At 39.5% G+C, this 72089-nt stretch overlaps 1 protein-coding gene across 1 annotated transcript; it reads right to left on the bottom strand.

The window, feature by feature from the left end:
- Positions 1 to 20578: 20578 nt before the first annotated feature.
- Positions 20579 to 71216, bottom strand: LOC311296406 (complement C2). Its single transcript, XM_084418129.1, has 19 exons — positions 71096 to 71216; positions 58728 to 58952; positions 57649 to 57885; positions 48267 to 48452; positions 44014 to 44187; positions 38776 to 38874; positions 38551 to 38684; positions 37364 to 37502; positions 37111 to 37242; positions 34830 to 34934; positions 32008 to 32145; positions 31728 to 31822; positions 31463 to 31592; positions 31051 to 31198; positions 30739 to 30815; positions 30505 to 30596; positions 23262 to 23394; positions 23038 to 23087; positions 20579 to 20903 (listed from the first exon to the last, which is right to left on the bottom strand). Exons 1-19 carry the CDS (start codon positions 71160 to 71162, stop codon positions 20745 to 20747), a joined length of 2520 nt encoding a protein of 839 aa, XP_084274255.1. The 5' UTR covers positions 71163 to 71216; the 3' UTR covers positions 20579 to 20744.
- Positions 71217 to 72089: the final 873 nt, after the last annotated feature.

Genomic DNA, 72089 nt, shown 5'->3' with positions numbered 1-72089 from the left:
GTTCAAATCCCGGACGAGCCCAGCAGTTTCAGAACAAGCAGCCAGTTGGCTCCCTCCTTTGGAGCGCTGAGCCAAACTCAAAACTGCTGTGAAGTCCTTAAGGCTGTTTGTCTTCATCTGTACTAAAATTCAGCCAGATGACAAGTGTTTATTTCCTTCACAGAACATACTCAAAATCGATGCCTGCCAGGGAGTACGGCTCCCTAACGACATTGTATTAAAACTAGTGCCTGCCCATTCTGTTAAAGGCCAGCGTTCAGTGACTGTACAAGTGTACGCAAGTAGCCCAAACCTTCATTAATCAGGCTCGTTGGTCTAGGGGTATGATTCTCGCTTCGGGTGCGAGAGGTCCCGGGTTCAAATCCCGGACGAGCCCAGCAGTTTCAGAACAAGCAGCCAGTTGGCTCGTTCCTTTGCAGCACTGAGCTGAACTCAAAACTGTTGTGCTCTTGAAATCCTTACTGCTGCTTGAGTTCATCTGTACTACAACAGAGCCAAGATTCAGCCAGACGACAAGCGTTTATTTCCTTGCACAGAACGTACTCAGAATCGCTGTCTGCCAGGGAGTGCGGCTCCCTAACGACAGACGCTTTCTATTAAAACTAGTGCCCGCCCATTCTGTTAGAGGCCAGCGTTCGGTGACTGTACAAGTGTACGCACGTAGTCCCAAGCTTCAACAGTCAGGCTCGTTGGTCTAGGGGTATGATTCTCGCTTAGGGTGCGAGAGGTCCCGGGTTCAAATCCCGGACGAGCCCTCTCAGCTTTAGTATGAGTTCAAGGGTTCTCTGACTCTGTTTGCTTCTGCTGCTTTTCTTTATCAACCACTTCATATCTGGCCCCACATTTACTGCAACCCACATAGTACTTGACGTCACGTTCTGCAGCATCAGAGGCTGACGCTTCGGCCAAATTGAACTTTTTGCAGGCCTGTAGATGCCGTAGTGGGATTCAAACCATTTTATTTCGCTCTTAATTGAATCACCGTGGCTCTTTTGCAGAAACGCTAAGCACGGGTATACTTGTTGTTCTGTGGAGTTTCTTTGAACAAATTATCATTGACTTTTTGCAGCATCGGCTTAGAGCTAGCTCAACAAGCACGCCCTAGGTGGGGGGCTGATGTCCTATGGTTCAAAGTCAAGCCTACGACGTAGCCTCTATGAGGCTGTTTACATTTAGAGCCCGCCATTTTGGTTCTATGGTCAAAACAAAGGTATCAATGATGTTTTTGTATGTCTAGATTAATTTATAGTTCATGACTCTTTCCCACTTGTTTTGTGTGTAATCTGCCTCTCTGCTTTCGTACGCAAAGCCTCCGTCGTAGGTCCGGTGCAAAAGCAAAAAGTGGCCTTTTCCCCTTAAGCCACTGGGCCTCTTGCGCAGGGTGCTTTGTGTAATTTCAGCCTGATAGGGCGCATGCACGGGCAGGGCAGGACAGAATGATGCACACAAAAACCCACCACAGATATCAGAAGTTTGTCGGTTCTATGCTAATTCAGATCTTGCGCTCATCATGGCTTTGAACAAACCATCCTTGAATTCGTCGAACGGCCAACTTAAACAAAGCCCATCAAAGACGACCCAGGTGGGACTTGAACCCACAATCTCCAGCTCCGGAGGCTGACGCCTTATCCATTAGGCCACTAGGCCTTTTCTGGCAAGCTCTGCCTTTGATCTGTAATATGACTTCAAGTGGTTTCTGACGCTCAAACAACTACACTCTAGTATCTCGACGCCAGGTCGGGTTCCGTCTTTGAGGTGAACTTCACTGAATTTGTGGCGCCCTCCCGAAAGACTTCCTTCCGACGAGGCTCGTTGGTCTAGGGGTATGATTCTCGCTTTGGGTGCGACAGGTCCCGGGTTCAAATCCCGGACGAGCCCAGCAGTTTCAGAACAAGCAGCCAGTTGGCTCCATCCTTTTGCAGCACTGAGCCAAACTCAAAACTGTCGTGGTTTTGAAATCCTTACTGCTGCTTGAGCCCTCTCAGCTTCAGTATGAGTTCAAGGGTTCTCTGACTCTGTTTGCTTCTGCTGCTTTTCTTTATCAACCACTTCATATCTGGCCCCACATTTACTGCAACCCACATAGTACTTGACGTCACGTTCTGCAGCATCAGAGGCTGACGCTTCGGCCAAATTGAACTTTTTGCAGGCCTCTAGATGCCGTAGTGGGATTCAAACCATTTTATTTCGCTCTTAATTGAATCACCGTGGCTCTTTTGCAGAAACGCTAAGCACGGGTATACTTGTTGTTCTGTGGAGTTTCTTTGAACAAATTATCATTGACTTTTTGCAGCATCAGCTTAGAGCTAGCTCAACAAGCACGCCCTAGGTGGGGGGCTGATGTCCTATGGTTCAAAGTCAAGCCTACGACGTAGCCTCTATGAGGCTGTTTACATTTAGAGCCCGCCATTTTGGTTCTATGGTCAAAACAAAGGTATCAATGATGTTTTTGTATGTCTAGATTAATTTATAGTTCATGACTCTTTCCCACTTGTTTTGTGTGTAATCTGCCTCTCTGCTTTCGTACGCAAAGCCTCCGTCGTAGGTCCGGTGCAAAAGCAAAAAGTGGCCTTTTCCCCTTAAGCCACTGGGCCTCTTGCGCAGGGTGCTTTGTGTAATTTCAGCCTGATAGGGCGCATGCACGGGCAGGGCAGGACAGAATGATGCACACAAAAACCCACCACAGATATCAGAAGTTTGTCGGTTCAGATAACCGTCGGCTAATTCAGATTACCACTGGGTTATCTGTAAAGCCAGAGAAGTTGGTAGGGATAGAGGAGGTGAGCAAAGCCGACAAAGAGGATGAGCCGCATGAATGTGTCTCTAACTTGCACCATGGGGGATGCGTAGATTTGGACCAAAATGAGATTTTATGAATATGTGTTGCCCAGTAGTATAATTGGATATTTGGGAGAGAGAGTCCAGCATTAAGTTTACATCTCTGAAGAATTGATTTACTTATTCTGGATGCCTTTCCACACCATAAAAAGCTAGATATATCCTGATCAATAGTTTTAAAAAAGCGCTTAGATAGGAATAGAGGGAGACATTGGAATAGAAACAAGAACTTGGGTAAAATGTTCATTTTAACTGTGTTGATCCTACCTATAAGCGATAATGACAAGCCCCTCCATCTTTGAAGGTCAGACTTAATTTTAGACATTAAAGGGGAGAAATTGGCAGAAAAAAGGGAGGTTAGCTTTCTGGTTACATTAACTCCTAAATACTTAAAACCTAAGGGGCTCAATTTGAAGGGGATATCAGACTGACTCAGTTGACAGGCTAGAGCGTTAACAGGATAACATTCGCTTTTGGAGATATTAACTTTGTAACCTGAAAATGAGCCAAATTTCTGAATAAAGGACAAAATTACTCGGAGACATATAACAACAAGTCATCCGCGTAAAGAGAAAGTTTAAATTCCATTCCAAAACGTGATATACCAGAAAAAATGGAGGAGGATCTCCTAGATAGACAAAGGCTCTATGGCCAGCGCGAAGAGTAAAGGAGATAATGGACAACCCTGTCGGGTGCCTCGAGATAAAGGAAAGTAAGCAGATTGAACGCCATTGGTGGAGATACTAGCTTGTGGAGATGTATAGAGAAGGCGTATCCATGAAATGAATATATCACCCAACCGAAATTTATTTAGTACGGCAAGCAGGAAGTTCCATTCGACCCTGTCGAATGCCTTTTCAGCGTCAACTCAGATGACCACTTCAGGGGTTATAGTGGAATTTTTCGAGTATATTATATTTAAAAGGGTGCGGACGTTGTAAAATATTATTTTATACATTTTGTAAATATTATACAGCCCTTTATAAAGCCAGTTTGCTCTTCTGAAATCATGGCTGGAAGAAATCTTTCCAAGCGGCTGGCCAGAGCCTTAGCAAGGATTTTTGCATCCACGTTTAGTAAAGATAGGGGTCTGTCAGAACCACAGAGGTCGGGATCCTTGTCTTTCTTTAACAGCAGACTTATGGAGGCTTGTCTTAAAGGCAGGGTAGGTAGAAATGGTCTAAAAATTTTATTTTTCAAATTTGTTTAAACTTTATGTACATATCAATACATAATTAAAATGTAAGTACTCTGAAAAAGAAAGTATCAAAATCGAGTGTCTGTAGACCTCTCACGACTGTTTTAAAGACATCTCATTATTTCCATTCACTCCACCCCCTCATTTCTGTGCTTCTTCCAAAGCCACGCCCCCAAAACACATGAACGCGCGACTCCGACCGCTGAGCTAGAGGACGCATTATTTACCTGAGACAAGCGGAGGGGAAGGGGCATTTTTTTGCCTGGTTTGCCTTCACTAACTGCATATGCCGGTACTGTAAATTTAGATTGCTCTTTCTCTGCCATTGTTTTGGTATTCCTAGGTTCAGTGCCTTCTTCTTCTTCTTCGATAGATTTTATTGGCAGCTTGCAAACATAGTGCATTACCGCCATCTACTGGACGGAGGTGTGATCAGGTTCCGTGCCTCTCGCACTCCTCAAATCAAACGGTCGCGCGCAAGTGGGCAGGTGCTGTGTGGCAAAAGGGTGGTTGCCATGGTTGCGAGAGAGTGACAGTCGCCTAAGCCAATCCTTTGATTCGTCCCGAATCGAAATAATGAGCTGTGTTTAATACAGATTAAACGGTCTAGAGTCACTTGATTTTTATACTCTTTTTTTCAGAGTTCTTACATTTTAATTATGTATTGATATATATAGAAAGTTTTAAAAATTTTTGATCTTTAATTTTTAATAAATCCTACCTACCCTGCCTTTAAAGTAAGAGGGAGAGAGCCAACCTGCAGAGATTCCTTATATACAGAAAGCAATATCGGGGCCAATTTAGATTGAAATCTTAAAAAAAATTCCACTGGGAATCCATCAGGGCCAGGAGCTTTAGAATTTTGCATGTTGTTTATAGCAGTGTTGATTTCATCAACTGTTAGCGACAGATCAAGATCTTTGGTAACATGTGGACTAATAGTAGGAAAGTCGAGGCTATCTAAAAAAGCACCCATCTCAGAAGCGTCAGATGAGGACTCGGACTTATACAGAGAAGAATAGAATGAGCAGAATACAGAGTTAATGGAATTAGGGTCAGTATGCAGTGTGCCTGAGGGATCCTTGATTTGAAGAATCATACGTGAGGCAGCCTGGCGACGCAACTGATGGGCTAGGAGCCGGCTTGGCTTATCGCCATGCTCATAATGTGTGGAACGCGAGCGCAAAAGAAGGCGCTCTGCCTCAGTAGTTGTAACGAGGTCAAATTCAGTTTGTAAATCAACACGGTCTTTGAGCAAGTTAGGGGAGGGGCAAGTGGCAAGTTGTTGATCTAATTTGTCCAATCTAGTTGAAAGCTCTTGAAGTTTGGCTATTCGAGTTTTATTTAAATGTGCAGAGTAGGAAATTATTTGACCACGCAAGTATGCTTTGAGTGATTCCCATAGCAGTGAACAAGAAATAGGATCAGCCTTGTTCAGCCAACCATTCTTAGGCATGAAGTCAGAGAGCGACCTGGACATTAATGATGGGGTCAAGCTTTCTAACCGAGGATCAATAACGCAGTTCATGTCCCCTCCAAAGATGAGGAGGTTATCATGCAGAGAAGGGAGATGTTCAAATACCTTATTCATAAAATCTGGGTCATCAAAATTTGGGGCATAGATATTAACTAGTAATACAGGAACGTGCGACAGCGTGCCTGAAATGATTAAATATCTGCCATTTTCATCAGAAATCAATTTAGAAGTAGAAAATTGAACTGATTTACCAATTAAAATAGCAACTCCTCTGGCTTTAGAGTTAAAGTTGGAGTGAATCACCTCAGAGACCCACGGACATTTTAGCCTGACCTGGTCTGTGGTGCGCATGTGGGTTTCTCGTAGAAACACTATGTCCGCATTAAGCCTTTTCAAGTGAGTAAATACCCTAGATCTTTTAATGGGGCTTCCCAAACCCTTGATGTTCCAACTCACAAACCTAATATGTGAACCTCTAATAGTGGGTCCTGAATTGCCAGTGTTAGTAGACATTTATGGATTATTAACTAAGAGCCGTAGATGAATGTAGAACACCACCCCGGAGAGAAAGAGAGAAGAGAAAAGGGGGGGGGGGAATAACCACAAACACACACACACACACACACATAAACTGGATGGCCAAACAGGCTGAACATTAGCCACACCCCTCCCACCCTCACCAAAGCACTTACATCGACCCCATCCCCAAACGATGGAGAACCCAGTGCTAACTCCACTAGGAGTAAAATCCCTAAGGACAAGGCTACCAGCTTTTGCCTAATGGAAACAGTTAAGCTTAAGACGGGCTCCCGCAACTTACAACAATAAAGAACAAGGCACCCATGATGAACATATCAGCTGTAACAAAGCACTTAGTGTGTTAAGTAAAAAGATCGTAATTGTCCATACCACTTCCACGGTGGTAAAACTGCCTGAAAAGATACCAGATCTCTTACTTGGTTAATGTCTTAATGTATGCTCTGGCGTCCTCCGGTGATTCTAACTCTCTCTTGGTACCGTCATATGTAACACGGAGGCGAGCCGGGTAAAGAAGGCCATACCGTAACCCAGGCAACGTTATCTCACGGAGCTGGCGGCGGATGTCATTGAAGGCAGCACGGGCACGGGCACGGGCACAGGCAGTCTTCGCGGTATGGTCAGGGAAGATATGTATAGCCATATCACCGATCTTTATTCTTTGTTGGGCTCTAGCTCGCCGCAGAATGTCCACACAGTCTGTATGATAGTGCAGTCGGGCGTTTATGGGATGTGGGCGTTCCCCGGGTTTGGGCTTGGCCTGCAGGGTGCGGTGAGCGCGATCCAAAATGGGCTCTTTATCCAGCTGAAAGGCCTCTTTGAGCAAAGTGGAGATAGCCAACATCATGGAAGAGCTGGTTGAGTCTTCAGGCACACCTATGATCCTAATATTATTGCGACGCGATCTGGCCTCGAGATCCTCACATTTATTGTCCACTCTTAGCAGCCCGGCAGACAGATGTTCCACTTTAGACTGTAGCGAAGCAATGTCATCACTGCAGGTGGAGAGTGAAGTTTCCATTTCAACTACAGTGCTCTCCAGGGCACTCACTTTAGCCTGGATGTTTGTAATAGTACCAGTCAATTCGGATTTAACTGCCTGCAAGTCCGTCTTGATAGACGTAAAATGTCTATCATTTAGGGCATATTAGGGCAGCCTGGAGCTCGGTTTTGAAAATAGCCGCCATCTCTTTACGAAGTGATGAGAGCAGCTCCTCCTTGAAATCGGGTGGGGCAGTGGGCATTACAGCACTGTCGCAAGGGGAGGAGGAATCACTACCAGGCGGGGATGAAGCGTGTGCAGCAGGCAGCTGAAGCGCAGCAGATGGAGCGTTGCCAGATTTGGGTTTAGCAGGCATTTTGCTCAGCAATAGTTAAAGAAGAAGTGTTAGATAGAGCACACACCAAGAAAAATAACGCGAAAATGTGCCAATGAACGTAATTTAACGCTAACTGCAGGAGCTCCGAAAGTTGCGTCCTACTCCATAGATCGTTAAGCCGGAAGTCCGACTCTGTTTGCTTTTGCTGCTTTTCTTTATCAACCACTTCATATCTGGCCATTTACTGCAACCCACATAGTACTTGACGTCACGTTCTGCAGCATCAGAGGCTGATGTTTCGGCCAAATTTAACTTTTTGCAGGCCTGTAGATGCCGTAGTGGCTAGTGATCGACCGATATATCGGTCGGCCGATATATCGGGCTGATATTTGCGGGTTTTACGGCTGCTGCGTTCGCCGATAGTTTTTTCCCGGCATTATTTACAAACAGGCGTCTGCAGGCAGCTCTGTGTTGCTGGAGACACTGCAGTTCACGTGCAGCCCATGCACTGCCCCTCCCACACTAGCAGAGTGCTGGAAGCCTCTTCAAGACAACGGCAAGTTTTAAACTTTCAAAGCATCTTTTAACTGTTTGACTTAGCTGAAATATTGCCATACACTTTGAAAGTGGAAACACGTTGCTCTATATGTGCGTGCAACTATAGCTAAGCAAGTTTGTGGGTCCAAATGGAAAACGCGAATGCCGAATGCCTCATCTATAAAACTGCTTGTCATTGTATTTAGGGAGCTGCAAATAGCTAAGTTTGAGGCTATCCATATGCATACGGCAGCTGTTACGAACACTGGTCATAGGATTAAATAATGCCGACGTTGTTCCGTGATTCCGTGATATTTGTAGGAGTTTTATTCAGCGACAACCTGGCTGAGGTTTGGACGTGTGCTCATAAAAGAAGCGACGCGGTTGCGACACGCATGCGATGCAGCACGCTCGTTTGTCCAGGCGCTCCTAACGTATGCCGTGGTGAGATGAAAACATCTAAACTTTTCAGAATGTCGCAAGCGCACGCAGGTCATGAGACAAAACACAACTGACCTTTCCATGACAACATCGAAAGCTCGGCCGAACAGCTGATCATAGCTGGACAGGGCGGGTTTTTATTTCTCATCTCCATAAATATATGTAGTCGTAAAGGGCTAGAAATAAATTAATCCTTACTTCCTTGTCATCATGGAAAGCGCAGTTCATGGTTGCATAGCAACGACAGACGTGCTTGTACAAAGGAGAAAGCGGCGCGGCCGTGCTTTCCACACGTTTTTAGACGTGATATGTGATAAACTGAGTTTAAATTTAGTGATAGTTAAATGATAGTTAAATCTATTTGGTTTAAAATCGTTTTTGTTTTGTTTAAAATGGAGGAAACACCATTTTCTTAGGAAAGCCATTTGCTCTACAAGAGATTAAGTTAAGTGCACTAAAATTTAGGCCTAAGCATTAAATGACTAGGTTGTAAATAGTTGGTTACTTTTAAAATTAAGTATAGTACAGTTTGCACTTTATTATGCTGCTTGCTTGTTGCTATTGTGTGCAATAGTGTAATTATTTTATTTATGCTTAAATATTTATTTTCAGTATTTGAATTATGCTTAAATATTTATTTTCAGTATTTTCAGCACGGAACTTTTTTTTTTTTTACTTGTTCTACCTCACATGTTTTTAATATTTGTCAAATATTGTTTTTTTAAGTTCAATAAATTTTCCTTTTTTAAATTGAGACTTGTAACATTTGTTATCATCATTGTGTCATTTTTATGATGTAAATTGAGTGAGCAAAAGCAGTATCGGCTCCAAATATCGGTCCAAGAAAATCGGCAGCCCTTATCGGTCATCGGCTAAGGCTGATGAAAAAAAATTGGTATCGGCGCTAAAAAATCCATATCGGTCGATCCCTAGTAGTGGCCGATCCTTCATCAGTCAGGCTCGGTCTAGGGGTGCTCTTAATTTATATTGCTTTGAACTATTTCTTATTTTGTACTGTTTTAATTGGTTAATTTTGAAGCAGTTTCTTTGGCAATACAAATTTAAAATGTCGCAAGAATAAGATTCTGTATTTCTTATTTTGCATCGCAAAGGGAATAAACTCGATGCAACCCTGGTTTAAATAAATAAACTGTCCCTTAATTTAAACCTTGAAATGTGCGATGGGGTCCGGTTTCAAACTTAATTAATTTGAGTGTTCTTCTACATTTTCATTGGTTTTTATATTGAAAGCAAAACTTCTTTGTTAGTCTGTTATTTTTTATAGCCAAGTCAACAAAAATCAGTCTTTTTCTGATTTGTTCAATGTATGGATCTGTTTTAAAAAATTTGTTTCGTGGCTATGGCCGGGTATCACTGTCAAGTCATCTCAATTTCGTGAATGATTCACAAAACAATTTAGCAGATTAAAGACAATCTTCCTTCATCAGTTTTGTCGTCTGTGCAGCGGCTCTACTTGAATGTAGCAAATTTATGTTGTAATGTGCCATTGATAATTAAACAAAACGCTTGACTTTAATAAACAGTTACCTATTTAAGCATCAAGAATGGTAAAACATAAACGCTGTCGCCAACATCGGTTAACAGCATGTAGGCTACAATGTTATTCTAAACACCTATTAATAAAAATGACAGGAAAACACAACAAATCAAATCAAACACAACAAAGCTCCGAAAAGTGTTTCGAATCAGTAAATGAACATTTCAAAAGTTTTTATTTTTGACAAATATTAAACTAGAGACAAAATTATGAAGATGGTAGCTGAGATTCGATCTCGGAACGTTTGAAACTCTTCGAGGCTTTAGTCTGAACGCTGTTATAGAATAAGCTTAATGTCTTGCTCATGCAAAGCCGCATTGATGTAGCTTAATATTTTTCTATTGCAGTGTTTTATGTTCAAATGTTTTCATTATTTATTAAAGAAAATGATGCTAATCATAACAACCTACTGTAATAGCCTATTTACTCCTTAATAAAGAATGCTAAAACACAGATGCTGCTGACTAACATCGGTTAGCAAGTCCTGATCAATGTTTTAATTTCACGATCATTTAGTTAAGTAATAATAGTTTAGTAATTTCACTATTGTGAATTGTGAATTTGAATTCGTTTAACTACAATGTTTCACTTGAATTTATCTGCTACCAGCTCTCAATCGCTTTCAATGAGCCGCGGCGCGGCGCGGCGTCAGATTACACAATAGAGAGAATAAACTGACACTTTTCAAAGTCTGTGATTGTAGCACCTCTTAGCGGTAAAAGACAGCAAATACACACCCGACATTTTACCGCCGCGGGAAACTGTTTTGAGTTTTTTCAACTGCAAAAACGCGAGGCGCCTGGGGCGCATAAACAGCGCGCAGAACGACTAGATTAAGGTTGATTAACCTTGGAGAATTTGAACTTGAAAAACGGAGTGTACTGACGTCTTTCCGTGGTTAAAACAACATTCCTTCTGATGTTCATTCATGTTTATTTGATGCTATAAATTAACTAGTAGGAAGAGATTATCGGTTCACGAGCAGCTTTAACTGAGGCTCTACAGCGATCTGTCAGACACATTAAAGAGCCACAAAACCATGGAGGCAGAATAGTCTCAATTATAATTCACGCAAAAAAACATGATTCACACATGCGTAGACAATTTCACATGCATGAAACCTATCACGTACACACACAAAAAATTCACGTGCGTGAAAAAAAGATATATTCACAAAAAGCAATTCACATGCGCAAAATAAAATTATATATTACATTTCACAAATGCAAAACACAATTTGTAGATATACAACTGTGCACAAAAACCTTTGAATGTTTAAAATGTACTAGTTTATCCTTGAATGTGAATGTGCAAATCGTCATTCACGTGTGAATCGCCTGGATTTGTGTGTGTGTGTGTGTGTGTGTGTGTGTTTGAGACTTTCCTGGCAGAGTTCTCCTCCTACACAGATGAGTCGTACTCTTTAGCCAATCAGATTTAAGCTTATCAATCGACCAATCAGTATCACGTGAGGGCGGGCCTACCTGCATGTTACGTCATCAGCTTTCGACCAGTTCATGGCTGAGCAGATGTGCACTGCAGTTAATCATTCATTTCTGTGTTTACTGAAGTTAAAAAAGTTCGAGATCAGTTGAAACAATAGTTTATGAACTATTAACTGATGTAAGCAAGTGCTGTGGTAATCAGATATCCCATATCGTGTCAAAAATGAAGAAGAATGATGTTTAATTTGTTGTATTTTAGCTGCAGGTACAGACAGCTCTCACAGCTTCAACAATCACGCTAATGAGTGCAAAACAATCAATACCCACCCTAGCTCTCTTAGCACTGGCCTCATCGAGATTGTTCTTTAAATAGTGAATAGACCTATTTTAATGAGCACCCATTGTTTATTTGCCATTTGTGCAATTTGTGCATGTTGGTAATCTTTGGCATATCATCTGGATAGCAGTCACAAACATCTTAATTCATGTTGTTTCTGTCACGGTTGTTAGATCCACCGTCTCTCTCTCGTCTTGTGGGTGTGTGTGTGTGGTGTTCGTACTGAGTGTTTCGTGTGGGCGTTACCACTGATTACCTGTCAGTGTGGGTTAGGCTCCAGCAGTGTCTCCAGCACTACCTCTTCAAGCCGGGACCACTGCCGGGACACCTGTGGCTTCTGCCTAAAAAACGGAGAGAGCGAAGAAGTTTACCTGAGTCATAGACTGAAAGCCCGAGACGGGGGCATCCTCTGCCCGATCCTGTGGAGCTATGTGTGTCCTTTCTGCGCGGCCACCGGAGACTGGGCGCATACGCGCCAACACTGCCCTCGAAGAGATGCATAGAAGACATCCCAGATAGCAAGTACGTTTGGGCCATTATCTGGCACATATTATCTGGCACATATGGCCTACATGTGGCATGGCTGAACAGATATGAGCCAAACTGTGACCATATTTGTTTTGCCATATCTTTAAAATCTGCGGGAAATGCTCTTTTGGTTCACACCTCATTTTGAGGTATATGGCCCAGATAACAACGAACACATGAGAACCATATGTGGTTGAGCTATGGCACACAGCGAGAAACACCGACTTGTGGTAAACATTTGGCTTACACATGAAAAAACACAGGAATCCTGAAATCAAGTGCGGCAAACATCCGGGCTGCGTTCCAGTCTACTTTTAGACACGCACTTGCAAACTTCCCTAAGCACTTCCCCTCGGGGGAATCCCTGCCACCAGGGACGGATTGACAATCTGTGCGTTCTGGAAAAGTCCAGAACGCCCGTCCAACCGAGGGCCGTCGGCACAAAAAAAAAAAAAAAGTCTAATAAAGCAGTATTAACAGCCAACAGCAGGGGCACTAATATGATCACTTATGCTATGTGTAAAAAACAACAACTGAGGAAGAAGAGTCGGCCTATAGCCACTGACATTTTATAAGGCTGCACTTTTAAATTTGCTTACATTATATTTGAATAGCTGCCCACTAAGCAAAATGATGTCCGAAAGACGTCTTTTCAATGTCTTTGTTACAAAAATCGGACGTTGAAATGACGTCCACTGAGGAGCCAGAATGAAAGTTTTTATGACGTCTTTTTTTGACGTGTTCTGGACGTCCGATATAGACGTTCATCGAACCTTCGTACAAGGTTAAAAACTAGTTCAAATGTGGCCATTGTGGACATATTTCAACATAATTTATGGTCTCATTTAGACATAATTACTTTGACTATTGCTGTCAGATGATCTTAGTGAGAATTAACAGAGGTTTAGCTGTTGATATTTGTTTAATTTGAAGTGTCACCATTGTGGTGATCAGTGTTTGCTTTAGTCGGGCTCTTGGTCCCCTTTCTTTTTACTTTAACTTTTATTTGGCTGCTGTAAAAGTGTGTTTGTGTAACACAATTGTTGTGGCAGAGAAAGCCTAGAAAAAGTTTGAGGTGTTATCAGCTCAATGTTGATGACGACATAATCATCACAAAATGGGCCTTTAATATTGTGTTTAAAGTTTTGTGTTTATATTTGGCATTCATAACCACCAACCTTGTGGAACTGCATTATTGGTGCCAAAAGCATTAAAATTATCACTTATTTGAAGGTGTATAAAAAGCATGTGCACATGATGTTTTGAGCAAATGTATTATATAGTCACACACAGACATCAAGATTTTGGATATGAATCACAACAACGGTGACATTTAAAACAAAAAAGCTTGGGAATTAAGGATGAGTTTTGTACTACGAAAGCTACCCATCATACATTGCAGCATGAAGCTTTTTTTTTTAAATTGTCACCATTGTTGTGAATCATATGCACAATCTTGATGTCTGTGTGTGACTATATGATACATTTGCTCAAAACATCATGCTGTTGAGCACATGCTATTTATACACCTTCAAGTAGTGATCATTTTAATGCTTTTTGCACCAATAATGCAGTTCCACAAGGTTGGTGGTTATGAATGCCAAATATAAACACAAAACTTTAAACACAATTTTAAAGGCCCATTTTGTGATGATTATGTCGTCATCAACATTGAGCTGATAACACCTCAAACTTTTTCTAGGCTTTCTCTGCCACAACAATTGTGTTACACAAACACACTTTTACAGCAGCCAAATAAAAGTTAAAGTAAAAAGAAAGGGGACCAAGAGCCCGACTAAAGCAAACACTGATCACCACAATGGTGACACTTCAAATTAAACAAATATCAACAGCTAAACCTCTGTTAATTCTCACTAAGATCACCTGACAGCAATAGTCAAAGTAATTATGTCTAAATGAGACCATAAATGATGTTGAAATATGTCCACAATGGCCACATCTGAACTAGTTTTAACCTTGTACGAAGGTTCGATGAACGTCTATATCGGACGTCCAGAACACGTCAAAAAAAGACGTCATAAAAACTTTCATTCTGGCTCCTCAGTGGACGTCATTTCAACGTCCGATTTTTGTAACAAAGACATTGCAAAGACGTCTTTCGGACATCATTTTGCTTAGTGGGTGTGGTCTCCAACGTGGTGCCTGTGAGTTGCCTGCTAAACACATTCTATAAATAGCCCCAACTTGCCGTCGGGGGTTCCAGACTTCGAATAAATGGTATAATTTTGCGACCTTTTCAACTAAACGTTTCAATTTAAACTTTTGCCTCTACAAAATTACCCAACTCTCTTTGTATGCTGTCATTTGCGTTGCGTATGAGAAACATCAAATGGCAAACGCTTAAAAAGCGGAACAAAACTTGTTTGATCTGAGCAGCACATTATCAGCTCGGCCCAAAAAACAGCGATCGCGGACAAAGCTGATCTCGATCACTCGAACATTATTACACAGAGCTGCGCGATCCACTGAGAAGCATTTCAATTCAGCGCAGAATTCTCTCTCTCTATTATAAACCACAAATGACTATGTGATTTAAGCTTGTAAAAAGCCAGATGAAACAGCGCTGATATTCTCAACATATAGACGCAAAAAAAATAAAAAAAATAAATAAAAACAGGCGAAACATTGTTCCGAGAACAAACCAGTTAGAAGACATTACACACCAAATCCTATGAATTAACTATTAAAAATGCTGTTATATTAATACAGTTATGTATAAATGTATTAAATGTAATGCAGTAATGTTTTTGTTTAGAAGTTATGGCAGTTTATTATTTATTATTTTTTTATTTTTTTCATTTATATTTATACTAAATGTTTGGGCTACTGTTTTTGATAACACGTACAATAGGTTTATAGAAAATCAACAAAAAAAACTAAAAAAAAAAAAAAAAAATAATAATTTTCATAAGTTTTCAGGATCTTTTTTAAACGCTTTTAAGTCTGAACCAGAATATCAAGATATTTTATTATTTCCCATATGATGGTGAAAAGTAAAAAAGCTTCACCATGTTATGTATAATAAATATTGGAGTATAACAAATAAAAATTCCTTCTAGATGTAGCCCTTGCACACAAAAAGGTTGGAGATCCCTGGTATACAGTAGCCTAACTAGCCTATATGTTTTATAATTTACTTAGGTTACTGTAGCCAGTGACATTTCATTATTTGTATTTTATGGCATTGTACATTTTTTGTTTTTATTTGAAGGCTGAGGCTTCATTAATAAACACAACCCCAATTATCATCATTGGTTTTGAGATGTTACTTGCTGTGAATACCTTGTCTGATAGGCTACAGTATTGTGGCAGAGTATCAGGACATCCTGGCTAGTGTCTGTCCCACACGGCTAGAGGCGAATGGCCGGATGATGGGCCTATTTGGGAGAAAGTCCAGGGCTGTTTTTTAGCCCCAGTCCGTCCCTGCCTGCCACCATTCTGAAGTGTGTTCCACTTCGTGAAGTGGACGAGGGAAGTTTATATGATCAGACCCTCGTTCCCTCGATTTTGACCGAGGGAGCGAGTCTACTTCATATGTACACTTCAGGCACCTATATGTCCCACAATGCAGTACGATTGTGACGTCACTACAGACCTCGTCTAATCACCACCACAACAAACAACTTAATAATGATATATTAATTATACATTTTTTAACTTACTTTACTTAACTTTAATTTAAAACAACCCAAACACACCTAAACACATTTGGATGCTGCATTAAACAAATTCTTAAAGGGAAAAAATAAAAAATAAAAAATCAACTCCATAGCTGCCAATTCAGCCCATTGCAGTTTCTGCCAGTAGTGGGCACTCGTGCAACATAAGCAATGATGTACATCCGAGTGAACGAGATGGAGGGAAGTTAGCGAGAGAAGGGCATGCCAATTTTGGACTGGAATGCAGCCCCGCTGTTCCACACCTCAGGTTGCTATGCATCTTCCCTCCTATAAGCCTTTTTTACACTTCCGGGTTTTGTGTTTCCGGTGCTCACCAACACAGGGTAAACTTACTTCCGGTGACAACTACAATGGCCGAGTCCAAGAATAAGTGTTGCTGTAGCGCCCCTCAGTGCAGCAAATTCAAGCAAAAACAACCTTATTTAAGTTTTCACGGGTATCCTTTGAACGAAGACCAAAAAAGAAATGGGTCATCGCTATTAGACGGGACGAAGGGTCTACGTTTGTCATGCAGTCAGCATTTTACCGTACCACTCACCTTGTCAGGAAGCATCAATCAGATCTGGCATTATTGCTGTTTTATGGTTAATTACCAGGAACTTTCTTGAGCAGTGAATGTATATATTTATAATATAATTTATTTTTTTGCTTTGTACTGTAACATGTGATCAAATGTATGTTGTCATTATTTATACTCTCTTATACTAAGAGAGAGAGAGAGAGAGAGAGAGAGAGAGATAGATAGATAGATAGATAGATAGATAGATAGATAGATAGATAGATAGATAGATAGATAGATAGATAGATAGATAGATAGATAGATAGATAGATAGATAGATAGATAGATAGATAGATAGATAGATAGATAGATATTATGACTGGTGTTGTTTATTGTAAGTGTTTGTTGCCGACTTGGACTTGTTGCCTTCCACCTGCACTGTCTCTTCATCTGTCTCCTCCTCTAATGGGCCTACCCTTTTCACCACCTTCTCTGGGCCAGCATTCTCTAACCTGGCCTTTTTAGGGGGCTTTCCTCTCAGGGCGAATGAGAGGATGCTTAATTGCTTTTTTCCTGACATCTTTGAAATACAGATGCAATGATTAATGCATCCATGGTCACGATATACTCTGCTCAAAAAAATAAAGGGAACACTTTTTAATCAGAGAATAGCATCAAGTCAGTTAAACTCCTGGGATATTGATCTGGTCAGTTAAGTAACAGAGGGGGTTGGTAATCAGTTTCAGCTGCTTTAGTGTTAATGAAATTAACAGCAGGTCCACTAGATGGGCAACAGTGAGACAACCCCCAAAACAGGAATGGTTTTACAGGTGGAGGCCACTGACATTTTTTCCCTACTCATCTTTTCAGACTGTTTTTCACCAGTTTTGCATTTGGCTAGGGTCAGTGTCACCTGGACCCTACAGAGGTTGCGCAGGCAGTCCAGCTCCTTCAGGATGGCTCATCAATACGTGCCATTGCCAGAAGGTTTGCTGTGTCTCCCAGCACAGTCTCAAGAGCATGGAGGAGATTCCAGGAAGACAGACAGCTACTCTAGGAGAGCTGGACAGGGATGTAGAAGGTCCTTAACCCATCAGCAGGACCGGTATCTGCTCCTTTGTGCGAGGAGGAACATGATGAGCACTGCCAGAACCCTACAAAATGACCTCCAGCAGGCCACTGGTGTGAATGTCTCTGACCAAACAATCAGAAACAGACTTCATGAGGGTGGCCTGGGGGCCCGACGTCTTCTAGTGGGCCCTGTGCTCACTGCCCAGCACCAGGGAGCTCGATTGGCATTTCCCATTGAACACCAGAATTGGCAGGTCCGCCACTGGTGCCCTGTGGTTTTCACAAATGATAGCAGGTTCACCCTGAGCACGTGACAGACAGGAAAGGGTCTGGAGAAGCCGTGGAGAATGTTATGCTGCCTGTAACATCGTTCAGCATGACCGGTTTGGTGGTGGGTCAGTGATGGTCTGGGGAGGCATATCCATGGAGGGACGCACAGACCTCTGCAGGCTAGACAATGGCACCCTGACTGCCATTAGGTATCGGGATGAAATCCTTGGATCCATTGTCAGACCCTATGCTGGTGCAGTGGGTCCTGGGTTCCTCCTGGTGCACAACAATGCCCGGCCTCACGTGGCGAGAGCATGCAGGCAGTTCCTCGAGGATGAAGGAATGATACCATTGAAGGGCCACCACGCTCACCTGACCTACATCCAACAGAATACCTCTGGGACATTGTGTTTCGGTCCATCTGACATCACCTGGTTGCACCTCAGACTGTCCAGGAGCTCAGTGATGCGCTGGTCCAGATCTGGGAGGAAATACCCCAGGACACCATCCGTCGTCTCATTAGGAGCATGTCCCGACGTTGTCAGGCATGCATACAAGCACGTGGGGGCCATACAAACTACTGAGAACCATTTTAAATTGCTGCAATGAAATTTCAGCAAAATTGACAAGCCTGCTGCATCATTTTTTCACTCAGATTTCCGGGGTGTCTTTGAATTCAATCCTCTGTAGGTTGATTATTTTCATTTCCATCAAACGATGTGGCATCCTTTCGTCCATAACACATTACCCAGTCCATATTAGTATAGATATCCAGCATGATATTTTTCCCCATTGAGATCTGATGTGTTTTCAAAGTGTTCCTTTAATTTTTTTGAGCAGTGTATTTATAAAATATGACATGATTTTAAAAGTGACCTATAACATCGACTATGCAATACACTTTAATGTATTTAGTGCTAATAAAATTATTAAGCCTATTTGGAGAGAGAGATGTTTATAAAGTGACAATATGTCAGTCATAGTGTGATAACGAAAATATGACTAGGCCTAGACCAGTGGTTCTCAACTCCAGTCCTCAGGACCCGCTGCTCTGCACATTTTGTATGTCTCTCTTATCTGACACATTCAGTTCAGTTCATGGAGTCTCTCCTAATGAGCTGATGATCTGATTCAGGTGTGTTAAATAAGGGAGACATACAAAATGTGTAGAGCAGTGGGTCCCGAGGACTGGAGTTGAGAACCACTGGCCTAGACTACTTGTTTTGAGCAGGTGTTGTCAGTGAACAGGCTGTGAAACTGTTGGCTAAGTTACAGACACTCATGAAAAACTGATGCTGATTATCTGGGAAATATTCTCTAACAGCAGTCAAGTTGTCACTATTTGTGTCAAACAACTTGTGAATTTGTTGTAACATTAAAACAGGAGATCATGACTTACTCTGTGCTCAAAGTGATGCTCGGAGTGATTGTGAAATAAGTAGGCCTACCCGACTGAAAATTATTTTGGATGCTCGAACATTTTAAATGAACCTAATTGACAAAACAGTTATGCACTTTGACCAAACTCTAACTTCGCACTCCAACACCAAATAAAAAAAAAAGACTGCATTGTACTGTAATTTAATACAGCCCATAATGCATTGCAAACAGTAAAAAAAAAAACATATTACTTAAATACAGCAGAGTACTGTTAAGAATTGTCTGTAAATTAACAGCAATTTCTTATACAAAATATTGCCCAGAATGCAGTGTTTTCTACAGTACTTTACTGTTTTGATGGAAAACAGTGTTTACTGTCAGATTATTTTTTTTTAACAGCACAATTTTTTACAGTGTGGTTTAAAAGACCGAATACCCTTCTTGTTGTTGTATGTTCTGATAGCATATACATTGTCAATTCATTGTGTTGGATGATATTGTGATTTGTTATCTTCCCCTTTGTCTGTGTTAGTTATGCTACATAACTGTCACAGGACCTTGTTACGTTGCATGTTGAATTCAACAAGTGTTGTTCAGTTATCTCAGAATTAAACATTTTCTATAAATCCATTTTGTGTAAAAATCTACCAACTCTAGGCAGATTTAAAGAAAGAGTAAAGGAAGAGATATTTAAAATCATGGCTTATGATATTACTTATGGTTTGCTCATTACATTGCAAATGGATGGCCCATATCGAGTCTATTGCATTGTGGGATAAAGTACCCAGTACAGTGTGCTCTGTTGTATTTTACACATACTGCAAAAAATATCATTCAGGTGTTCTTTACATACATACTTGTAAGCATACTGTACACTAAAGAAATAATGAGTTGTATGGTTCTATGCTGTACTGAACATGGCCTGAAGTCAGTTTAATAAATCAAGCGTATAGCATCAGCTGGTGCTCAGCTGATCCACGTCTACCTATAGGAATACAACGCCTATCACAACATTCCTATTTAAGTTACTTTTTCAGTTATTCTTCATTGGCTTCATTGTGTTGCTCAGGAGCTATTACCCTCCACCATCCCCAGCTCTTCCTCTTGTCCGCAGTCAGTACTTGGCCTCTGACATTCCTTAATGCCATTACATTATTGTCATCAATAACACTAATGATATCTATAATACTTTTTGTTGTTTGGGTTGTTTAGCAGGGGGTTTTATCGCTACTCTTATCCATTCTACGCTGCATTGATGGACAGGGAGCTCTTGCCCAGAACAGATCTATACCACCAACCCAAACTCTATGCTAAATGAATCATCTTTAATGGTAATGGTCCCGACAGAACATTAAATTAGTATTGTCTCCTTTCAACCATTTACCTAATACAAACAATCTTCCAATTGGGATTATAAAAAAAAAAAAAAAAAAGTCATCATAAATGAGATAATCTGTTTTTATTTATCTTGAACCGATAAAATCCTTTGACAAAAGCATGTCTGCAATGTCAGCTCACTCACAGACCATGCACTCTGAAAACATTCAGGAATCTGTCAAATCTGCATAGTTTCTTATGCATTCCTGTGTTTCAGTCGGCTCCGCTATGCTAAGGACGAAATTCCAGCTCCTTGTAAAGGTGCTGCTTGAGCCAGGGCATCACTGTGAACACACTGATGTGGAAGTCCCGGGCGTCTAGAGGCCGGTTATCTCTGACAGCGGTCTTTGAGTCACATGTCTGCTTAGTGCCCCAGCTAATGACTGCCACCTGTGGGAGAATAACAGAAGTCAAATGATTTGAGAAGTCAAGAGTTTTGCTCTGGGGTGTGTTTCCTGAACAACGATGTAACTCGCTGCTTAACTTACCATAGTATGATGCATCGTTGAAGAAATCAACTTGCTAGTCACGACTGTTTCCCGAAACCGTATTGTCGCAAATTTGTTGTTCAGTAATAACTTATTTTAATTAATACGTTTGAGATCGAATTAATGCTAAAAGTTTTGCTATAAATTACATCTGAGAACTATGTCTCTAGTTATTTTGCTTAGTTATGTCCAGATTCAATCATAGTTCTTACGTACTAGAGCATGTACATGCTCACTCTTCAAAAACGACGCTTTAAATCTCGGCAAACTAAAAGATGAAAATTACATTTGTATATATTTGAAATAAAATCTATATATACTGAATGTCAGCTTGCTTATTTTGCTCAAGATAAGGATTTATTAAAGTTAAGTCCACATATCATGTAAACAAGAAACTCTGCTTCTTACCACAGGTTGAGAGCTGTCGTTCCAAACACACAACTTTGCGATACCGTTTTCTAGTGTGTGTCGGAAATATGGTTTCGGGAAACACAGACTCGTTGAACTATGCTGATAACGACGGAACTTGCGACCATAGTTGGCTAACGATGCTTTCAGGAAACACACCCCTGTTTAGTTTTAGGGTTTGTTCGCAATTGTAGTTTGGTTCTCTTGGAACTTTTGGTATGGACAAAAAAAATAAAAAAAATTATACATTTAGTCCTGGTTCTCTTAGCGTTCACACTGTCATTTTTAACGCCGAACTTGAAGGCAAAACAAAAAGGAACAGCTTTTATGACATTTTGCGTGTCATAAAAGCAGAACATTCAAAACAATGCTGTGAACTGGGCTTAATGCGCTCATCGTATGTATGTGCATATGATGGTATTTTCTAGCTGACACTTATGAAGAGCTTAGAAAATGTGCAAAATAGTCAAAACAGAGTTTCCTCTGTCACACAAAGATATGCTGCAAGAAGACGCCTGTACTGAACTGTAATGACGAGAAAAACCAGTGCTTAGGGTTAGCATACTAGTGCATAGCAAATAGCATACTTCCCTTCTATATAGTAGACAAAAAAAAAAATAATAATAATATTTGACAAAAGTAGTAGTCTGTCCAAATTCACAGTACTCATAAAAGATTAGGCAAAAAGCTGACCTACAACTTCCGGTGAGATTGAGGCCACAGGAGAAGATTTATGAGTGGCAGTAAAACGACGCAACTGATGCTGGCAGGTCACATGATAATGACAACATGGCGGATGAAGTCAGTCTGGATTACATTCATACTACACACATTCATACTATATAGAACATACTTTTCTAGTAGTTACACAGGAAGTACTTATTCAAAATAAAAAAAATAAAAAAAAATTGCCAGGCATACAAAGAAACGATGAACGCATGCAAAAACAAGTGAGAACCAAAGAAATATTAATAATTGATTATGTTGTAGTCAGTGTAAGCATTTCCCCAAGAGCTTTTTGTTTTTCTATGCACTTTTTTTTTTTTTGCATATCAAAATAAAACCCGTAGCTGTAGTTTGCCTTTTTTGCCAAAGACTTTTGTCAGATAAATACCTTAACAAAGTTTAGTTATTTGCTCTTCCCTCATATTTAAAAAATAAAGCAAATATATATATATAAAACATTTTTTTTTTTTTTTTTACTTTGGTTTAAACGAACTTGTAGGGTCATTAAAAACAAATATCCACTCCAGACATCACTTTTTGCCACTACTGTACATATTCACACTTATGGACATTGATCTCTCTAATCCACTTATCCTGGTGATAAATATTGTGTATGTTGTAATATGAATATTGGAAGTATTTGAATATGAAGTGGAAATTCATCCTAGAAATTTCTTATTTTTTGCCAGTGATATCAATATTCTCTAAAATTATCATGTCATATTCTTTAAAAACACGTAATATTATCTTACATTATTTTGACTCAAGTAAAAGTATTATTAAGACCAAAAAAAACCCCAGAATAATTTTAGTTTTTTGCTGTGCACTTTAACTTCCACCTCGGGATCTCTCTCTTTATCAAGGCGAAAATTTCTTTCGAAAATAAACTACAAAGCACTCACTTGAAAATATCGCATCCTCTTACGCAGAAAGAGAGCTCCTCCAGAATCCCCTGCAAAGAATTGCACTCATTATGTGTCATCTCAGTGTGTGTGTGTGTGTGTGTATATATATATATATATATATATATATATATATATATATATATATATATATACACACACACACTTGTATATATATATATATATATATATAATATATATATTTTTTTTTTTTACAATCAAACCTTTGCAAGTCATTTCATGTCTGATTGTCTCTGTTCCTCCAGTGCACATGAACCTGTCTGTTATCACTTCTGACAGTGATGCGCTGCTGTTTGCAGGGAAGGTGGATCTCGCTTTCTTTAAGCATTCACCTCTCTGTGGAAGAAAGTTTTATATTATTATGATATACATAATTGACTAAATTATAGGATACACTGATTAATTAATCAAATGGATCACAAGTAATTCACATTACAAGTGAATTATTGTTTGTTTTATTTCCATTTTATTGAACACAAGTCTATCACTGTCCTACCGTCCTACAAGTCTATTCACAAAGGATGTGTTCTTCCTGTCTTCCTGTTTTAATTGTTGGTTTATGTACAGCTGTGGCCAAAAGATTAGGCAGTGACACATTCTGTGCAAAGAAATCACTGCAAAACTGAAGTTTGCTGCCTCAGTTTTTGCTGTTTTGATGCACATTGTTTCTAGATTATTGTGCGGAGGGATCAGATGCAATTATGATGAATTATGAGAGCAAACTGATTGCATTAAAGGAAGGAAAGAAGTGCTTCCAATCATTGTGTTCTTGTGTTAGCAATGGTTGCCATCATCGCTTTGCATCAATATGGCCTCACATGCAAGGAAATTGCTGCAAAGAATATTGCACCTGAAAGAACCATTTACCAGATCATCGAGAACTTCAAGGAGAGAGGTTCGACTGTAGTGAAGAATGTTTCGGGATGTCCCAGAGTGTGCAGAAAGAGTAAATGGCTACGGAATCGTGTCACCACCAGTGTCACGGCCTGGTGTCCAGAAGAGCAGCAAAGAAGCCACTTCTCTCCATGACAAACATCAAGAACAGACTGAAGTTCTGCAGGAGGTACAAGGTTTGGACAGCAGAAGACTAGTGCAAAGTTATTTTCTCAGATGAAGCTCACTTTGTTTGGGAAATCTGGAAAATAGATTGTCTGGAGAAGAAAAGGTGAACGCTACCATGAGTCCCACGTCGTTCCAACAGCGAAAAATCCTTAGGCCATCCATGTGTTGGGTTGCTTTTCATTCGAGGGAGTGGGCGCTTTCACAATTCTGCCCAAAAACGCTGTTTAATAAAGAATGGTATCAAAACGTCCTGCAAGAGAAACTTCTCCCAATGACTCAGGAGAAATTTGATGATTCGTGCATTTTCCAGCATGATGGAGCAGCATGTCACAAGGCAAAAGTGATTTCCCCTCCCCATGCGGACTTCTTCTCTTCTACCCCAGATCATTTGCCAATGTTGTTTTTTTTTTCTCTCTTTTTTTTCTGTAAGTCAGTTAATATTAACTGTTAATTGAATTGAAGGTATTGTATTGTATTGGTTTTTGCTAGTGGTGGGCAGATTGAGGCAACACTGAAACAGTTGAAGCAAATGTGCTGAATTATGTTAAGGCTTCGAAACAATCTGACACCCGTCTCCACGGTGACCCCTAGTGGTCAGAACAGTGTAAATGCAACAAAAACCAGGGCCAAACATGCATAAAAAAACACCTTTTACAAATCTATTGCAAATTTTTTTATTGAAAGTAAAATCTTTCAAATGCAATTATCTAATCATCTAATAAGATTGTCAAGTGTCTATGTTCTTTTATCAATTGTCAGGGTTTGTTTTGTTTGTTCTATGAATGGCTCAGCTAAACAGGCCAATAAGACTATTAACTACCATTATTCATTTTAATTATACTAATGTCTAATTAAAACGTCTACAAATGTATAAAACTGATCAGAGATCAGGTAAAACCCACAGACACTTGTTCATTGGTTCTCAGTGACTCCTCATGATCATGGGTTGACAGAATTCATCGCCCCCAGCTGTGAACCATTGAAATTTCAAAGTGTTTCGAAACAGTTATGACGTAATGAAGCCTCGTTTACTGAAATCATGTGACTCTGGCAGTTTGATACACGCTCCGGACCATTGATTCGGAGCAAAAGATTCGTAAAGGCTTTCAGAAGGTGTTTTGAAATTGCCATCACTAGTTTTTGCTAAGAACGTGCACTGGTATACCTTTTTTTTTTTTTTTGTGCTGACAGTTCAAGTTGTTAAGTCTTTTGTTAGTTGAGTTATTTGGAAACCTGTAGGGAGGTGAGTGCCATTTTTCTTTGTAATTTATCTTTTTCTCCTGTTTTTCTGAGTGAGAGGGAGACAGGGAAGGTTTGCTGTTTTTCTTTTCATTTTCTTTTTGTTATAGGTCATTTAGAAGATTAAAATTTAGTTAGAATCTTTTTGTTTATTATTTTGGCCTTGTGCCCTCCTGAAGCTTTTGTTCCCTTTTTTTCCTGTTTTAATAAATTACGCTTCAGTTTGACCTTTGGTTGGCAGTGTTCTTTCCTGAGCTGGGGCTGGAGATGAGAAGTTCCCCATGGCCTCTCTCATCTCTTTGTTACATTTTCCCTTAGCACCTAGACGTAAAAAGGGGAGATCGTAACACATAGAGAACCTGTGGTCAATCCTCAAAAGGTGACTGGAAAAGTAGAAGTACACAAATTGTGATCAACTTCAAGCACTAATAATGTAAGAATGGATCACCATAAGTCAGGATTTGGCCTAGAAGATGATATCCAGCACACCAGAGCGAATTGCAGAGGTTACGAAGAAGAAGGGTCAACACATATTCTTTGTATATGTTGAATGTTTTTGCCAATAAAAGCCTTTAAAACTTATGAATAATTATGTATATCATTGTTTTCCAGTGTACCATTGAAACATGCGAAAAAATTATCTATGAATAATGAAGCAGCAAACTTTGCGAAACACAAAGTTTATGTCACTGGCAAACTTTTGGCCACGGTTGTATTCTGTGCTGCCGCTCTGAATGTTGGATGCCTAACCCGCTCCTAACCTCACTGAAACTATAATCTCCTGCTGACCTGGTGCTGCGACTTTGAACGTGGCATGGTTGTTGGTGCCAGACGGGCTGATCTGAGTATTTCAGAAACTGCTGATCTGGGATTTTCATGCACAACCATCTGTGAGTTGTCACATCTCACAACCAATAGTGAGCAGCAGTTCTGTGGGTGAAAATGCTTTGTTGATGCCAGAGGTCAGAGATGAATGGCCTGACTGATTTGAATTACAATAGTAACTCAAATAACCACTCGTTACAACCAAGGTCTGCAGAAGATCCTCTCTGAACGCACAACATGTGGAACCTTGAAGCAGATGGACTAAAGCAGCAGAAGGCAAACTGGTGCCACTCCTGTTAGATGAGAACAGGAAACTGAGGCTACAATTCACACCGGCTCAATAAAACCTACGAATAGAAGATTGGAAAACCGTTGCCTGGTCTGCTAGTCTCGATTTCTGCTGCAACATTTAGATGGTAGGGTCAGAATTTGGTGTCAACAACGTGAAAGCATAGATTCATCCTGCCTTGTATCAACGGTTCAGGCTGTGGTGTGAGGGGAAACTGGTTTCTTGAACACGAAAATGAGTTCACTAAACTCGAATGGCCCCCACAGTCACCAGATCTCAATCCAAAAGAGGCCTTTTGGCATCTGCTGACACGGAAGATTTGCATCATGGATTTGCAGCCGACAAATCAGCAACTGTGTGATGTGATCATGTCAATATGGACCAACATCTCTGAGGAATGTTTCCAGCATCTTGTTGAATCTATGCAACAAAGAATTAAGTTCTGAAGGAAAAAACGGGTCCAACCCAGTACTAGCAAAGTGTACTTAATGAAGTGGCCGGTGAGTGTATAATGCATATATAACTCGGATGACCTGAGTTTGAGTCCCGGCTCAAGGTCCTCCCCCCCTCTCTCCTCCTCCCTGTTGTTTTCTGACTCATATACACTGCATTGTCTAATAAAGGCACAACACATATCTGGGCTTCTTCGTCCGAAAACGACCGAAAACTTGAACGTTTCGAATTGTTTAATTTTTTTGCTTCATCGGATGGGGGTGAAACTTGGTGACTTTTGTTGTATTACCTATATGAACACACAAAAAAATCAAGGATATGATTCTGATATGTTAAAGGGTTGTAAAAAAAATAGTCACACTTAGCTTCCTCCCGGTCAAAAACGGGCGACATAGGAAATGAATGGGAAATACGAAAAAATAGGAAAACTCGAGATAGCCGAGATAGCCTTTTTGTACAGTCTTTGACACCCCCTCATGGGCAATTGTTTCTCCATGAAGAATATCTTGTCATAAAAGCAATAGATTATGTTAATTTTGGGCTCATTTTAATTGTAATAATATGCTGTAAAAAATGAAGTGCCATTTTCAATTATCTGAGAATGTTTCATGAGCTGTATGATGTTTTTGACACGTTGCAGTACATTATTTTATAGATTATGAAAAAAAAGAAATTCTATTTATCAGCAAATAACTCAGCAATACTTAAGAGTTTTTCAAAGTGGATACATTCACTGTAAAGTTCAGATTCTAAGCTTTCAAATGACATCAACTTTGTGTTAATCAAGGCAAGATTTTTGAAAAATATGGTAATGAATATTTTCGCAGCTAGGTGGCGCCTGCTGGCGGTACACTCGGTTTTTACATATTTATACATTTTGAAGCCACTAGATGGCGCTCTTCTCACTTGAATTTTTTTTTTTTTTTTTAAGGCCTGCACTCTATTTTGATGTGAAATGTTGCATTTATTGAAAAATTAAATAAAATAAATAAAATAAAAATATATATATTAATTCTAATGGAAAAAAATTGCTCATAAAAATTATATAATTAATGCAAAGTATCATAAAAAATTCAAAAAATTCTAAATAATAAACAGAAAACATTGTAGAACAAAAATAAATTTGATTGGTTATCCTGGGAAAAAGTAAAGTAAAATTTTAAGGCTTCGTCCGTTTTCGGGTGGGAGGAAGCTAAGTGTAACCCATTTACGAAGAAGCCCAGAGGGTTAAAGTGTTGTAATATTATTATTAGAAAGAGGAATTTGAAAAACTTTAATGAACAAGCCTATCATCATGATTTATCTTTGATTAACTGGGGACAGCTAGGCCTGTTGCCTGACGTTGAGCTTGCCTGGACACTTTTTAAGGAGAATTTTGAGAAAATTGTAAATAAACATGCTCCTTGGACAAAGCACAGAGTGAAGGGACGGGTAAACCCTTGGTTTTCTCCAGAGTTGTCAGACATTATCCATCAGCGAAATGTGGCATGGGCTAAAGCTAGAAATGGTGATTCTGCCACTGACTGGTCCATTTTTAGACAACTAAGAAATAAATGTACCTCTCTTATCAAAAAGGCTAAATCAGAATATTATTTATCAGTTACAAGTGAAAACCTCAATAATCCACAGAAATTCTGGAAAGTCATCAAATCTCTTTCGGTCAATAAAAGTAATGAAGCCCTCCCAAAATTTGTCTTAAAAAACTCTCTCCCAGTCTACGACAGAGTTGATGTCTTAAATTGCTTTAATGAGCATTTTGTATCAGTTGGTTCTCTGTCCGAGTCGACAGGAGTAGTCGCTGTTACTCCATGCACAGACCCCCCAGTGTTTTCTGGAGAGCCTTTTAATTTTGTTTCTTTTACTGTGCAGCAGGTGCACGGAGCTCTTAAAGCGTTAGATCACAGAAAACCTCCTGGACCAGATTTAATAGAGCCTTACTTTTTGAAAAAGGCGGCTGATTTTGTTGCAGAGCCCCTTACAATTCTTTTTAATCTGTCAATTCAAAACAATGAAATACCATCAGTTTGGAAGTCAGCTTTTGTTACTCCCTTGTTTAAAGGAGGTGATCCAGCAGTTTTAACTAACTATCGGCCTATATCTAATTTGTGTGTTTTTTCAAAAATTTTAGAATCCCTTGTTTCAGACCAAATAAAAGAGTTTTTATACTCAAATGAACTCCTTTCTAAACTGCAATCAGGCTTCAGGAAAAAGCACAGTACCATTACTGCTGTTACAAAAGTAATTAATGACATACTTGTCGCTCTTGATAGAAAGCAATTCTGTGCATCACTTTTTCTTGATCTGTCGAAAGCTTTTGACACAGTAGACCATGCTGTTCTAAAGCATAGGCTTCTTAGTCTGGGATTGTCTGATTGTGTAGTTTTCTGGTTCATGAATTATCTGAGTGACAGGACTCAGTGCATTAAATGTGATGGTTTATGTTCTGCATTAGTGAAGGTCCACAAGGGGGTGCCACAAGGCTCAATATTAGGTCCTCTCTTGTTTATTATGTATATAAATGAATTAGGCCAAAATGTGTCGGATGCTAATATGCATTTCTATGCTGATGACACGATTATTTATTGTTTTGGATCATCCCCAGCTAAAGCGGTTGAGTCTTTGCAGAAAGCTTTTGATGTGGTTCAACACACGCTTATGCAGCTTAAGCTGGTTCTCAATGCTGATAAGACCAAACTGATGCTGTTTAGAAATACTAAGAAGGTTTCTCAAGCTCCTCCTCCTGTGTTCACTTTGTCTGGAAATGTCATAGAGTTGGTTCATTCTTATAAGTACCTTGGTATCTGGCTTGATGATGCTCTCACTTTTAAGCCTCATATAGACAACCTCGTGAAGAAACTCAAACTTAAATTGTCCTTTTTCTTTCGAAATAAATTTTGTTTTTCTTTTAAAGCAAAAAAGCAGCTAGTCACTGCAACATTTTTATCTGTCTTAGATTATGGAGACCTGGTGTATAGGACCGCTTCAGCACAAAGTCTGCATAAGATTGACACTGTTTATCATGCGTCTCTGAGATTTATTACGAATTGTAAAAACTTGACCCATCATTGTGAATTGTATTCCAGAGTGGGATGGCCATCGTTGTCCAACAGGAGATCAGGGCACTGGCATATTTTTATCTATAAGGCCATGCTTGGTCTGTTGCCATCCTACATCTGTAGTTTAATTACATGGAGAAGTGTTGGTTCTTATTCATTGCGATCAAATGATCACTTGCTGCTCTTTGTTCCATTTGCCCGTACAGAACTGGGAAAAAGGGCTTTTGTCTACTCCGCTCCTTCTGCATGGAACTTTTTGCAAAAAGACTTGAAATTATTTGAACTTATTTCCTTAAATGCTTTTAAGTCCAGATTGAGAGAACCTGAAATGACCTGTTTAAATTGTAAATGTTTTTAATTATTTGTGTTGTATAACTTTTATAAATGTAATTGATTGTGTTTTTGCTGCCTCTTGGCCAGGACTCCCTTGAAAAAGAGGTTTTTAACCTCAATGGGACTTTCCTGGTTAAATAAAGGTTAAATAAAAAATAAATAAAATAATTTTGTAAGGACAGCACTCACCTTTGCACCACTATGTATGTGGGTGTCTGATCGACGAGTTCCCTGTCTGATGAAGTGAGCCGGAGTCTCCTCCAGGTGGAGCAGGGCTCTCTCTGCTCATGCACACAAACATTCATTTCATCATAGAATTATTTTTTATCTTTTAGCTAAAGATTATGAGTTTGAGTATGTTTTGAACTTTGATGTTATTCACTGTAGATCATCATATATTAATTGAATTTCATAAATACTCACTGTGCTCGTCACATGTAGAGTCTGGATCCATTCTGAGAGCCCGGTTTGATGATTTGGTACAAGGTAAACAAATGGGCCTGTGTAGAAAGGTATAGATGTAATGCATTAACTGGCAAGACAGAACTCCAAGGCAGCTTGTTAAGCCATGACATATTGAATACTGTTTCTGGTCCAAGTCTTTACTCGGTTTCAACTGAGAATACCATCTCAACAGCTGTTTATAAGCACTCTCTATTTATTCATTTATTTATTACGATTTTTTTTTTAAAACACACGAATATATGTCCAAGGGAAAGGGTAGTTGAATCTTACCTTGCCTTCAAAGATATCGTAATGTTTTCTCTCATCCTAACCAGAGCAATGTCGTAATCATAAAACTCATTTACATTCTTGTGCTTAAGGCCTTTCACATTAAACAGTGGATGAAGAATCAACTCCATGGCTTTAACTTCACCATAACCTTTGTAAGAGAATTGAAGCAAAGTACATGTAGTTTAGCGTCTGTGCATGACAGGATAAAATCAACATAAATTCAATTGACCCAATTTACTGTTCCTGGTCTAATTCATCGCTGCACATAATAATAATAAAAAAAAATATTCTTTCATAAACTTTCTTCGATTTGGCTTTACATTTTTAGCTGACTTTATAAGAGATTTTCTCTGAGTAGCATGAGTCCATAACATTATTCCTTAACATTGTTGACAAAAGCAACAATTCTTACCATGGTGAACTGTTATGTCAGCAGAACTGGCAATTGATACAGATTCATCTGTATTCACCTTTATAAAGCAGTGTGCAGCTGTCAGTACCATGCTCTTAGTCACTAGAGTCCCTCTGCATGTTTTAGCTCCCTGGATGACAAAAAAATAAAAAATTTATCTATTTTGACAGTAAAATATGATCTACCATCTGAAAGCAGTGCTTTTATAGAAGTTTTTATCTCAAGTTTTATTAAATTGTTAAACTCTTGATATGAATTTACCAACCCAGCGAACATTGACATGCCAAGGTCTGGTGTAAGTTTCAGACTTCTCTTCCTCTTCCTCTTGTGCCACTCCACACTTAGTCACAGCAGAATCACCTGATTTGTACAGTAAGTTACTATTATCAGTAAGACACTATTATCAGTAAAGCTGCTTTGAAACAATATATCTGGAGAAAGATATTCAGATTGAAACTGAAAATAAACAGATTAATTGTTCAGAGTCTCTGGACAACGATTTCAACCGTGGGACCCAAGAGGTTCTCTGGTATCTGATTACTTACTGATCATTCGGTTGAACACAGATCCCAGATGTTTATAGTCCTTTAAAATAAAAAAATGCAGCTCATCTTTCTTGGAAGAGGCAATGCTTGTGAGATCTTTCTTGTTAACTTCTCCTTTGACAGCAAACACATACACGTCTGTGAAACATATAAATGCACACAACTGGTGAAACTAAGAAAAAAATCATTAATGGCTTGATAAACTGGCTTGCTTACACTACCTACATTTGTGGTCAGAATTATTGGCACCCCTGGTAAATATGATCAAATATGGCTGTAAAAATAAATCTGCATTGTTTATCCTTTTGATCTTTCATTCAAAAAATTAGCAAAAAATCTAACATTTCATTGCAGTAAATCATATTATGAAGTAAATTATTTTCTCCAAAACAAGTTGGCTATAATTATTGGCAAACTTTTATTGTTGCCAATAAACCCTTTTATTTTATGTAACATCCTTTTGCCAAGATAACAGCTCCCCCATAAATAATCTCTCCAGATCCTTCAGATTCCCAGCTCCATGTTGTTGTTTCTACTCTTCCGTTCACCCCTCTCATTTTCTATAGTGATCAGGTCAGGGGATTGGGATGGTTATGGCATAAGCTTCATATTATGCTCAGTGACACAGTTTTGTGTTGAGGTTGATGTTTATTTTGGATTATTATCCTGATCTAAGATCCAACCACGGCCCGTTATAAGATTTCCAGCAGAGGCTGTTAGGTTTAGATTTTTTTATCTGTTGGTATTTGCTAGAATCCATGATACCATCCATGTATCATTCTGAACAAGATGTCCAGGAACTCCAGCAAAAAAAAAAAAAAAAAAATAGGCCCTCAACATTAAAGATCCAACAGTATATTTATATTTAACCGTGGACATGGGGTACTTTTTATTCCTGTTTTCACCAAACCCATCTGGTGGGTTTGCTTCCAAAAAAACAATTTTTTCAGTTTCATCTGACCATACAATCTGGCCACTTTTGAAGTTCCAGTCGTGTCTGACAACTGAATATGCTGGAGTTTGTTTTTTGATGAGCGAGGAGGATTTCTTTTTTAAACCCTCCCAAACAACATGTGGGGATGTAGGGGTTGTTTGATCATTTGTTTAGGCTTTCTGACCCCAAGACATAACTAATCTCTGGAATTCTCTATCTGTGATCCTTGAAGAGTCTTTGGCCACTCAAACTCTTGCATTAGGATAATATAGACACACGTCCTTTTCCAGGCAGATTTGTAAAATCTTTAGTTGATTGGAACTCCTAATTATTGCCCTGATGGTGGAAATGAGAATTTTCAATGCTTTAGCTATTTTCTTACAGCCACTTTCAATTTCGTGAAGCTCAACAATCTTTTGCTGCACATGAGAACTATATTCTTTGGTTTTACTCATTGTGATGGATGATGTAAACTCCTGTGAAACAAGATGTCATAGCTAGACAATTTCATGCTCATAGCCACCCTGGTGTTGCAAAAATGTAAATATTAATGGAAATATACTTCGGAGATATTTTACTCATAAAAATCTAGGAGTGCCAATAATTGTGTCCAACGTTTTTTTGGAGAAATACACTTATTTCACAATGTGATCCAATCTGCCAATTGCTCAATCTGATTGAAAAGCCTTCATGTAAACACCTGATATGATTAAGATCGATCCGAATGAAATTTCGATTTTCGGTGGTGTAATCCTTAAATAATCTGATCAGTAGAACAAAAATTTAGCATGTGAATTTGACTATCTTCTCAATCGGATTCATGAATAGCGTGCACACATGCACAGCATGTTTACCAGAGCACTTTTAGAATAATATCTATATTTACATACTTTTTACGTCTTACAAACAGGCATATGTTTATTTACATCTTACGAATTGGTCAGTTAAGGAGACTTCTGACAGCTTTCAGCTTTCCTTTCAGGCATGTCTTCAAGTCAAAAACAACAATTATACTAACTGTGATATAATAGCTGTGGCATTCTCTGAACGTGGAGACTGGGCACTGCATTTGTGCTGAAGTTTTGTTAAGGATATATAAATGCACATGTAAATGCAAATGTGAATCGGATTGCGAAATGTGAAGTTTAGAGTTGTTATAAACAGAAATAGAAATTGGATTGGATTAATTCAGATTGATGAAAATTTGTGCATGTAAAATATTACTACTAATATACTGTGATATGCGTATAGGGAAATGCTACACATCAAAGTGAAATAAAAATGGTAGGGCAAAGGTGGACATGAATGGACATGAAACCCTAAACTTGTTTGTGTTACACATCACAGAAACCAATGTTAGCATCTGTACATTTTAATTGTAGGATAAAACTTGTTAATTTTTAGCTTTTTTGTGCTTCAGGGTCTTCAGGGTTTAATATAATCATTGTGTCAATGTCACAGGATGAGTGTCTCCTCCATGAACCCAGAGTTTTTGAAAAAGAATAGCATATGGCACTGGAGTAAGACAGAATCCTACGGGAGCAGAAATGAATATCCATGTCCTGTACATGTTGGTTTTTCTGGGTGGTGTAACGGCCAAAACTATGTATTTGCATGCATCGCATTATTGTGCGGTGGGCCCTTTAAGAGACTGATCACTTCACTCATAACGTGCGCTGTTGTGCTGATGACGTGAGCGGACAAATTCTAACATACTTTTGGGATGTGGGACTGAAAACCCACCCCTCCTCAGACAACAAGATATTTGTCCAGTTATAATGATTCGAAATAAACTGAAATTTGAGCAATTATTACATGAGAGGAAAAACAGTGTTAATATCAAAATGAGTCTGATAGGGTAAGACATGTAAACTTTTACGAGACGAACCCAGGAGCTCCTCATGTGTGTGGTCTACACTGCTGGGTTTGTAGCCGAATAAGTTCCGGATCTTAGCTAACATGGTTTGTGGGTTGGGTCCCATATTTGAGTGGCCTGGATATACACAAAAACAAAGCAAAATTAGTACATCAATAAATGAGCTTCATAATTATTCATTACCTTTGAGCTTAAAATGCTGGTTATTACTTTTTTAACATACAGTATCTGCAATAATGATGAGCTTATATTTAGGAATATTGAGGGCTTGTACAGTAGTTAACCCTCTGGGGTCCTTCGGGTCCAAATGGACCCGAAGCGTTTAAATAAAAAAATGTAAAAAATCATAGCTTCATCGGAATGGTCCGAAATTTGGTGACTTTGTTGGTACTTGGTATATGAACACCCAAAAAAATTGGGGACAGGATTTGAATAGTCTAAGTGGTTGTAAAAAAATTTGTCACACTCAGGACCTTCGGGTCCAAATGGACCCACCATAGGAAATGAATGGGAAATTGGCAAAAACGTGAAAATGCAGAGTTTTTTTGTGCGTACAATCTACAAATCAGCCACGATCCAGAAAAAAAGCACACAACAGTGAAGGGGTTAATCTATAAAACATCAAGAGTGCAAAACAGACACATCCACACATCCACACACACACACAAACACACTTTTATACACATACACACTAATAAATTCAGATTACAAAAATCTGTTTAGAATTTTTAAAAATCACAGCTTCATCGGAATGTTCCAAAACTTGGTGACTTTTATGGTATTGGGTATGTGAACTCACAAAAAATATTGGGGTCATGATCCAAGCACGTCACACTTCTGCTGTTTGGTCAAAAATGACCCCCATAGGAAATGAATGGGAAATTGTCAAAAATATGAAAACACAGAATTTTTTTGTGCATACAATCTACAAATCAGCCAGGATGCAGAAAAAATGGACTCAACAGTGAAGGGGTGAATCTCTAAAACATCAAGAGAAAAAACCACACACACACACACATTTTTTTTAATAAAAATAAAATAAAATATATATAAAAAATGTCTATTATATTCGATGGGAAAAAATGGGTCATAATTATTGCATAAATATTAATTAAAATCATAAAATTATCTCAAAATACCAAAAAAGAAAAGAAAAAATATTATAAAAAACAAGTAAAAAAAAAATAAAAAAATTTTTTTTTATATATATATTAATCCCGCCCTCCGGGTCCATTTGGACCCGAAGGTCCTGAGTGTGACTGTTAAACGAAGGACCCCAGAGGGTTAAATATGCAATGTTATTGTTTATTTAAAATGAAAATTCTGTTGTCATTTACTCACAACACAAAATATGATATTTTATGAATGATTTGTGGAACAAAAAAAAGGAGATATTTGGAAAAATGTTATATATTAAAAGTCAGTGGAGTCAAAAGATGTTTGGAAATCCCCCTTTTTTATGTTCCCCATAAGTAAGAAAGTCACAGAGTGTATAAAGACCTTACTTAATGAACCGTTATGTTTGTATTACCTTAGAATAAGCCATTTCTATTTACACACACCGCGCGTCCCCTTACATCAACATGTTTCTACAGGAGCCCAAACGCGTTTCGTCACTATGTTGTTCTTTGTGCAAAGACGCAAGCTAAAGTCAGCGAATAAAACACTGACACAATGATAAACAAGTAACAATAATAATCACAATAACATATCGTTTTACTGAGTAATCAAGTAAACCTAATTTCTTAATCTATCTTTGTAATGAAACCTCATTGATTAACTGGCTCAGACGACGACATCATTTCCTGTCGACCACCGTAACTTCTGTTGGGTGCAGTTCACAACCTCACCACTAGATGCCGCTAAAAATCACGCAGTGCAGCTTTAAAGGCATACTATGCAGTTTCCGTTTTTCTCAAACAGCGCCCCCTAGAGTCGCTGTGGAGTACTTGTATTTAACGTTACTGTCGTAAATACCACTCATGCAGAGTCGTCTCTGCACTCTTCCGACTGCACTTTCTTCGTTTTCTTCGTCGACCCTACCATGATTCATGTCTGAAATGTGTGCTAGTGTCTTCCAGAGAGGCTGCTTCATATGTTGTTGATGTATGTGACGTCGTGCTGTAAAGCAAGTCGTGATCCTCTCAAGATTTGTCGAGGCGCCACCTCTCAAACCTGTATTGCTGGTTTTGCCAGCGGCGTCGCAGCGTATCCCTGTCCATCAATGTCCCAGGTCAGACACAAAAGTAAAGCCACCCTTTAGCCTTACTCTTCTCATATTGGTCAGTCTTACCATCAGTTGAAATGATAACGACGTTCTGAGTCTCATTGAACTGATTTCTTTTGGTCTCCTTGAGGAAAGCAAGCTGACTGTACACCTTTTCTAGGGCTTTATACAGATTGGTGCCTCTCTTACTTCCATGGCCTGAAATGAAATTGAAATTAATTACATAAAACTGGAAACTGGAGTTAGAAAGCTACAGTAAAGATGTAGTAAAACACATGGCTCAAAATTTTAAAAACAAACATTTGTACAATGAACATACTTTCGTCGCTAAACTCCTCTAATTTCCTCAAGATAATATGCACATCTTGACTCTCGAAGCTTGTAATGGACACTATTTCTTTGGGCTCACTGGCATATGAGATTATCTCAAACTTCATGTGGACTTCATAGCTATCCAGCTGGAAGATGAACAAAATTACACAGCAACTTATTTTTGCACAAGAATTTATTTTGATTCAAACACATGATGGCTGTTTTATGCTTTAGAATTAGTCATTTAATTTAATTTAATCATTAATCCTATTTTATTGTGCTGTATTATTGCTATGCTAATATGTTTAATTGTTGTAATTTATCATTATTATAATGTATATTCATGTTTACGTTACTGTTTATTTTATAGAAAACCACAACCATACAAACCAGTATGTTGAGTGGTGACTATAAATGGGTTATTCCCGTCGCATTCATATGATTTGTTGTCTGAAAGAATAGGAATCACGGAGGACACCCGATGTATTCTTGTCTATTTATTGGTGAAATCTTATTAAAGTCAATTTTTTTTGAAGATATTTAAGTTTTAATAAAATGCATCCCATTCATTGACAACTATATTCACTGCACCAACCAACACTTTTTTTTTTTTTTTGCTATGTATGAAACGTACAATACGCTTTAAATGGTTATTCATAATGGAAGTATGCCCTCCCTAACTTATCGTCAAGACAAGACGATGTAGCTGTTGTGGAAAAAAATAATAATAAAGAATACCAGTCACAGCAGCAGTCGTTCTTCGCTCTGCCATGTTTAAAAGTTTATTGCCTGCCCAACTCGGAAACTCAGATATCAAAATGATCTCAGTTTCCCAGTAGTACGACTTGAGAGGGCATTCATGTCCAATTCCTGACTAGGAAACTCATATTTACGATAATTCCAATAGCATGTGAAGTCAGCATAAAGCCTGAGTTTTGTCAACTCGAAACTATTCCTCTAACCCTGAGTTTGAACAACTACCATTATGGTACGAGCCTGTGGTCTTTGGCCATCTACATCTAGTTGTTTTAGAGAAAACATTCCTATTAAATGAGTTAAACGTTTTATTTTAAATAAGTATATTAACATGTTTAATTGACAGCTTTTTGTAATTGTAAAAACATTTTTAATACATTTTTGTAATTTTGTATTTTGCTTTGCCTTTTAATTTTTCCAAGTTATAGAAATACAAACCTTACGGACAAGTTCAATAATGGCAGTTTTTGCTGCCTGAAAATTCTCCTTTGAAATGCTTCCTGATGTGTCCATAAGGATGAAGACATTCAGCCGACCTTCTTCAACCCTGACAGTCCTACCCAAATTTTGCCCTAGTGATTGTGCAATCAAAAAATGTAGTAAAGGTTAATGTTCCTTACTTGTGTACAAGAAAATTATGTTTTCAAAAAGTTCTGTTTACACCTTTCTTTTTAAAGTTAGGGTGTGACACATCCATAACTGCGGTCAGAGATCCTCCAAAGGCCTGAGCAACGGTATCTGGTTGATCAAATGAGTACTGGGCTAAAAAAAAAAAAAGAAAAAAGAATTGAATGTTTACATTGAATCAGGGGTGCATTCCAGAAAGCAAGGTTATCTTACCGTCAAACATACCCTGAACTCTCGGTTGATTAAACCAAACCTTGCTTACTCGAGGTATGCTGGTTCCAAAAACGCATCTGGGTGTAAGTAAGAGTATATGTTCATGGTTAACACACCAGACATTCTCAACAGAGCGACGAATCGACGACTCACCATGGAAATGGATGCTAAGTTCTTTAAATGCTGATTTACATACTTATCAATTTACATTTACATGCATATCACCACCTATTTGGTGGTTGTGCAATAATTTTTCACTCTTTTCATTTAATAATCTTTAATCACTGTAAATAAGAACTATATTGAACTGATTAAGACTGATTAGACTGATTAAACTAAATACAGTAATTTTACTTCCACGACACGTTGCTTGAAAGATAAGATATCATATATCATATCATATCATATATGTACTTTACAACCCCATTTCCAGAGTAGTTGGGACATTTTGTAAAGTGCAATAAAATCAAGAATCTGTGATTTGTTAATTCTCTTGATCCTTTATTTAACTGACAAATGAACAAAGAAAATATTTCCAATGTTGTCACTGACAAACTTAATTTTATTTTGTAAATATAAACAATTTGTTTGAATTTGATGGCCGCAACACACTCCACAAATGTTGGGACAGAGGCATGTTTACCACTGTGTTACATCACCTTAGCTTTTAATGACACTTTTTAACAATTTAGGGATTGAGGATAGTAATTGTTGCAGTTTTGCAAGTGTAATATATTTTCACAAGACAACTGCTCAACAGTTTGTGTTCATCGTTGCTTGATTCTCCTTTTCATGATGGGTCATACGTTTTCAATAAGAGAAATATCTGGACTGCAGGCAGTCTCTTCTATGGTGCAGAGTGTCTAGAAACCACTCAGTTTTAGCATGTGCAGAATGAGGCCTGGCATTGTCTTTCTTCCCAGGAAAAATGTCTTCTTGATGGCTGTTTATGTCTGTACAATCCTAATATATGCCTCCATGTCAGTGGTACCTTCACACAAATGCAAGTCACCTATGCCGTTTGCACTGATGCATCTCCGTACCATGACATATGTTTGCTTTTGCATCTGTCACTGACTGATTGGTCCCTTTCGTCTTTGGGACTGAGAAGTCAATGTCTGTTTTTCCCCAAAACAAGCTGAAATATGGACTCATCTGACCGCAGCACACATTTACATTAAGTCTTGATTAATGTTTTCATTTTTATTTTGCCTCTGTCCCAACTTTTTTGTAGTGAAATTTGTTTATATTAACAAAATACAATTATGTTGTTCGGTGAAAACTTTGGAAAACTTTTCTTTGTACTTTTGTCAGTTAAAAAAAGGTTCAAGCGAAATGAAGATTGTGTGTGATTATTCGAATGATTTCTGAAGGATCATAAGACACCAAAGACTGGAGTACTTGCTGATGAAAATTCAGCTTTGCATCACAAAAATAAATTACATTTTAAAATATATTAAAAAAGAGAACCATTATTTTAAATTGTAATAATATTTCATAATATGACTGTTTTAACTGTTTTTTTGTTTTGTCTTTTTTTTTAACTGCAGGCTTGAGCATAAGAGACTTCTTTCAAAAACATTAATAATAGTAACGTTTCCAAACTTTTGACTGGTACTGTATAATCATATATATATATATATATATACACACTGGAGCCTCATCAATAGGGCACGCATACGCTGAAGCAAACTAACCCTAATTAACTAACACCTCTAAAGTAAACTAACCATGAACACCTCTAAAGTAAACTAACCCTGAACACCTCTAAAGTAAACTAACCCTGAACACCTCTGAAGTAAACTAACCCTGATTAACTAAGGCCCCATCCACACTACTGCGTTTTCGTTTAGAAACGGAGACCTTTTGCTACGTTTGTACCTCCCGTCCAGACTAAAACGGCAAAAACGAAGACCTACAACGGAGAAGTTTAGAAACGCTGCCGACCCCGTTTTGCGTTTTGAATCTCCGGAGGGCGTTTTAGTGAAGACGGGTCAAAACGGAGAACTTAACCCTAACCCTAAAACTTTAGAAACAATGACGCAGAGGCTCACGCTCGGCTCTATGATTGGGTGTCATCAGTCATGGGGTATACACACAGGTAATATTCAGTACCAGTAAACTCCACCCACTGGAACAGTTTCTTACAGTAAGTAAACTTGCGCAGTAAACGCATGCATGCTAGAAATAGAAACGACGCCTATTTTTCATGCGACACGCAAGCGTGTTGGAAGCGTTTCCAGGCAAAATAGAATATGAAAAAATGTTTATGTCATTTTGACACCAAATACATATTAATAAATGACATTTTGATGTTTGAAAGCATTTTTTTACAGTCTATGTTTGAAAGTCTCTAGGTTTACACCATTACACGCATGTCCAGTGTTGGTGAATGGTCACGTGATCCGCGTTTTCAGTCGTTTTAAAGGTGAACTAAGTAACTTTTTTACCTTAACTGAACAGCTTCGGAGTCATTGGAATGGTTATATTACTTATTTCGGGTTGAATGGTGGTCGTTTCGCACCCCCCTGGTGCCCGTGAGCGGAAAATTCGCACTTGCAACTTTGAGACGGCGGGTCCGGCAGCCGCGGCAGGAAGTGTCGCGTGATATCAGGTCTCGCGATGTAAACAATTGCTTTACGGCCAAAAGAAATCTGCTCAAATACTGTCATTATTGCGCTCCCTCACGCTGTCCGAACCCGAATGAAGAAGACGTTTTAAAGAATGTCCCATCTGCTTTGATGTCGTTGATCTACTAGCCTCTGGTGTCTGAGAATCACCAACGAGTTTTTACAACAGTGTTGTCAAATATCTATTCCGAAGCTGTGGGGGGAGCTCTAGAGAGAAACCTGCGAGCAAAAAGCGAGAATACAGCGAAGAAATCCCGAAGCTACTGAGTGCTGCTTTAATGTGGACGGAGATCAATTCTAATACGAAGCTAAAACGCTGGTGTGGACAGAGATCGTATTTGTTTTAATTCTCCATTTCTAAACTGTAGTGTGGATGGGGCCTAACACCTCTGAAGTAAACTAACCCTGAACACCTCTGAAGTAAACTAACCCTGAATACATCTGAAGTAAACTAACCCTGAACACCTCTGAAGTAAACTATCTCTGAACACCTCTCAAGTAAACTAACCCTGAACACCTCTGAAGTAAACTATTTCTGAACACCTCTTAAGTAAACTAACCCTAAACAGCTCTGAAGTAAACTAACCCTAAACAGCTCTGAAGTAAACTAACCCTGAACACCTCTCAAGTAAACTAACCCTGAACACCTCTGAAGTAAACTAACCCTGAATACATCTGAAGTAAACTAACCCTGAACACCTCTGAAGTAAACTATCTCTGAACACCTCTCAAGTAAACTAACCCTGAACACCTCTGAAGTAAACTATCTCTGAACACCTCTGAAGTAAACTAACCCTAAACAGCTCTGAAGTAAACTAACCCTAAACAGCTCTGAAGTAAACTAACCCTGAACACCTCTCAAGTAAACTAACCCTGAACACCTCTGAAGTAAACTATCTCTGAACACCTCTTAAGTAAACTAACCCTGAACAGCTCTTAAGTAAACTAACCCTGAACACATCTGAAGTAAACTAACTCTGAACACATCTGAAGTAAACTAACTCTGAACACATCTGAAGTAAACTAACTCTGAACACATCTGAAGTAAACTAACCCTGAACACCTTAAGTAAACTAACCCTGAACACCTCTGAAGTAAACTAACCCTGAACACCTCTGAAGTAAACTAACCCTGAACAGCTCTTAAGTAAACTAACCCTGAACACCTCTGAAGTAAACTAACCCTGAACACCTCTGAAGTAAACTAACCCTGAACACCTCTTAAGTAAACTAACCCTGAACACAACTGAAGTAAACTAACCCTGAACACGTCTGAAGTAAACTAACCCTGAACACCTCTGAAGTAAACTAACCCTGAACACCTCTGAAGTAAATTATCTCTGAACACCTCTTAAGTAAACTAACCCTAAACAGCTCTGAAGTAAACTAACCCTGAATACATCTGAAGTAAACTAACTCTGAACACCTCTTAAGTAAACTAACCCTGAACAGCTCTTAAGTAAACTAACCCTGAACACCTCTGAAGTAAACTAACTCTGAACACATTTGAAGTAAACTAACCCTGAACACCTCTGAAGTCAACTAACCCTGGACACCTCTGAAGTAAACTAACCCTGAACACCTCTGAAGTAAACTAACTCTGAACACATTTGAAGTAAACTAACCCTGAACACCTCTGAAGTCAACTAACTCTGAACACCTCTGAAGTCAACTAACTCTGAAAACCTCTGAAGGAAACTAACCCTGAACACGTCTGAAGTAAACTAACCCTGGACACCTCTGAAGTAAACTTACCCTGAATACATTTGAAGTAAACTAACCCTGGACACCTCTGAATAAACTAACCCTGAACACGTCTGAAGTAAACTAACCCTGGACACCTCTGAAGTAAACTAACCCTGAACAACTCTGAAGTAAACTAACCCTGAACACCTCTGAAGTAAACTAACCCTGGACACCTCTGAAGTAAACTAACCCTGAACACCTCTGAAGTAAACTAACCCTGAACAACTCTGAAGTAAACTAACCCTGAATACATCTGAAGTAAACTAACCCTGAACACCTCTGAAGTAAACTAACCCTGAACACGTCTGAAGTAAACTAACCCTGGACACCTCTGAAGTAAACTAACCCTGAACAACTCTGAAGTAAACTAACCCTGAACACCTCTGAAGTAAACTAACCCTGGACACCTCTGAAGTAAACTAACCCTGAACACCTCTGAAGTAAACTAACCCTGAACACGTCTGAAGTAAACTAACCCTGGATCATGAGCTGCTCCGGAGCAGGTTATGTTCAGAGAGTAGGTTGCAATGGCAACTTACATACCCTGAAAGTTAACTCCGTTTTTGGAACCGAAAGTTGAGGTTATCCGCTTACTTACCCTTAAACCCTTGTCACATAACCTGCTTTCTGGAACACACTGCGGTCCCACTACACTGTGTAAATAAATGTCTGTGTCCTTGACTGACCATAGCAGCGTGGTTCTGCCCCACTCCATTCCCTTGAATCCAAACATTGCCTTTCAGAGGGGCCGAGCAAATCCAGACCTAACTGACACAGATACCGCACTCGGTCTCCAATACGGAAGCGTTCTCCAGAACGTAAGCCCCCTGGAGGAGCCCCTGGGTTTTTGCAGTCCTCAGCTGGAATAAGAAACACATGATACATATATTTATCATTTATATACAATGCATTTTTTGGTAAATGATGCATTGTTCAATAATGATGAAAAATCACAAATGAAACCTATTTAAATGTATTTATTATGCATGCCAGTCCAGTAGTTGGCGATGTCACTTTGTAAGGAAACGCTACACGCCTATCGACTGAACACGTTACACGCATGAGTATGACGTCACGTTTTTAGAAATTCATTGAAAACTTGCACTTTGAAATAGAGACCTGCACGAAACAATTTTTTCAGTCCCGCTTCTGAGGGATTCAGTCCTGCTTACGCCCACTCCCGCAAAAAAATATATGTTACTGTTATGATTCCTGTCTTGTGTTCCCCTTGTTCTGTGTGGACTTTTGTCAGTTCCTGTCCTGTGCCAAGTTTTGTTGTTCTTTGTAGTTTTTCTTGTTTATTAGTCTCCCCAGGTGTTTCTATTTAACCACACCCCCTTGTTATCTTGCTTAGCTTGTTTGCATGTGTATTTAAGCCCTGTGTCTAGTTCAGTCTTTGTGAGTTCTTGATGTTGTTTGTTGGTTGTTCTGTTCCCTAGTCTGAGTCTGTCTTTGTCAAGTTTTGAGTTTGTTTAAATAAAATGTGCTGCACGTGGATCCTGCTTCCTCCTATGTTTCAACAGCAATGTTACAGTTACCTTCTCCCGCAACACTCATGTTTTGTCCCACTCCTACCCGCAAAAGCCCGCATAAAAGTATTTAAACAGATTTTTTTTCTGTACGTCCATGAAATACTTTCTAGTTATCTTACGTGTTGCCTAGCCATAAATGCATAAATGCTCCCGATAAACTATTTGTTATTAACAGTGTTGGGGGGGTAACTCATTACAAGTAACTTGATTTACGTAATCAGATTACTTTTTCAAGTAACTAGTAATGTAACGCATTACTTTTAAAATATACAACCAAATATCTGAGTTACTTTTGCAAATAAGTAACACAAGTTGCTTTGTTTTCCCATGTATTGACTGACAGCTCTTTTGTCCCCATACTGAGACAAATCGAAGTGCAGAGGTGGTGTGTGTGTGTGTGTGTGTAAACACGATGGTTATTGTTGTAGCGACAATGGGTAGAAAGCAACCACCAACTAATCTTCTTTTTGAATATTAATTCAAATTCTCTACTTCTCGATGACTGAGGGGGGAAGATTTGTTCAGAACGTCTCATGATCATCACCGGTCTGACTAATTGAAGGAGCCCCCGGCACTAACACATAACTGGTCAATGGCTAGCTTTGTGGCCTACTACGGACTGGTTAAGATAAAGACAGTGTCCGCACATTCCAGAGTCAAATCACCAAGACCAGAGCCATAAGTCACCCATCCCGGTGCCAGAGAGTCTGCAAAAGACCCTTTAGAAGAAGAATCGACACCAGCAGATGTTACTGAAACCCCCGACAACATTCCTGAACACCTCCTCCTTAAGACCTCTGAACAAACAGAGTTCTGTCTCTTCACCAGAGAACTGATTCTTATCAATAACTATACATAAAATCATTCAAGAACAATTTTCAATGGACTCATGATCAAACAATCATGCAACTACCTAATCCTGGGTTGTTTCCACCACTTATATGTATATTTTAATAAGATAATATGTTTTGATCCCATTTAATTCAGGTAATAGTTATCATATTAACTATTAGAAGGAGTGAATGAATGAAAGTGTGTACTGTTTCATATCAATGCTATCTTACGAACACAACTAGCAAGATGGCTTGAATGATATCGGTGTAATATGTTTTGATCTTCTTTTAATTAGAAATCATGTCTAAACTGTGGCCCCTGTTCTCTCTGTTAGTAAGGAGAGCACAGATAAGCATGATTTACGATCAGAACTGAAAAGAACGTCACCTCCTAAATTCAGCCAGTGTCTAATTGGCCAGAACTCATCCTGGAGGTTGGACAAAATTTTAGTTTAAAACCTTAGACCCAAAAACAAAGCTCTCTCGCTGCTCTCTCTCGCTCTCTCTCTCTCTCGCTGCTCTCGAAGCTCTCTCTCTCTCTCTCGCTGCTCTCTCTCGCTCTCTCTCTCTCGCTCTCTCGCTGCTCTCTCTCACTGCTCTCGGTGCTCTCTCTCTCTCTATAGGAACCATGTAAACGCGCAAACGAAATAACCCAAATCAAGATCTGAAGAACATGGGTTAAATAGCTTCATTCAAGCCATCATCATCTACTCTCAATTTCCTTTCTTTTCTTAGTTTCATTTCTTTTCCGTTGTGAGTGTCGGTTCTAAGTTAAGTTTTGCGACAAGATTTCGAGCCACGTTTCTTCTGCAAAGCCAGCTTCAAACAAAGACTTTCATTCCGCCAGCACACCACGTGACTGACCACGTGATCCAGACATCAGGCACGAGGAGACCGAATGGACCGGGAAAACCCCTTTCACGCAACAAAAAGGGAATCCCCAAAAGCAAATACTCAAGTAGACTACCTCCAGACTTTTAAAATCTTAACTGGTGTATTTATATAACTTTAATAACCTGCCTAAAACGATAGAAGGGTTAAATTAATGATTGATGGTTCGTTCAGGTCATGTCTAAGTGCATATGGAATCGTGAGATTTCATCCTTTCACTCTTAAACCCACTCTTTCCTCACTCTATCCCTTTCTGCAACGCGTATGAATGTGTGTGTGTGTGTGTGTGTGTGTTTGTGTTAGATATTAGCTTATGTGTTATATATAATCAATAAAGTATTGTTTGTATTTGAAAAGAGATTACTTGTGTATGTGCTTATCAGATTTATTGTCTTGAACTTCGATTTAAGTTACCTATGCTGTTACCCTTAATTTACTTCGTAATTTATTGTTAGCTGGGGATTGAGTCTTTCTTGACCAGGAAGATATTATATTTCCTAGAGTTAATACTTGTTTATGCTTTCTGTTCATTGGATGAACTGATAAAATGATCATACTATTGATTCTGCTACAGTAAATTCTGAAAATAATTAAAAATAATTAAAATATTAATTATTGGTCATATTCCGTTATGAATAATAATTAATAATATTTATACGTGGGCGTATAAACGCTACATTGTAGTTCTAGACTAAATGTGAGCGTGCATTTGCTCATCTCACTTGCACACAAAAAAGATTCAATATTCCTTAAAATGAACAAAATCAGTGAAATGCAGAGTCAGAATACTATGCAAACCTCCAATAACTAAATATGTTAAATAAAACATAATTTTTTTATGCATTTAATCTCACTTTATTGACCAATGTACTTGCTTCTGACCTTCAAAGATTCAGTTAAACCATAAGCAAAAATGACTAGATTTGTTTGTTTTTATTGGTAAAGGAAGTGTTAAACTTGTAATAAAGTGTTAAGCGCCGCCCTCTACTGTACACGCATGAATTAGCATTTCCTTCAGCCTGAGGGTTAATATTTCACTTTTGGTGTGAAAGGGTCTTTAATTGTTTTTAGATTATTATTATTTTTCTCATTCATATATATATTAGAGTCCCGCGATTCGTTTTATTCTCCCGCACACACGAGTACCTAACCTCCCCCCGCCCACATTCGGCCATCAAATCTAGTCCCGCGCCGCACTCTGTTGCGTTGTGTCCCACGGTAGGTTTTCAGGCCACCAGAACGCCATTGTCGTATAAATGAACAGCCAATACGTATAAAAAGTTTTCCGTTTTTAGTTGAAACTGTGTTGTGTAAACGGCCCCTGAATCTCTAACAGGAAAAAAAATCTGCTCAAATGCTTTGTTTGTAGTACAGCCATTATTTACATGATGTGGCTACATCACCATGTAGCACATTAGCATAATTTACACGTGCTGCTACTTTGGCTCGTCCTCAAACAAAGGTAGTAAAAAGAAATTAAGATTTTTTTCTTTTTTTTTTATATTAACTCAAGTAAAACTATTCTACTAGACCATCTTGCAAAATTATAAACCATGTAAATATAATGTTTCAATTAAGAATATGAGGGAGTAACATATTATAAAAGAAAATAAGAGAAAACAAATCACAACTTCATTTGTATGTTCTGCATTTGTTTGGAAACAAAGGAATATAAATGCTTACACTGGTCATCACACACTGGTGTTGCACCAGTCCATCCACCCCACTGAGTGCAGTTCCGCTCAGCAGATCCAATCAAATCAAATCCTTCATGACATGAAAAGGTCTGTTTTTCTCCAAACTTGAACCACTGTTTCCTTGGCCAGAACTGTCCGTTGTCAAGCTGAAGTTGAGCAGGGCAAAGAATCTCTATAGTGAGACAGAAACATGGCTGGTTAAAGTGGAGGCCAAACAAGTAATCTGTAGGGCTTTTCACACTCAAAATTGTTAATCTTTGGGTTACCCTTTGGGTTTCACACTGTTCAATCTTTATCTTGTGTGAAATAATCTTAGGTTTTCAGGATTTATGCACAGCAAAATCAGCGGTGTTAAATGTACTGTACATCAATGATATAAATATGAGCCTCACCCACAGGTATTAAAAAGCAGTGTAGGATCATCTCTTTGTAGTGTTAAATGTTGAATTATCCAGGCAGTTAACAAATCAATTAGGTTTACTTTACGAGTGATGACTGGCCATTAAGTGATGAGATGACACTTACTAAAAGCAAGTTTGGATGTACAAGTCGTTTAGAGTTAGAAGTTTAACTCCAGTTACAGTTAGTTTGAAACATTCAAAATATGATGATCAGTGTGTCCTTCAGTAGGGCACTTCAACATTGATTTATGTTAAATTAGTTTTAGTCCAGTCATTGCAACAGTGTTTAAACAAACACATTTGTTTGCACTGTGGCAAAGAAGATGAGTAAAACATGTAGACTTCACCTGAAATCAAGTTCACTAGATTTGTTAATCAATAGTGTTGTAGTACTATGATAAGCAAATATTGTCTCTGAAAATGATTTTGTATGGGAAAATTTTAACTGTCACACGTAGACATCAAAACTTGGCAATGGTGACAGTCAACAAAAGATTCATGCCGCAGTGCATGCTGGGTACCAGCATAGTGCCAAACTCAACAATGTCGTCCAGCATGCATCGTGGCATGGGTCTTTTGATTTGAAAATGTTTGACTTCAAACAATGTTAGGTTTTGTATGACAAGTGCTGATGTCTAAGCAAAAATCTGGTGAAATGTTATGTCCTTCAGAAGAAGTGTCTGCCCACTTCTTCATAAGTAGTGATGTGAGCAATTAAGTTTTTTGAAACTCACAAAATGTCATTGTTTTGAAACGCACTGATGATGCCTGCTAGTCAAAACAGTGTAAACCCAAATTAAACTGTATCAAATCATAATCTATTAAATGCAATTAAGAAATGAAGACCTCCGATGCAAAAGCCTCTAAAAGCCACCGATGTCAAAAATGAGATAATAATATTGAGTAAATGCTCTTCGCACATAGTATACGCTCATCAAATACTTAATTGCACTTCAAACTCACTAAATCCCAGCCTCAGCCCATTCAGAAATGTCGATACTTAGGTAGAAACCTATACATAGGAGCCTGATAAAAATGTTAATATTAAAAAAAAAACGTTAGACGGACTTAGAGGCTTTTGCATCTGAAGTCTTCAAATCATCTAATACTATTAAATGGAGTGTCTGTTTAATATGTTATTTTGTTAAATTGCAAGACTTGTTTAATGAATAGCTTGGTTAATCAGGCCAAAAAGACAGCATTTAATTAAACTCTTATTTTTTATTATACAAATGTGTCATTAAAAATATCTAATTATCTTAATATCATGGGTTCACAAGAGATCTTCCCCCCTAGCGGTAAACCATTGAAATGTTTAAATGTTTCGAAAATAGTTATGACATAACATATCCTCATTTCCTGAAGTGATGTGACTTTGACAGCATGATACATGCTCTAAATCACTGGTTTAAAAAAAATGATTGCAAAGGTTTTGAAGCTTCATGAAGCATGTTTTGAAAATGCCAAAAACACTAATCACAACAGTATTTCATCACTGTAGTTACACCATATTAGCACAAATTGTATTCCTACAATGAGCATAGATTCAACACTACAATCTGACTCACATTCACTTATTACAATTAGGATGGCAGCAATTAATTAAGCCACTCATTCATCTCAATGTTACAAGTGGTCTAATTTACTTAATTACACCCTATTTAATCCTCTTAATTGGTACAACACTGCTGCACAGGCAGAAATATAATTAATTTAATATTAATCAAAGTCATGGTACCCAACCAAATGGAACACTAATCACCATAATCAAATGAAACGTTCTCTACTAATCATATTCATAGAAATTAAGAGTTAATTAGTTACATCAAAATATGTATTTTATTTGCAGTTGAGGCTATAAGTCTGCTTCAGACTTGTTCTCTTTTTCTGTTCTTGTTCTTCCTCTTTCATTTACATTTATTCCTTTAGCAGACGCTTTTATCCAAAGCGACTTACAAATGAGAACAATAGAAGCAGTTAGAACTAACAGTAGGACAACAATATGCAAGTGCTATGACCCTTCTCAGTTTAATCTAACGCAGTACATGTTAAAAAAAAAAATTATAGTAGAAGAGAATAGAAGAGAAAGTGTTAGTATTACTGGATCAAGTGCTGTTGAAAAAGATGTGTCTTCAGCCGTTTCTTGAAAGTGGCTACGGACTCAGCAGCTCTGGTTGAGTTAGGCAGATCATTACACCAGAAGGGAACAGTCAAGGTAAAGGTCTGAGAAAGAGATTTTGTGCCTCTTTGAGATGGCACCACAAGACGTCGTTCACTTGCAGAGCGCAAGTTTCTCAATGGCACATAAGTCTGAAGTAATGAGTTTAAGTAAAAGGGAGCAGAGCCAGTGGTTGTTCTGTAGGTAAAAGCAAAGTCCTTTTAGGCAAGTCGTGCCACTCGGCCGCCATCTTGGCAACGCCTCCGGGCAGCTATTTCGGACTAACAAGACCAGGCTCCTATCTAAATGTCAATGTCAATGTCAATGTCACATTTATTTATATAGCACATTTCCAAGGCCAAGGGCCTACCAAAGTACTTCACAGTAAAATACACAAAAATATTAGTCACACACTGATACATAAAAAACAATGAAATAACAAAATACTAAGAATAAAGGTACACATATAATACAACATTCATCAAGGCGGCTCCCCTGTGCCAAAAGCTACTTCAAACAAATGAGTCTTTAGCAATGATTTAAAAGTGGACAGGCTACTAGCAGTCCGCACAGCTACAGGCAGTGCGTTCCAGAGAGTGGGAGCTGCCACTGAGAAGGCTCGATCACCACTGGATCTCAGTCTAGATCTAGGAACCTCCAGGACCATCAGACTGGCTGAACGGAGGTCTCTGGAAGGCCTATGCAACCTGACAAGGTCTGTAAGGTACTCTGGGGCTAGCCCATTAATACATTTAAAAACAAATAAAATAACCTTAAAATCAATCCGATACTTTACTGGAAGCCAGTGAAGCGATGAGAGCACTGGAGTAATGTGCTCCCGCTTCTTCCTGCCACTTAAAAGGCGAGCTGCTGCATTCTGTACAAGCTGCAGACGATAGAGCTCAGACTTCCCAATGCCTGTATACAAGGAGTTACAGTAATCCAGGCGAGAGGTAATAAAAACATGAATAACTTTTTCTAGGTCAGCCTGTCTCAGATACGGTTTGACTTTAGCTATCAGTCTAAGCTGAAAAAAGCTTGCCTTAACCACAGCACTAACCTGCTTATCCAGTTTAAAAGCACTGTCGACAATCACTCCAAGATTCCTGGCATGGGATCTTAAGTGAGGTGCTAGTTGGCCAAGGGAGCTGGTAAGAACCTGAACCAACTCTGGACGACCAAACAAGACAACCTCCGTTTTATTCTCATTAAGTTTTAAAAAGTTTTGGTCCATCCATGTCTTAATATCGCTCATGCAGTTTATCACAGCCTGCAAAGATTCTTTAGCTGGAACCTTTAGCGGTAGATACACCGCTATCTACAAATGAATGGGCAGAGAGTCAGAACTGCACTTTCACTGGTTGCCGGGACATAAAAACTGCATGTATAGAAACAGCAGTAAAATATGATAAAAATCGCTGAAAAAGTTTGATGACTTTGCTCCAAAATAAGGTTTACAACGTCGCCGGGAACACAAGTAGCTCTGTCTTCGCAAGGTTTAGTTGAAGGTGGTGGTCCTTCATCCAGCCAGAAATGTCTACCAGGCAGGCTGAGATACGATCAGCTACCGTCGGATCATCAGGCTGGAATGAGAGGTAGAGTTGTGTGTCATCAGCGTAGCAGTGATAGGAAACCCATGTTTCTGAATCACAGATCCTAGTGATGTCATGTAGATAGAGAAGAAAAGTGGTCCAAGCACTGAGCCCTGAGGCACTCCAGGAGCTAGATGTTTGGTCTTAGACACCACACCCCTCCACGACACCCTAAAGGACCTACCTGAGAGGTAAGACTTGAACCATTGGAGTGCGGTTCCTGAGATGCCCTTCATCTTTAGGATTAACAAGAGGATCTGGTGGTTAACTGTGTCAAAGGCAGCAGACAGATCGGTAACACTTTAAAATACGGATCCTTCGTTAATGAATAACTACACAGGAACAAATGAGTAACACAATGTTAACAATCTAGTAACTACAGTTAACTAACAAGTAACTCTGATTAACGAATTAGTAAGTAATAGCACACAGATTTAAGTGGTAGTTCACTATTAACTAATCAATAACTACTATTTCTTAATACTTCCCAGAGAACTACTGAATTTTTTACAGATTTAAGTGGTAGTTCACTAATAACTAATCAATAACTACAATTTTTTAATACTTCCCAGAGAAATAATGAAAAAAATTCACAATTCATGCAAAACTTAATAACTAATGCAGGAAAAATTACTAGCACTAGATTAACATTACTGCTAGATACTGTACACTATAATTATCAATATGTAATAGCTTAGCAGACTTATGATTTGGGAAAGCTGTCAATAATTAGCCTATGCACTGCTGTCTTTTAGAGAACTATTCATAAACTAAATAATTTTTAAGAATTGTTTTTATAAATGCACTTGTCTGGAACACTTACCCTGTGGCCGATTTTCCGGCATTCCTCTGGACTGGCTTTGAATAACTAGACTCATCATGGTGAGTACTGGAACATACTGAGTCATCAGCCATCCAAATACCAGTTATTTTATTATTTAACCTACCTCTCAAAATTGTTTGTATGTATGTCTCTTTGTTCATATGTATATATATATATATATATATATATATATATATATATAAATATGTGTGTGTATATATATCCTGTGAATGATTAGATGATTCTACCCTTTCGGGTTGGCTCTTCATTAGTAACTACAGCATGGAATCATGATAACTAGTAATGACTCAAGTGTTAATGCATACTTTTATAGGACTTACAAATTATTTGGATCCGTATTCTAAAGTGAAGATCATGTTAACTAACTAGTAATGACTCAAGTGTTACTACATACCTCTATAGGAACTACTAATTATTTGGATCCGTATTCTAAAGTGAAGATCATGTTAACTAACTAGTAATGACTCAAGTGTTACTACATACCCCTATTTGGATCCGTATTCTAAAGTGAAGATCATGTTAACTAACTAGTAATGACTCAAGTGTTACTACATACCCCTATTTGGATCCGTATTCTAAAGTGAAGATCATGTTAACTAACTAGTAATGACTCAAGTGTCTCAAATGACTCAAGCTATAATAAAATAACTGGTATTTGGATGGCTGATGACTCAGTATGTTCCAGTACTCACCATGATGAGTCTAGTTATTCAAAGCCAGTCCAGAGGAATGCCGGAAAATCAGCCACAGGGTAAGTGTTCCAGACAAGTGCATTTATAAAAACAATTCTTAAAAATTATTTAGTTTATGAATAGTTCTCTAAAAGACAGCAGTGCATAGGCTAATTATTGACAGCTTTCCCAAATCATAAGTCTGCTAAGCTATTACATATTGATAATTAGTGTACAGTATCTAGCAGTAATGTTAATCTAGTGCTAGTAATTTGTCCTGCATTAGTTATTAATTAGTTTTGCATGAATTGTGAATTTTTTTCATTATTTCTCTGGGAAGTATTGAAAAATAGTAGTTATTGATTAGTTATTAGTGAACTAACACTTAAATCTGTAAAAAAATTCAGTAGTTCTCTGTGAAGTATTAAAAAATAGTAGTTATTGATTAGTTAATAGTGAACTACCACTTAAATCTGTGTGCTATTACTTACTAATTCGTTAATCAGAGTTACTTGTTAGTTAACTGTAGTTACTAGATTGTTAATATTGTGTTACTCATTTGTTCCTGTGTAGTTATTCATTAACGAAGGATCCGTATTTTAAAGTGTTACCGACAGATCCAGCAGGATGAGAACTGAGGATTTGGAAGCTGCTCTTGCCAGTCTCAGAGCTTCAATTACTGAGAGCAGGGCAGTCTCAGTTGAGTGTCCGCTTTTGAAACCAGACTGATTGTTGTCCAAGAGGTTGTTCTGTGTAAGGAAGGAAGATATCTGGTTGAAAACAACTCGTTAAAGTGTTTTCACGACAAATGGAAGAAGAGATACCGGTCTGTAATTATCCAGATGTGCTGGATTTAGAGTGGGTTTCTTAAGCAGTGGGGTTACCTGAGCCTGCTTAAATGCTGTGGGAAATGTGCCAGTGTGAAGAGAGGTGTTTATGATGTGTGTGAGTGCGGGTACGACTGAGGATGAAATTGCTTGAAGTAGGTAAGTGGGAATAGGATCAAGCGGACAGTTGGTAGAGCGATTGGAAAGGAGGAGTTTGGAGACTTCTGCCTCTGAAAGTAGAGAGAAGGAGGGTAGAATGTGTGTGTTAGCTGGTATAATGTGTGTGTCAGTTTGTGGATTGGTAAATTGGCCGCTGATGGTGGTTGTTTTATTTATGAAGAATGTGGCAAAATCGTCAACTGTTAGGGTTGATGAAGGAGGAGGAGGAGGGTTGAGAAGAGAGGAGAAGGTTTTGAAAAGCTTGCGAGAGTCAGAAGAATTGTTCATTTTGTTGTGATAGTAAGTCATTTTAGCAGTAGAGATATTAGCAGAGAAGGAAGAGAGAAGAAATTGATAAAGACCAAGGTCAGTAGGATCTTTCGATTTACGCCACTCCCTCTCTGCACCCCTGAGTTTAGAACGATGTTCACGGAGAACATCAGATAACCAGGGGGCAGAGGGTGTGGCGCAGGCTGGCCTGGAGGAAAGGGGGCAAAAGTTGTCCAAGCAGGATGTTAAAGGATGATCAGGTGGAGGAAGTGTGGATGAGACCAAAGAGGATAGGCGAGAGGGTGAGAGTGAGCGTAGGTTTCGCTGAAAGGTGACCTGTGGAGGAGTGTTTGTTGTGCTCTGAGGCAGGTTAAGGTTGAGAGTGAGGAGGAAGTGATCTGAGGTGTGCAGTGGAGTGACCAGCGTATGGTCAGTGGAGCAGTAGCGCGAGTAAATAAGGTCCAATTTGTTATCTGATTTGTGAGTAGCCGCAGTAGATACTTGTTTGAGGTCGAATGAGGCAAGCAGAGTGTGGAAATCAGCAGCCTGAGGTTTTTCTAGTTGGATGTTGAAGTCTCCAAGAACTATGAGAGGAGTACCATCCTCAGGGAAGGATGAGAGTAGCACATCAAGCTCCTCCAAGAAGCTGCCAAGCTGACCTGGGGGACGATATACAACTACAAAATGGATTTTAATAGGGCTAGTGATGGTAATTGAATGTGATTCAAATGAGCTGTTGTCACACAGAGGTGGTAAAGGATCAAATTTCTAATCGTTTGAGATAAGCAGACCAGTACCTCCAGCCCTACCAGTCAGGCGAGGGGTGTGAGAAAGTGAAGTTAGTGGAGAGACCAGCCGGTGTGGCAGTGTCCTCTGGTCTGATCCAGGTCTCAGTCAGAGCCAGTAGGCTGAGACCTGAATGACTAGAAATAGATTTAATGAAATCAGCTTTGTTTACAGTGGACTGGCAATTCCAGAGACCAATAGGATAGGAAAAGAGAATATAGTACTAGAAGACACCGGAAAGGTACGCAGGTTGTTAGGATTGTACTGCCTCCGACGTGTGACATTAGATTTTCGTATGTTTGTAATAGTAGGGATTTGAAAACACAGTGTAAGAGAGCTCACAAACAGAAAGATCAGTTGAAAAGGTGTGTAGAAGAGAAAGGAAACAACAAGAAAATAAAATTAATAACAAGAAATTAATACTCAAGTGCCTTGTCGGTGTCCTTGCTCGGTGGAGTCTCACAGGTAGAGTCGTTGGTCTTTACACTCTTCTTTCCTTCAGTAGACTCTGTTCATTAATAGCAGGTGTCATCAGTGGCTACGTTTACATGCAAAACTTTTGTTTCAATCGGACTGAATTCATTCCGATTGATGAATCTGAATGTAGTGTTTACATGAACACTAAACAAGTGATCGGGTTGATGTGTGCGTTTATATGTCACAAGCTTCAAATTGGAATATATTTTTTGACATGCACACACTGCACAAATATACAGAGTTTTCCGCTGTTTGCGCATACTAAATATTCTCCTACATTGGTTCTTTATTTGTTTTAAACAGCAGACTTAATATTTATCCATTTCTGGTCATAATTTGGAGTAAATGAGCATATGAACCGTTGTGCCGTTCTGCTTATATTTATAACGCTGTAAAACTGCCCCTCCCCGCACTGTAAGACCCCTCCCGTCGTCTGTGGATGAGTATCTGAAACAAGGACTGGTGGGATGTTGTCCAGACGCAGTGAAAGGAGAATTTTAGGATGACGGGACACTCATTTATATGACACTTTATTCAACAGGAACAAGAGCTCATTCTGCGCGTCATACGTCATTACGCTATTTCAACGTCATTGCACATGCGCAGTCCTTTCAGTTTCGGTTTTTAATCCGACCAAGTGTTTACATGTTGTCTCGATTTGATTAGAAAAATAAATAAACCACCCCTTTCAATCTGATCGAAATTTCATTCGGATCGAGCTCAATCTGATCGATTAAGGTGTTTACATGAAGGGTTTTCAGTCCGATTGAGCCGTCAATCTGACTACTAACGGATTATTTGGTTGCATGTAAACGTAGCCACTAAAGGCCAGTCATCACTTGTAAATTAAACTTAATTGGTTAGATTTTAACACTTGTGGGTGAGATTCATATATATACCTAGAGGTGTTTTTTTTTTTTTATGTTTGTCAATATTATTGATTGGACAAAGAGAGCATGCAGCCTATTTAATTAATAACTCTTGCACATCAGTAGGATTTATATATTTCTGATCCTTTGCAGTGGAGCTTGGTTTTATACCCCATCTTAATAGCATTAGTGGTGCTAATCCCCATTCAAAATACTTAATAAAAGTCTGAAAATTAGTTTTAACTCAGGGTTAAACAGCAGAGTATGTTAAAAAGGATGATAACCCATGGAGTAAAAAGGCAAGAAGAAGGTACCCTTGCACACAGCATTGAGTGTTCTCTTTCCATTTGGGAGTCTCATGGCTGACCACTGGCCATCTCTGTCACAGACTCTTTGCGTTACTGGAAAAGGGTAGTGTCCTGCCTTGCAGTGATAGGTCAGCACGCTCCCTTCCAATCCCTCACTGGAGTAGACCACACTACCTCCCTTTATGGACACTTCCAACGAGCAGTTCTTCTGTGGGTCCTCATAATCTCCATAATCGTTGGTTTCTAAAATACACAGATTCGGTTAATAGTAATCCTAGAATTAAATGACAGTGGATTGTTTATTTATTTATTTTTTTTATTGAAGGTATACTTAGTAACTTTTTACAGTGTAGATCAGGGGTGCCCAATCCTGCGACTGCCAATCGACTGTCCTGCACAGTTCATCTCCAACCCTAATCAAACACACCTGCCTTTAATTTTCAAGTGATCCTGAAGACCTTAATTGGTTGCTTCAGGTGTGTTTGATTAGGGTTGGAGATGAACTGTGCAGGACAGTCGATCGGCAGGAGCAGGATTGGGCACCCCTGGTGTAGACTAATGACTATTTTAACTACAATATAGTCATGACATGGTTCCCTTTACCATTGTCAATGTCAGCTTGATTATGCTGTAGATAGTATGTTACATTTTTAGTTTCAAGTTTACCATACATATGAGGATAATGTTAATAAAGGAATTTAAGTGATTATTAATGATAAAAGACCCATAGATGTGGCATTATTTCCACCACAATGAAGAATACAAAGTTTTTCAAAAGTTTTCCAAAGTTACTATACTTTGCTACCAAAGAGACAAAAGTGTCAGTGAAAAGCATGGTTGAAATATGAGATATGTGATATGTAAAGAAACCAAAAGGAAAATGTAAAAAACATTTGTGCTATTTTTGGGCACAATTCTTTTGCATGTAAAGTCTGATGTGATTTGGCCAAAAGACGGTACTATGAAAGTAACAAGCCTCATGTTTCCAGTCTCCAAGCCCATACATATTTCATTAAGCCTGTGGTGGTATCCACTATTTTTGTATGGGATATAGTAAATAAATATGATCGCTCTTTAAAGTTTACCTTCACATTTGACCCTGGATACTCTTGGCTCCCATTCTCCATCAGAGCTGCAGACTTTTTGGCTGATTGGATAAGGTTCAAATCCATCGCTGCAGTGATAAATTAGCCGACTACCCACAACACCGCCATTTGAATACTCCACCGTGCCTCCAATGATGGATTCAGATGTGGTGCAGTTTTTTTCATTCTCCCCTAAGTCATAATCATAGTCATATCCTGATTGCACTGAAACAGAGAAATATTGAATATTGTTAACCTTTACATTTGATCCTTTTAGATATGAAATTTAGGGCAACTTTTGACTAAAAACATGATTATACTCGTTCAATTTATCAGCAAAATCCATATCTGAGTTAAAACTGTCTAATTTAATCCTCTTGATATCTTTCCTCTCAATACCTGCCAAGGTTTTAATTTCCTGCCATGCTGCTCTTCATTTTTCTTCCATCCAGCTAATCTTCCACCTTATCTTTAAATTTGAACCCATTCTTCTTTATTACTGCTCTCACCATTTTACTGATCTCTCTAACTGTGTGGGATTCTCCGATCTGAAAAGCTTTTTATTTTGTGCAAAATAAATTTTGTTCTCTTTGAGATCCAAGGTTTATTGTTTGGAAATACTCTAAACACCTTATAATCTAATTTCACCATAATGTGCTTTGCAACAAAACTGTGACAAGTTCAGTTATTACACTGCAAAAAATGCTTTTCTTAATTAGTATTTTTGTCTTGTTTCCAGTCCAAATATCAAACATTTCTTAAATAAAGATGCATAACGTTAACAAAGTGGTAAAATGACATAAGATATTAAGTCTTGGTTTCTGGGGAAATAATTTTTTTTTTTTATTGCCCCAGAAAACAAGACTTAATATCTTAAAATTGAGTGAAACACTACACTTAAAATTGAGTTTTTGCTTAAAACAAGCAAAACATGATGATCTGCCAATGGGGTAAGAACCCCCCCCCCCCCCCCCCCCCCAATTAAAATTAAGGGGGGTGGGGGTTGGCGCTCGAAGGGGGTCTCGCCCAGGGTGTAATTCAATGTAGAACCGCCACTGTTTCTACTATCGATATATATCCCCTTTTAAACTTCGCATGAACGTGCAATTATCTCAGATAACTCAATCCAGCGATACTAATCATATCCGGCAGGTGTGATCAAAGAACCTAATTAGCCAGATCATGATTAGCACGATGATATCATCTTGGATGTCTCATTTGATCTCGGATGTTTTAAGCAACGTAAGAAGAACGGGCCCCAGGCCTGTTCCTCTCTCGATCTTCACTATCGTTGCTCCTCCTTTATGCTTCCGCTCCTCCGTGAGAGATATGAGACTGGTGCGTCGCACAGGTGTCGCTCATCATTAATCACGCCACCAACCTTGCGCCGTTCTCCCACGGCCCTCTGCCTCGTCCTGCTCGCCACATCAGGTAAACACAGTTTCTGTCAGGACCACTATCGTCAAATACGATTGACAATTAGCATACAGTTAGGATTGGCGGTATGGTTCTGTTCTGGGCAAGAGCAGCAATAGCCCCCTTGGGGTAAACAGAACAGAACCAAGATGAATGTATTGCAGATATCATTAATTCAAGATTTTAAAGTACAACATAATTCGAGAATTTATTCTGATTCAAGGTAAATCAGAATGCCATAATGACTGGACGAGAGGAGGAGCTGGGGAGGGAGGAGGGTAATTAGCTCCTGAGAAACGCAATAGCTGCTGATAATACTGAAGGAGCTTATATATGTGTACAGTGATAGGCGTCGTATTCCTATAGGTAGACATGTATCAGCTGAGAGTCTGCTGATGCGAGCTTGACTAACGTGACCAGCCAGAACTGATGCTACGCTTAATTTCTCTTACTGTGATGTTGGTTCACCATTGTCGATTTATATACAGTCAAACTCCCCCATCTTGATTTTTTCCCTATTCAAACAAAGTGAAGCACCAAATCCACAGATCTCCAGAGAAGAATCGAGGTCCTGGCAATTAAGCCAAGTTTCCGTCATTGTGATTAAACAAGCATTCATATATTCCCAAAGATAGGGTCACGTTTGCCTGTAATTCATTCACTTTTATTCCTCAACGATTGCACATTTGATAGGATCATTGATGGGAATGGCATGCGGTTTCTACCTGCAACTCTTCAACACGCTCCCGCACACTTCATTTCATTCTATTCTTTCTCTCTCTCTGATCTTTCCCCCAGATCCAACAGGGCTCCATCACAAAACTGCAAGTCGTTTCCTTCCCGAAACAACAGAAAATGCAGTGATTCATCCATTGGCAAAACACAGTCCCGTAAACTCCATCTAAATCCTAATAAAATCTCCAGAGAAAACCGGTATCTATTTGTGTTTGTTCATGGTATGGAGACAAATAATTAATCCTAGAAAAAATACCAAAACTATCACATAAAATAACTATAAGGGGACAAATTATGCCCATTTTCACAAGATTTAATATAAGTCTCGGGTGTCACCAGAATGTGTTTGTGAAGTTTCAGGTCAAAATACCATACGGATTATTTATTACAGAATGTTTTGAAAGCCCCTATTTGGGTGTGAGCAAAAACACGCTGATTTCGTGTGTGTCTCTTTAAATGCAAATTTAGCTGGTGCTCCTCACTCCCTTTTCAGAAGAGGGCGGAGCCTGTACAGCTCATGCTGTTGCCAGTTTGGATCAATACTCCAGCAGCAACAACTGGAGTGTGGAGAACCTCACACAAAGAGAAGAACTCTCAAAAGATCGATCAATACCAGCTTTTTGTCCAACTTCATATTCAGAACATGTAAGTACCGCATGTTATATTTTGTTAATGTACTTGTTAGCATGCTGTATGGATAATGTGGCTAAAATTACCACTGTCTCTGACTGAATTCAAAGAGATCAGGGGTCTCATTTATAAAACTGTGCGTAGGAACCTTACTAAAAGTGTACGTGCGCCCGAAAGCCAAAAATGGCGTACGCAAAGAAATATTCAGATTTATAAAACCGTTCGTACGCCAGAACCTGCGCAGAATTCACTTTATAAATCCCAGTCATCGGAAGATTGTGCGCACATAAGTCTCCTCCCCGAAATAACCATATATGGAGCTTACAACGCCTCTTTTTACTATGCAGATCCTCATCTGCATATCATTTGCATATGATTATTCATCCACGTGATAACGTTTAACAGTACAAGACACATTACATTAATAAAAATCATGTAGTTGCCTATTCTTGCCTTGTTTTTGAATACATAAATCAAATAGTGTAAAATACATTTCAGAGAAAGTTTTTCTCAATCTTTTCCACTGCCGAATTGTATTTTTAATTGATTTATATATTTAATGGAAACAGATAGGCCTTGGGCATTATTTGCACGAAACTATTTTCTCAGACAATCTGGTATTATCATGATAAGCAATTATCTCTGTGGTTAAAACATTAAAACAGCACGCCACAGGAAAAGTGTTCAAAAACATCGCATCCACAACAAATATTTCTATTGACTGAATTTGAATATAAAAATGTTGTAACTTCTCAGTGTTTCATGTTTAAGTGTTTAACTCCATTAATTTGAATGGCATATTTAATCTAAATGTTTATATCAGAAGTAAAACATAGTTTAAATCATTATTTTATTTATTTAAACTGTTATTTGCGTCAGTTTCACTAAACGGCCCAACGCGCTCGCTGGCGCGGACATTTAAGAAGGGATGGATATTTGCTTCAAGTGACAGGCTTGGTGAGTGAAATTATATTTGTATTATCTTTCTGTATATGTTTAATTTTCTTTAGATTTTCTGTCTAAAAGTGACCAAAAAGACACTTAACTCCAGCTCACCATCGGTGTCGCCAATTCCCTTTGTCTCCAGAATGTGCGTACGCACGGCTCAAAGTTTGCTTAAAGGTGCGAACATTCTCCCATCAAGTTTGTTTTTTATAGATCACAACCTTTGCGTGGGAACTGGCGTACGTACGTTTCCAACCCCGTTTTGTGCGTACGCACGCTTTATAAATGAGACCCCAGAGCTGCTATGTCATTAGTTTTATTTTTAAGAAAAGTAATAAAAGTGTGCTTCTGAATTGCACAGGCAGTGAGCATGTTTGGGTTAAAAATAACAAGATCTGGTCTTTGTGAATACAGTATGGTAACTTTAGCCACAATAGCACATTCAAAAAAGCGATTTGCAAACACACACATTATAAAGTGCGGTACTTAAGGATTTGTATGTGAAGGATATGGATAGAAAGTTGAATCACGAGTTGCAATTGATCGATCTGGGAGAAGCAACTTTTGTGCAAATCCTGCATTTTACTGACCCTCGTTTGCAAAGCAGTCCAGTGTACAATAATTCACACAAACATATAAGAATTTAGCTCATTTCTTCGCCATTGTTCCCTAAGTCCAATGTCCCTAGGAAGGCCGAACAAAGAGGACCTGCAATCAGGGTGAAAAAAAACAACGTTTCAACAGCATGGCAACAACACTCTACTACAACAACTCTTCCTCTTCTCTAAAGCAGCCCAACATGGCCTAACCCCCTTTGTTGTGTGTTACCAGAGACAGAGTAAAAAAAAAAAAAAAACTTGTGATGTCTCCAACCCAGGAAGAAGCTTGTTGTAGTCCCTACCAGCCATTTGTTGTAGTCCTTAAAAAGCGATTTCTGTAAAAGAAAATATCTCCCTTTGCATTGACCTTTGAGAATTGTAACTTTGCAGATTTTGTTTATGCTCAAACAGCACCATTACACACTAACACAGTTAAAAAGGTGAAATCATAATCAAGGACCCCTTTAATTTTTGTGCCATCTCATATAGCATTTAAAAACACTTGCTGCAAAACAAGATAAACACGATTTTCATGCAAAAAAAATAAAAAGAGAACGAGGACAACACTTGCTGCTAGCTGCCACAAGAGAAAGGTTTCCACAGGATGAATTTTAAGTGTTTAAGCTTTTGTGGAGAACCAGTCTTTTCAGTCGATTCTGTTCAAAGATTTGAGTCGAAAATCAGTTTGAATTATTTGTTCAGTTTCCTGCATGCACTGAATCGTCTGAAGCGGTTTCTCACTCGAAGTCGTAACAAAAAATCCAAGAGCGTTTGATGAAGTGGCCTTGAACCGGCAGTCATGGGCGTACGGGACATCCCCGCAGCCCCCGCGGTGCGTGATGGGCCCCGTCGCAAATTTGCCTATTTACTACCAGGTTTAATTAGAGCTTCTCCTCATGTTTTGACTGTGTTCTATTTTGTGCACATCATAGATAAAACCACAAACATGTCGATTTTCTGTTTTTGTAATCAATGTGATTCTCAAGATCAATCTTTTAGTGTTGTTTTCTGTTGATGCGTGATAAAAACTTCACTACACATTTGTAGTGCACTCATCCTTAAACTCTGTGCTCTGTCGTTTTTAACATTTTATACAAAAATATAAAAATAAAAGTTTCAAATTCTGTCGAAAACAATTAAAAAGATAATTGCGACTTTAAAGGGTCATGTGTTGGAGGGTTGGAGAAGAATAGAGTAAACGTTGTAGTTATTTACACGTGTATCTGATATGAATAAATGTGGTTGAAAACACTGAATAGTTGTGATGTGTGAAAAGCGTTGAGTGCTTCTGTCTCAGCGCCAGCCAACGCGTGAAAGCACATTTGAATTTAGCAGCTGATCAACTGATGTGCCTCGGATTTGCTCGTCACCCTGGGAAAATTTGCGGGTATTTAGTTTTTTTCCAAAAAACTACTTTTGCGAACTAGTCCTAGGTTTTTGGCCTGACCGGAACCAAACCAGTGCAGCAAGATTCCCTGGAGTCTGATTCTCAATAATTATCAAGAGAATTCGAAATTTCGCTGCACAGTCGCTAGGGGGTGCCAAAATGTTCTATATGTCAGCGGCCATATTTACAAAAATAGCTATAACTCATGAATGGAACTAGATAAACCAAACTCGGGACACATGTGTATGAGCTCAATCTAAGGTTACTTGGAAAAAAATTGCGACTATTGGCCACTTGGTGGTGCCAAAAAATATATATAAATGTCTATAACCACCCAACCATTAGCCCAAATGACTCGAAAAATTGGCATGCGCTGTCTTTGTACGAGGTGCCACGATAGTCTATGAGGACATTGGCGTATCTCAAAAAACATGGCCGCCAATGAAATTTAAGTAGCTATCAGACAAGGTGAAGGTTAAGGTGAAGGTTAAGGTTAAGGCTGATCAGAACGAAACTCAGTGAGCATGTTCAACTCATGGCTCTAGAGTTCTGTTAGAATTTTGAAAGAAATCGGCCCCTAGTTGGCGCTAACTAGTTTTATGCCTCTGTAATCACTTTTTTTTTTTTTTTTCACACATACACAATATTCATGTCATTTGCTCCATAGACAAAGATAACAGCTGAAAAGTAATGTCAAACTAATAGCTTTCTTTTGTGAAGCAGGTGATGTATTATTAGTTTTATTCATTATATTAAAACTGTGATTCTACAACATAAGAGCCAGGGCCCGTATTCATAAAGATTCTAAGAATCCTCTCAGAAAACTCTTAATTTAGCTTAAAAACTTTTATGTAGGAGTCTTAGCTTAAGAGCGATTCGGGACCGATCTGAGAGCAACTCTGAGTAAGGAAAATACAAAAACTTTTATCTTAGTGAGGAGGCGGGGTTGACCCCGTTGCTATGTATGACACAATCTTTTGAAGACTGTGATTGGTTGGTTGTGATTGGTAAAAAAAAAAGTGATTTTAAGTATAGGGTCTATTCTAAGCCTCCACTTTGAACTTACATGCGTAATTTTTTCCTATTTGATCGTTCTCTCACACACACACACACATTATATATGTGTATATAAATCCTTTTTTTATTTACCATGCTGTTGATTTCCTATAAGGTATTATTTGATTGCTTAGAATGATAAAAATTGTTCCACTCTTTCCAGTTACACTGATTGCTGGCATGTCTATTTAAGCGGTGGTTTGAATGTTGGTTTTAATGTATCAAACATGGAATTTTCCCAGTTGCCAAATATCGTAATGTAGTGATTACTTTTTTATTTCAGGCGCTATGGCATTTCTGTGCTGTGTCGGAGATATTAGCGTGTCTCTAAAAAGATCTGTCACAAACATGATCCCTGCACGATCTAATCTATAGCGTCTTATTAACTCACTGTCATCCATTGTCTGCAACACATTTCTTCTCCCTCTTCATCTTTCTGCCATTTTCTCCTCTGCTAAAGAAACTCTTAAGCCTCTTAAAAGTCCTCGTCCGTGCTCCTAACAATTTTGACCTTAAGACCTCTTTTAAGGGTTAAGATGCTTTCTGAATTACTTTTTTCTTTACTAGGAGTTTTTCTTTAATTTTAAGAGTAAACGCCCACATTTCTAAGAATATTCTTAGAATTTTGTCACTAGGAGCTACTCTTTGCATTAAGATTCTTTATGAATACGGGCCCAGCAGTTTTGTGGCAAACAGATAAAGTGAAAGATTTAACAAACAGTTTGTGCACAAAAAGGTATCCTCTATGGCATCACTTAGATTCACACAGACATTAAGAATCAGCATATAAATCTCAGCAATGGTGATAAAAGTATTCGTGCTACAATGCATGATGGGAGTCTGGGTTAGTACCTGTGCTGGTACCTAACATGCACTGCGACATGAAACTTTTTAATGTCACCATCGTATTCATATGCTGATTCTTGATCTCTGTGTGAATCAGCATAATACCACAGAGGTTTTTAAATCTGATTGTCACAACAACGGATCTTACAGTATCACATTTCTACTATAATTAATAATACAAAACTAATAATGGATCACCTGTTTAAACAGAGATTAGGCTCTGGATAAGTTCAGTGAATCAAGTCACTAAATTGTGAGTTCCCTTTCAAGAATGGTCACTTCGTATTGCATAGCTAATACGCAGTGGGGAAACTCCTTTCCTTGAAAAATATTGAAGCCTATATTTAGAACGCAGTGCAGCTGCATAGCGAACACAGCAGAGTGTCTAGCTCACCCATTGGCTGTGCTGCAGCAACTGCACACCCTATGGCAAAGCGCCTCTGATGCACAAACCAATCAGGCGACTCCGCGCCAGAGCACGTCAGAGCCCGCCAGAATGGGCGGGACTTATGGCTATAAAGGCCATTATTTCGCCATAAAATCAGATTTTATCTCCTTCAGCGACCTTACAAGTCTCTGCCTCCTCTGAAGCCTTCACCGTGGAAACAAACCATTCTCAGCTAGAATGGGCCTTGCATACAGCGGACAGCGCCTTCTTCACTCACCTAAGAAGCCGCTTCTCTTCTGTCACCGTACTCCTGTGGCCATCCGGCGAACACGCTATATCCTTTCTTTGCTAAATGTGTGCTCGCCGCTGCTCTCTAAAAGAGCAAATTCGCGAGCGTTGTTTCAAATGCCTCGCTCTTTCTGCACCTTGTGCGGATCCCTTCTGCACAAGGCGGACGGGCATACGGAGTGCCCCACGGGCCTGGGAGCCGCACACGCTGAAGCTCCACTCTCTGCCGGGAGTTGCTCTCAGTGCGAGAGTTTGCCAATCTCTGTGCTGCGGACGCGGTTAGCTCTCTTTAAACAAGACGGCAACACTGCTTCTCCTGTTCTTCCTTTTCCCGCACTAGAAGGAAGCGCCGCAGCCAACGGCAGCCCGAACAGATGGAAATAAGCGAGACTACGCCGGCCACGTCCCTGCATGCCTTGCTTTCCCCATCACAGTCTCCTTCGCCAGTCCTGTTCACTCAGGCAGACCAGCTCCCCTCCCTTCGAGCGGCGAGTCTCGTCTCCTTCGGCAGATCAGACAAAGAACGCGACGACAGCCTCTCCATTGCTCAGCTGACCCCGCCCTCCTCTTACAGTCAGGTGCTAGTGCTACTGCTACTAGGACGAACTCAGACACTGAGATGCTGCACATCCTCACCATGGCCATTTCGGAGCCGTGCCCATGTGCCCATAACAGTAGCTGCTTGGCCATGGTGTACAGGTTGCTTGACCTGAGACCACCCTGGCGATTTATATATGACACCACTGCCATGTTGTCAGTCCGGACCAGGACAAGGTGTCCCGCCAGGCTCGGGAGGAAGATTTTTAGGGCTAGAAAGACTGCTCTCATTTCGAGGCAGTTGATGTGTAGGCGTTTCTCTGAGCTCGACCAGAGGTTGGCCTGCCCTCGCACAGAGCCCCCCAACCTAGGTTGGAGGCATTCGTCATGACCACCTTCCTCCTCGAGACTAGACCCATGCTTACACCTGACTGGTACCAGTTGGTGTCTTTCCAAGGGGCCAGGGCTTTGGTACAGCCTTGGTTCACCCTGATACACAGGTGGCCAAACTGCCAGGTGGGGCTTCAGCCAGCGCTGGAGGGGATGCATACGCAGTAGGCCTAACTGGAGTACTGACGATGCGGAGGCCATAAGGCCCAGTGCCCTTTGAAATGTTCTGAGTGGCAGGTAAGAGCCCACTTTGAACGAAGCCACTAGCTGTTGAATGGAGAGAGTGCGGGTTGGCGTGAGCCAAGCTCTCATCTGAACAGAGTTGATAACTGTTCCCAGAAAGGTAATGCTTTGGCTGGGGGACAGTACACTCTTGGAGAAGTTTATCCTAAGCCCAAGGCATTCTAGATGGCTGAGGAGCCAGGACTTGTGAGTCTGTAACTCAGCCTCTGACTGGGCCAAAATGATCCAGTCGTCGAGGTAGTTCAGAATGCGCATTCCCCGCTGTTTCAGGGGGGAGAGAGCTGCATCCATGCATTTCATAAACGTGCGAGGTGCCAGTGACAGACCGAATGGCAGGACTATGTACTGATAAGCCTGCCCCTCGAAGGCGAATCTCAAGAATGGCCTGTGATGCAGGGCTATTTGGATGTGAAAGTAAGCATCTTTCAGATCTGCTGACAAAAACCAATCCCCTGGGCGAATCTGCGAGAGGATTTGTTTGGTAGTTAACATCCTGAATGGCCGTCTCATGAGGGCCTTGTTCAGGTGTCCGAGATCTAGAATAGGCCTGAGGCCGCCATCCTTTTTCGGCACGAGGAAGTAACGGCTGTAAAAGCCTGACTTGCTCTGTGAAGGGGGAACGGTCTCGACAGCCCCCTTTGCTAGCAGGTTTAACACTTCGGTGCGGAGGACGTGAGCCACGTTGCTCCTTACCGATGTGTTGACCACGGCATGAAAGCGCAGAGGTCTGCGAGCGAATTGGAGCAAGTAGCCTCATTTTATTGTGTTCAGTACCCATTTTGACACATCGAGGGGTGGCTTCCCAGGCCTTGGCCTGAGTTACTAGGGGCTGAATAAAGTCTTGGGGGCGGGCCGCCATGTGTCGGGGGCCAGGCCGCCCAGGTGTTTTGAAGAGTAATAGTGCTCTATTTCTGAGAATTTTTGTGCTTTATTTTTGTCGCTGTTGAAACAGCATTTGTTTGCAAGGGTGCGTGAACGGGTCCTTTGGTTGCAATTAGAACATTTCCAGCCGCCTGAACTGAAAAGGGGGCTGGAAGAAGCACGCAAGCTCTTTTTAGGGGTGGTCTGGCCGCAGTGAGACTTAGCCCCCTCCTCTTCCTTTCTATCCTTGGACAAGGAAGGCTTCTGGGGCTCAGAGTCCAGTGTAATTTTAGGCCGGGGGCCCTGGCGTTTCGGGAATGGGAAGTGCTTAGCTGGCGCCAGGTGCTGTTTAGCTTCAGCCGCTGGGCAGGGCTGAGAGACCGCCGGCGCTGGTTTGGCTGGGTGATGGGTCGACGCGTTCCTGGGGTGACCTGAAGCAGAACTGGAGCGTTTGAGCAGAAAGTGTTGCATGGCTTGCGAAGACTTCTGTGCTTCCGTGAAACGCTCTGCGAAGCCCTTCACCACGGGACCGCATTCTTGTCTGCGTCCTTTATCTTTGTGAGATTAAGCCACAGGTGGAGCTCGAGCACTACCAGACTGGCCATGCTTCTTCCAATGGCCTGGGCAATGGTCTTTGTGGCACGCTGGGCCAGGTCAGTGGCGCTGTGCAGATCGCGGAAGGCCACAGGGTCCGGTCCAGACGTGTCAATGGAGCGGAGGAGTTTCGCCTGGAACACTTGGAGGACCACCATAGTTTCCAGGGCTGAAGCAGCTTGACCAGCGGACGCATAGGCTCGGCCAGCAAGAGCTGAAGTGGTTCTGCACGGCTTGGATGGTTGACTCACTTTAGATCTCCATCCAACGGCTGTGGGTGGGCAGAGATGCACGGCCACCGCTTCCTCTGGGGGGGTAGCTTCTTATACCCCTTTTCCTCTGCCCCATGTTGTATAAAACATGGACCTTTATTTTTATTAAAATGGCTGATGTCTGCTAAAGGCTCATTTTGTAAATGTAAGCAACTAATTTAAAACGCACAAACTGGGTGCCGGTACGGTGAGATGTACATGCTCGGCCAGATTCGGCTCAATCTTCGGATGCAGCGCCGTGTGCGCTGTTACAAAAAAAGCTGTGCACACCGCCAAGCGAAATGGTGACTTCCGCACCCAACGCAATGACGTCATTTTTGCCACACGCACCTTCGCACATGTGTGGACGCCGCGAGTATAAACCTAGCTTAAAACTTCCCACACAGCGTTGCGTGAGTAACAAATTCCCTTTCTCATGTTCCATTGCTTGAATATTTACATGGGAAAGGCTGAAACTTTCGTGATGATACACAACTGACCCGTCAACTGAACACAGTGTGGTTCACGTTCGTTCACTTTTATGTCGTCACAACAATGCATTTTGTCTCACTCACCAACGCAGATTTTTACTCACATTTGGCACTTGGCGTGTGTTAATTTTAGGCCCTGTATATATATATATATATATATATATATATATATATATATATATATATATATATATAGTAAACTAGCTACTTGAGTAGTTTTTTCATTGGATACTTTTTTTTACACTTTTTTACACTAACTATTAATAATTACAGTTTTTGGATACTCTACCCACCTCTGTATATGGTTCCCTGTTGAATTGTCTTAAACCTCAAAACATCTAGGAATTAGTTCCTTGCATAAGTCATTAAATGCAAAATGGTTTAACTAGTTCTCTAAAATATCTTAGAGTGCTTCTCATGAAGCTTAACTTGGCAAGCATATATAGACAGAGCGCAACACAGGGTTACAAATTCTGACCGTGAAAGAACAAGGAAACAAACAGGGTCAATTGTTTTGAGAAATGCACTTACTGGTTTGCAAATCTTAAGGGTGATTCAAAAAATTTACCAAAGCGACTGAGAAAAACTGTAATGCATAATAACAGCCACATAATGATAAAAAAACATTAGTTTCAGCTACAAACCCTCTTCATATTTCTAACATGGATGAACACATTATCATTCTCAAACTTTGTCTTTTTGGGGACTTACCTTCAGATACAGAGATGTACAAGAAAAAAGTAATGATACATGTAGTAGTGTAGTGCATAGCTGACATGATCAGTGCTGGCTTCTTTTAACTCTCCGCTTTGGGTGAAATACCAATATGAACCTTTGTAACGTGTATTTGAGGAGTGATTAAACATTAACATTTTTATGCAATTCTGGTAAATTCTATAAAGTAATCAATTTTGGTGAGTCAGATCTGGATTAAAGGCCAGCGTTCAATGACTGTACAAGTCTACACAAGTAGCCCAAACCTTCATTAATCAGGCTCGTTGGTCTAGGGGTATGATTCTCGCTTCGGGTGCGAGAGGTCCCGGGTTCAAATCCCGGACGAGTCCAGCAGTTTCAGACCAAGCAGCCAGTTGGCTCATTCCTTTGCAGCACTGAGCTGAACTCAAAACTGTTGTGCTCTTGAAATCCTTGCTGCTGCTTGTGTTCATCTGTACTATAACTTAGCCAAGATTTTATTTATTTAGAAAAGGGACAGTGTATATCAATCAACATTCATGAATGTAAATGTACCCAAATTAGCCCGAAGGCTAGTTTTCATCGGTAGTGCCTTTGCCAGATGTTATTAGGCCTAAAACTAGAGTAAAGGGTAAAACATTGCAACAATAATAGAACTAGAACTTGTAAACAACTCTGTAAAATACAATGAAACATATGCAAACAGATGATATATATATATATATATATATATATGTACACAATAAAAAAAGTAAGATATCTAAAATATGCCAGGGAGTATGGCTCCCTAACGACAAACGCTCATTCTGTTCGAAGCCAGGGTTTGGTGACTGTACAAGTGTACGCACATAGTCCCAAGCTTCATCAGTCAGGCTCGATGGTCCAGGGGTATGATTCTCGCTTAGGGGGCGAGAGGTCCCGGGTTCAAATCCTGGACGAGCCCTCTCAGCTTTAGTATGAGTTCAAGGGTTCTCTGACTCTGCTGCTTTTCTTTATCAACCACTTCATATCT

The sequence above is a fragment of the Rutilus rutilus genome (genome assembly GCF_951802725.1).
Source record: "Rutilus rutilus genome assembly, chromosome: 9".
Classification (NCBI taxonomy): Eukaryota; Metazoa; Chordata; class Actinopteri; order Cypriniformes; family Leuciscidae; genus Rutilus; species Rutilus rutilus.
This window is presented reverse-complemented; position numbering and strand designations above follow the sequence as displayed.

Coding starts and splice junctions, on each gene's coding strand:
- LOC311296406 (XM_084418129.1), bottom strand. CDS start 71,162: ATGTCAGCTATGCACTACACTACTACATGTATCATTACTTTTTTCTTG. Junction 32,146..34,829: donor CACACATGAGGAGCTCCTGG/GTTCGTCTCGTA, acceptor TATGTTTCACAG/ACGTGTATGTGTTTGCTGTC. Junction 30,597..30,738: donor CTCTACATGTGACGAGCACA/GTGAGTATTTAT, acceptor GTGCATGAGCAG/AGAGAGCCCTGCTCCACCTG.